We start from the raw sequence: 72,089 nt of genomic DNA on the forward strand, positions 1-72,089 counted from the left end.
TTTCTACAGATGTGGCTTTGACCTACTAGAAGCCTTGATAGTGTTTGTTTAAGATCTCTGCGTATGTGTGTGTGTGTGTGTGTGTGTGTGTGTGTGTGTGTGAAGGGGTTGATCAAATCATTTGAGATGAGAATAAAGGACAGTTTTCAGATGTAACCTAAAGAGATCATGCTACAATAATTATCTTGTACAGTTGTTACCATACAATTTCTCTTTGTCACTGAACCTACAATTTTGTTTACTAATATAAAGTCAAATTAATACTACACATTGAGCTTTTTAATTGAAGCAGAGGACCAATAGAACATTATGCCTCAGTCACCCCTGAAGACATTGCTTAGTAGTAGCATAATATGCACATAACCAGCTCCAAGGGATAGCCTTGAGTCAGCTATCTGGAACAACTTTTTTTTTTTTTTTTTAAAGAAGGGAGGTTTTGTGGATGCATAACTCAAATAAGTCAGGCTTTGCCCACCAACTTTAAGTGCTGATAGGAAATCAAGGAGTTAGTCATAAAAGTTTATAAATAGGCACTCGAACAAGTACATATAGGATGGATCTTTTTAACCACATGAATCCTTTCATTGTAGAAAAATTATTGAAACAACTAGCAATAAATGATCTGTGTTCTCTCTGGGGTTGTTAAAAGAATATGTGTCAGATTCGTTATCAAAACGTTTCCCCAATACACACACACTCTTTGGAGCTACATATGTGGAAATGTGAAAACCTTCATAAAGCTGACAAAGATGAAAAGCAATTCTAGAAAAATTGCCCATCATTCATTTATTATTGTTTGTAAAATTTTTTTATCTTGGCAATCACAAGAAACATTATATGGGATAATATGCTATAGAGAAATGGGGTAAATGTTACACTAAATCAGATATTCCTCTGGTGAATCTGGTTCTATACTGTATAATAAAGCTTCCATAGGAAAAAAATCATCTTATTACAATTCACATTGGGGCTTAGGTATGACAGTACATCTGGGTGAAAATTAATTAAAAACAATTCTAGTTAGGAATTTGCAAACCGGTAGTGAAATATTTAGTGCCTGGCACACAGTAAGCATTCAGGAAATATATGTTAGGCCAAGTTTTCTGTTTTAATTTCTTTAACGTTTATATATTTTTGAGACAGAGAGAGAGAGAGAGAGCACGAGCAGGGGAGGGGCAGAGAGAGAGAGAGACACAGAATCCAAAGCAGGCTCCAGGCTCTGACCTGTCAGCACAAAGCCCAATGCAGGGCTCGAACTCACGAACTGCGAGATCATCACCTGAGCTGAAGTCGGATGCTTAACTGACTGAGCCACCCAGGTGCCCCAAGTAAAGTTTTCAAGATGCGTGTTTTTCCCACACATAAATAAAATAGATACTGAGTAATATTTACATTTGAACTGGTTGGATCACCTCTGAATAAGCATCTTTTTCAAAGGCATGACAAAAGGAAAGAAGCTCAGATTGTTTAGTTACAAACAAATCATATCATTAATGTCACCCTTTCTCACTATTTCTTACTATTATACAGAAACATTTAACTGGAATATCCTGGCACCACGCCCCCCCCAAAAAAAACATCCACCTAAAACATCGTGGACCAAAGAAAGAAGCAAGAATGTCCTCTGAGGAGCCAGCTGACATTTTTGTAGTCAGAGCCAGCAGGGTTTAGAGCCCTTATCACAGAAGAAGCACACCGAGTCCCAAATCAAGCTTATTTAATCTCATTTAGCATAGGATTTAAATAATTTTATCTAGTTTCCATGCCAACAGGTTAGAAGGATTTTATTCAATGATAATTTCTTATGGTAGAATTTTAAAGCATTTTCTTTAGTTCATTTATTTATTTTTTTGAGAGAGAGAGGGAGAAAGCAAACGTAGGGGAAGAGTAGAGAGAGAGGAAGAGAGAGAATCCAAAGCAGGCTCTGCACTGGCAGTGCAAAGCCCCATGCAGGGCTCAAACTCATGAAGCACGAGCTCATGACCCGGGCTGAAATCAAGAGTCAGATGTTTAACTGATGGAGTCACCCAGGCACCTCTCTGGTAGAATTTTAAAGCATGTTTTAAGAAACACTAGATCCCTGGGGGCTCCACTGGTTAAGCATCTGCTTCAGCTCAGGTCATGATCCCACAGTTCATGGGTTCAAGCCCCGCGTTAGGCTCTGAGCTGTCAGCATTGGATTCTGCTTTGGATTCTGTGTCCCCCTCTCCCTCTGCCCCTCCCCCTTTTCCGCTCTGTCTCTCTCTCTCTCAAAAATAAACACTTAAAAATAAAAGAAATACTAGATCCCACTGAGGAATCTTGCTTCATTTTGCCCTCAGTCCTAATGTTAGGACTCTTCCCTCTATCTCCAGTTGACTCCATTATATAATTGTTTACAACTCGATTTCCTCGTTTAGAGTAGGTACTTAATATACTCTATTACCATTTGTATTCTTTTCTCCTTCAAAGTCTTTCCAAAAACCTTGTACACTGTAAGCACACAAGGAACAACTTGTTAAACACAATGAATCAAAAATAGAGAATTAGGAGAGTTGATGTCCCGTTGGAAGCAGCAAGAAGCCACATAAGGTAGTTACAGTGTAGGAAGAAACTAAAATCAAAGAAGAAAAGCCCAGCCATCTGGGGCCATTCAATGTAGGGACAAAGTGCTTCACATACTTCATTAGCCCCTGTGAATTGCAAGAAGATTCAGAGAATAAGTACTTGATGCTCAAAATGACCACACTGAGTCATCAGAAGATTTAAGTGAGGAGCTATGTAATCAATTTATATAAGGAGGGGGGAAATGAGATACTATTTTTCATCTATCAAATTGGCAAAGATTTTTTTTTTTTAACGTTTATTTATTCTCGAGAGAAGGAGACAGAGCATGAAGGGGAGAGGAACAGAGAGAGAGGGAGACACGGAATTGGAAGCAGGCTCCAGGCTCTGAGCCATCAGCACAGAGCCCGATGTGGGGCTCGAACTCACGAACCATGAGATCATGACCTGAGCTGAAGTCAGACGCTCAACCAACTGAGCCACCCAGGCGCCCCAAAGATGTTTTTTTAAGATAAAGCTCAGTGCTGATAAGGACACAATGATGTGGCTATACTTATAAACTGCTGGATGGCGCAAAGAGTTCAAGAAAATGATCTTAAGAACAATGTTATATGTTTGCGAAGACATGTGACACGAGGCTGTCCATCACAGTATTAGCACTGTGAGAAATTGTCCATCAATAAAGAAATATCCAATAAATATTTTAAAAATTAAATTACAATATTTCAATATCATATAAATGTATACATGTGCATTAAAAAGAATGGATGCTTGTGTGAAAGGGTGTATGCCAACGTGTTAACAGTGGAGGGGAGGTTCACAGATAGTTTTTATTTTGTTTCTTACAATTCTATGTTTTCCAATTTTTCACCAATATATACGGATTAATTTAATAAGCAGAAATAAGAAGAGATTTTTCTTTGTGTTTGTTCAGGGGTAACCTTTAGTTATACGAAAAATTCATTTATGTGGAGAAACCCGTGCCTTGACCATACAGTGTTAGACCTTTAGGAAATGTCCACTATGTGCTTCATGTTTGTTGGTCCTGAATATTCAAAAATAAAAGACAAGGTCTCCGGTCTCATGGAGCTTACATGGAGGAGACAAGATTTTACTCTAATGTTTATTGAACTTTCACTTGGGCTAGGCATTTTGCTTAGATTATCTCATTTAACCCCCACCATTATTCTGTGAAGTAAATTTTTTCTTTTTAATTTTTTTTTAACGTTTATTTATTTTTGAGACAGAGAGAGAGAGAGAGAGAGAGAGAGAATGAACAGGGGAGGGTCAGAGAGAGAGGGAGACACAAAATCCGAAACAGGCTCCAGGCTCTGAGCTGTCAGCACAGAGCCCGACGCGGGGCTCGAACCCACGGACAGTGAGATCGTGACCTGAGCCGAAGTCGGGCGCTTAACCGAGTGAACCACCCAGGCGCCCCTAGTGAAGTAAATATTAATCTCATTCTCCTTTCACATAGTGAGCGGCTGAGGCTTAGGGAGACCAAGTGACTTGGCCAAGATCACAGCCAAGTAGTGGCTCGTGAAGGAGAGCTCCGAACACAAGCACACTAGCTCGGGACGCCCTTCACCAAGACTATCTCAAAAAACTAAACTCAAGGTGATGTGTGCTGAGATGGAATGTCACTGGAACACATAGGATGCCTTCATAACCTACAGCGAGTGGAGGAAAGGATGGGAAGTCTACCTGGAGGAGGTGCTGACTTCAGAAGAGATCACGAATAGGAGCTGGGGTGAGGACAGGTGCAAATGGGTGTTCCGGTCGGAGGAAGCCATGCTTCCTGGAAGCCTGCCTGTGCTCAGGAACAGGAAGCCTGCCTGTGCTCAGAGGCCCAGGGGATGGCTGCCCACCCAGGCAATGTTGGAGCCAGGGGGTGAAGGAGAATGATGGCCCAGGCAGCAAGGCTGAGACACCATGACAAAGGGGCATATCTGCTTCACCCAAGAGTACTGCACGAAATGAAAGTCTCTTTCAGCTTGGCACTAATGGGTAAGAAAAAGGGTTAAGCAGGCTTTGCAAATCCCATCCCTGCTTGACTGATTGGTGCCATGGCAACCCAGCAGCAGCCAACACTTGTCAAGGCCTCTTCTTTGGATACAATAATAAACAGTGATAAAACATTACCTCGAGGCTTTATATTTTTGCCATCAGTTAAAATTCTGTTCTTGGCTGTGCTTAAGACTTCTTCACATCACAGCTGAGAGAGAGAGGGAGGGAGAAAGAAAGGTATATGCTCAATAATGTACTGGGAATGCTGCAGGCATCTGCTTTAAGACTTCAACGCCTTCAACGTTTCAATCCCTTGGAAGGGGCCAAAAACCGTATGGAGGCAGAGTTCGGAAAGGGCTTTTTCCTTAAAAATAAAGACTTGACAGGAGGTGAACAATGACGCCGCATTCTGTTGCTTCCTGAAGCATCAGCCCCATGAGGTCTCTAGTAATGGCTGCCGTGGGGCGATCGCCACCCCCTCACCCCTCCTTTCACTTTTCACTCGCGCTTCAAGAGAGGAGCGCAGACTCACAATCATTGCTGTGTGACAGCTGTGTGGCGGGTGAGAATTGTTTCTCAAACAAATCCACAAATATTTAGATTTGGTGTCCTCCTCAGAGCCACTCGCAACCCGTACAGCCTCGTCAAAGTGACAGTTGCTCACAGGAACCAAGAGCTTCTCAGCGTGGAGAGGTGACTGGGCTGGGTTTGAATCTTGGCTCCCCCTCCTCCTAGCAGCTCCCCCATGCACCTCCCCTGACCTCTAAGAGCTTAGTTTCCTGCTTTGTAAAATGGGATTTATACCCCTTCTTTTGCAGCATGGCCGACAGGGCTGGAGATAATGAATGTCAGTGCGAGGGGCGCCTATTATGTGTTCAAACACTGAAATGGCCTAGGCCCAGAGCCTGCCACCCGTGTTGCCAAATGTCATGAATCCTTAGATACACATTGTTTTTCAAGTTTTAACCCTTCTGAAATTGGGAGGTGTTCTTTTTTTAAAAAACTTTTTTTTTTTTTTTTTTTTTAATTTAAGGGATGTGTCTTATAATATGCAATGTGTCACAGTTAATTAGCAGGGATTTTTCCGTCTCAGTGGATCACAAAGTAATGGAGCATCCTACAGGGGGCGATATCGTACATTAAACGATATAGGGTACTAGTCCCTCCCAGCAAATGGAGCGTTTCAGGTTGGTTACAGGGCAACAGATAAAAAGAAATAGCCAAACCCTACTCCTATTCAGGAAATCTCTGACAGAAAAGATAAGATTGATGGCAAGTACCCATCTCATCTTTCTGAGCTGCTGCAACCTGGCAACACATCTGTTCCTAAGAAAAGACCCATCACAACCATCCACCTACTCAGTCTCCTATGTGATCCATACCATCTGGTGCCACCTTTCCACGTCTCCTCAACTGTCCTTCCCGGCACCACACGTGATGCTCTAAAACGAACAAAAAAACAAAAGAGACTTAGAGATTTTCAGAGCTGTTTCTAAAACGGACCCAGAAATGTAATGAATATAATTTTCTGGGCTTGCAGAAACATGTTGATCACAGCAGCAAGGCTTTCAGCGGGGAGGGGCAGAAGCAGGAAGATGCTCCTGCACACACACACACACACACGCACACGCACACACACACACACACATGCACACGTTTGCTCTTGTAAGTAACAGAACCAGATTATGGAGCAAGTTAGGAGACACTTGCCTGGGGAACCAATCTATAAGGGGGCTAAAATGTCATTGGCATGAATTAGAACCATGACCCCAGCTAAGTCAGGTGTTTTTGTTTGTTTGTTTGTTTGTTTGTTTAATATATGAAACTTATTGTCAAATTGGTTTCCATACAACACCCAGTGCTCATCCCAAAAGGTGCCCTCCTCAATACCCATCACCCACCCTCCCCTCCCTCCCACCCCCCATCAACCCTCAGTTTGTTCTCAGTTTTTAAGAGTCTCTTATGCTTTGGCTCTCTCCCACTCTAACCTCTTTTTTTTTTTCCTTCCCCTCCCCCATGGGTTTCTGTTAAGTTTCTCAGGATCCACATAAAAGTGAACACATATGGTATCTGTCTTTCTCTGGATGGCTTATTTCTAAGTCAGGTTTTTGAAACCAGCTCTACCTGGGGCTGAAAGAAACACAAGTTGGTCCCATTCCCACTAAAGGAGACACGGACTTCTGGGAAAAATAGTTAAAAACACACAAATAAAGAAACAAAACCAAACTCCCTATAGGTGCTAAACCTGTCTCAAGTGAGTATTTTTGTGGTGCTTGTTAGCAGATCATATAACGCAGTTACACGATTGAGCACCAATCCTGAAATCTCATTCCTGACATTAGTACTTGTGAACAACAAGTTAAAACAACTGTCAAAACCTGTCAAGGATGTAAGACTTTGGTCTCCTTGCACGCGAGCAAGTTTGTCTGCCACTGTTTCATTGGGTGCTAGTAGGGGACACAGGTTTCCGGATCAGATAGTTTGGAACAAGGAGCAGTTAGTACCTTGCTTACAAGATGTGTGGCTATACAAGAGACCCTGGAGAATTGTCTCCCAACAATGGCATAGTGATGTGACCTAGTGGAATACAGTATAGTAACGTTCACCCCACTAAACAAACTTCTTGAAAAAGACATTGAAACATACTTATTGAACAGTATGTTGAAACAAACATATTGAAACATACTGAAAGAATACCAATGTGAAGGGCAGATTAGACTGTGTAGGAAGTTCACATGGTCCAGCTCCTGTCTGGAGCAATTCGGGGTTAGTTTTCTCATGGAAATCAACTTGAATAAAAAGATCAACTCGTAGAGAAGGAAACAGGACAAAGCAAGCAAAGAGTAGTTATTTTTCCTCTTTATTCAGAGACATACATATCATGCATTTCATAATTCAGGGAAAAGCATAAAACTGGATGCTTTAAATTGGTTGGAAAAATTTTGGCCTAAAGACAATTCAAGGGTCAAAGCTCAGTTATGGAGTGCTAATCTTGTTCCTTTTCCAGCATAGATGGCTTTTCCTTTCTTTGGGTTGGCTCTAACAGTTCCTTGTCCTTACACTTCAGGGATTTGAACTGGGAGAGAAAGAAAGTTACCAGATTTGAGATGAATGGAACTTGAATCATTTCGAAGTTCTATATCAAACTGATTGGAACATTTTGCATAATTTTAAAGTGTGTAATTCAGCTGTAACTCTAATTTCTAAACTCTAAGCACTTTTTCCCTTTCCTTGAACTAATACATTTGATTACTGTCTTTCATGTATTAGTCATTTTCTTAATAACTTTGACTAACTGGGAGCCTAATTCTATTTTGGAAGATAATATCTGTATACTACTAGTAACTAATCTGCAGACCTTATTCAGTTTTCTTCAATTGTTCTTTCCGGTCCAAAATTCAATCTAAGTTCCATATTGCATGTAGTTCTTAAGTTTTTAAAATCTCCTCCAATCTGAAACAATTCCTTATTTTCTGTGCCTTGCTATTTTAGAGTTCTTCAGTTTGAATTGGTTTGATGTTTTTTCATGATTTTATGGAGATTGTGCATTGTTGGCAAGGAGATTAAAGAAGTGATATTATGCCCTTCTTGATGCAGCATATCAGGAGATAAATGAAATCGGTATGTCTCCTCATTGGTGATGTTGTCTTTGATCATTTGGTTAAGGTGGTCTGCCAGGACTCTCCACTGTGAAGTTATGTTTTTTTCTCATTGTAACCAGTAACCATCTTGTGGAGAGATATGTTGAGACTATGCAAATATCCTATTTCTCATCATAGTTGCCCATTAATTTTGGCAATCTCGCTAGCTTGTGACAATTATTACTGTGATGTTTATAAAAGAATAATTTTTCTATCATTCCTTCACCATTCATTAATTGGCATTCTATTAAGTCCAGGCTTATCCTTTGACTTTCCCTTTCCTGTCTTGGAATCGGCCATTTCTCCAAGTAGCCCTAGTTCCTTTGATTGGAGAATAATGCTTAGAAATCAGGATGCAGGGGTACAAGGTGTGCTCATCATTACTGGGGTGTCATCACTTCCAGTCCCTTTCAGTGAAAGATCTAGGAAATATTTGTATGCGTGTGCACGCGTGCACACACACACACACCCCTCTATTTAACACCATGATTTGCATTTATATATCTGATTCCAGTTCAACACCACAAGGCTCCTTGTAGTCTCCCCTTTTTCCTCATTTGTATCTCCTTTCTCTTTTATTAAGATACGTGGTTCTTGTTATCTACAATCTATTTATTTATTTGCACAATCCTATAATGGGACATAAAGTAGTTTCAGAGTTGCTAACTCATACCTCTGTGAAAAACAAATTTATCAATTCAAATAAAATATTTCTGTAAGTTCATTTTGTTTTTAACCTTACAGTATGTAATGAGTAGTTTTATGTTTCAACTTGAATGGGCCATGGGATGCCCAGATATTTAGATAACCATTATTTCTAGATGTGTCTGTGAGGGTGTTTCTGAATGAGATTAACATTTGAATCAGTAAACTGAGTAAAGCAGATGGTCCTCCCCAATGCGAAGGCCAAATATAGTCTTTTGAATGGCTGAATAGAATAAAAAGCTGAGTAAGAAATAATTTTTTTCTCTCTGTTTATCTTCCAGCAGGGGCATTGGTTTTCTTCTGCCTTTGGTGTCAGACTCACACTAGAGCTTATACCATCAGCTCTCCTAATTCATAGGCCATCAGACTCAGACTGGAACCATTAACTCTCTTGGGTGAGGAATTTGTTGACTGCAGATCCCGGGGCTTCTCATCCTCCATAACTGTGTGATTTTATTTCTTATAATATATCACAGATAGGTATGATATAGAACACATGGTATCTATCTGTATCTATCTATCTATCTATCTATCTAATGTATCTAATCTGTATGTATATCCTACTGGTTCTGTTTCTCTTGAGAACTTAGACTACTAATACACAATATATAGTCAAAATACCATTTTCCAAAATTACTTAGATTAATGCTTTTCTTCTGTATTCTCTTCATCACGGTCATAGTGTTCTTTGCAATGGTCCATTTGTTACCATTTATATTCCTTTAAAAAATTAAGTCAGGTCATCTCTGCCCAAAACCCTCTAGGACTTTCCATCTCTAAGTCAAATTAGAAGTCCTTCCAAGGTCTAAGCCCTGCATGATCTAGCCTCCTCGTGCTTCTCTGGCCTCATCTCCTCACCACACAACCTCTTGCTTACCCCAGGCCAGTCGTACTGGCCTCCTTGCTGTCCCTGCAGCATCCCACATGTGCTTCTGAGTTAGCGCTTTTTAACTTGCTCTCCCTCAGGTATCAGCGTAGGCGAGGCTCTCACTTCCTTCAGGGCTTCTGTGCAAGAGGCCCTTATATATTTATTAGTTTGTCTGTGTTAGTCACAAAAATGTAAGTTCCGTGAGGGCTTTGTGAAGGCTTTGTTCTGCTCATTGCCACACTCCTTGACCTAGAACAGTACCGGGAACTTAACAGGAACTTAAATATATTTGTTGTTGACTGTTTGTTGAATTGACCCGCACCATATTTCTTTAAGAAAATATCTTAAATGTTTTAGATGTGAGTGATCAGTATTCATTTGATAACAAATTGCCAGCATAAGGTCTGACAATCTGGACTTATGCCTAGAATGCATATTACAGTAACTGTGCAAGTACAGTATGTGATTCAGTCTTATTCATTAGGATGTTTGCCTTAAATATACTCCTCCACATCTCTTCTGATAGCTGTCTGTCCATATAAAGGAAAACGGGGTTTTTTTGCCTAAATTCTCTACAATGAACCTGTATTGTTTTTATAATCAGGAAAAAAAGAAAAAAAGCAAAACCTTTGCAAACAAGCTCATATGTTAAAGTGTGAGTTCCCGTCAAAGGAATACTGCGATAACCTCCCTCACTCCTCATGCTCCTTGGGAATCTTTCATGTTTACAGCCTCCAGAGTCGACTTTTAAGGCATCTGTCTGAAAAAAGGATCGTGAAGCATATTTTCACCTACAGATAGCCCATCCACTATCGTGTAAGCCAACCTGTAAAAAGACAGTTCTCCCAAATCATTTAATTGGAAGAGGCTGAATAAGGAAATAATGACAGATCACCAAAAGTGTGAGGTAACTATTGAGCTGGTTCTCAGGGAACTTGACAACAGGAGACAGAAGTGCAAAGAAAAAGGAATTGAGCTCTAATAGAGGGTCAGGATGTCAATGTCTCCTCCTGCATTTAAACACAATAAGGAGGGTGGGTGGATGGCTCTGGAGGGGAAGCACTTAAGATAAGTGAAATGTATTATCAGTTCTAGGATAGAGTGTTTGGAAGCCAGATACAAAATACCAAATTATAAAAGCCATTGAATGGTTTTTCAGCTGAGAAATAATAGCTGGAAAGCTGTTTCCACCAGTCGAGAGCACAAATTTATTTCTGTAAATTGAAAAGACTGGGAATGGCCAAAGGGATTGTTAGATTAATGGAATCTTACACTGAGTTTCACTGGGGAAGGTTCTCAGCCATCCCATTTCCTGATGTAAGGTTACCAAACCTGAGGGTCTGTGGACAATGGAAGATGCTTAACCGACTGAGCCACCCAGGCGCCCCATGGACAATGGTAGGTGAAATGGGCAAGGGGAAGAGAAAAAGAGGACAGAAAGTCTTAATTTTGTAAAATCTCATGGGATAAGGGAAAGACTCTTAAAGTTGACAAATGTGGAAAACCTCTGTGGTCCCTCTGGTGACAGAGATCTGTCCAAGATTTAAGGGACTTTAGTCAGAAGCACCAGCATTGGGACCAGTGGGGCGGGCACATCTGAATTACCGATCCAGACATTGGTGAAACAAAGGGTGTGCTTCCTTACTAAAGTCAAGGGCTCTCCTTTGGACAAAGAGTAGGAAAATAAAGCTTATAGGAGTATCCAACATGGCTCTTTAAGTTTTTGTACTCTTCTCCTAGGAATCATTGCAAGAAACTAAGGCAACACAGATGACCCCTGGGATTCCCCCATGAGGACTGGAGGTTTCAGAAGCTGTGGAGAATTGCCTCTGCTGTGCCGATCTCCCTGCGAGTTTGCTGCAGGACACAACTTTGGTTGCCTATCCAATAGCAATCACTCACTCTTTTCTAGTGGACCCTGAGTTTTTTCTAGTATCCACACTTTCCCAAGGCACCATGGGCTTTAGGGAATGCTGATCCCATTCCCAGTCTCAGACGTTGAAGTTTGGTTACACTAAGCCAATGGAGAGAATTTCATTCCTTGCCAGCAATTGGCTTAAGAAGAGGATTTGGCCAGGGGCACATCAAGGAAGTTGGTGGGGGAGGCTTCTGGAAAAGGTTTCTTAGCTCTTTGAAAAAATACAAACAGAAGTGCCCTTTTTTGTGTTCAGATAATGGACTGTGAAGATGTGATACCTGGACCGCTACAGCCACTTTTTTGTTGTTGTTTTTTTGTTTTTTTTCTTTTGCCATGAAGAAGCTAACCAACATGATCAGAATGGAAGAGCAGAAGAATTTAGGCTCTTGATGATGTTGTCAAGGTGCTGAATCAAACAACACTGAAGTTGTACTACCTCAGACCTTCTTGTTATGTGAAATAATAAATCCCTTAGCTGTTCCAGCCATTCTGAGTTTTCTGTTGCCTGAGTTTTGCCTATGTCATTATCTTACTCTTATAATGCAATGTTGAATGTACCTGCAATAAAACCCTTCCTTTCGAGTCAGTTATTGAGTAACAGTAAGGCTTCTCTCCCTCTCCCTCCTCTGGGAAACGTGTGGTAGTCCCAGAATGCCAATGGGTCCAAAATAGAGACAGGAGTGCCCAATCACAGCTGGGATCAAAGGCAGCTTTTCCAGGTTCTGGTAGCCAACTGCAATAGCTGAAAATGCCCATTGGTGTGGAGGATCGATGCATGGACCAAACTTAGAAATTGGTTCTTAGGCTCACCTTTGGGCTGGGTCTGCCTCTGAGCTACCCCGTGCTGTGCTCTGGTATCCTCCGGATTCCCAGACACAATACCTCTGACGTATCATCCCTTTACAAGATTAGCCCTGCAAACTTGGAGTACTCAAACCTCGCACATTCTAAAGAAAGGACTGGCCTTAACTGTCAGATAACCTCCAGGCCCTTGGAATATCCTTCCTGATGATAGTGTCTTTGTATAATTGATTCTTTGGGCCAAGTCTGATCATTTATGCTAACAACGTAATTTCTGGTGAACATCTGTTGTGTTTGCCTAGGGTCCTGGGCCACACTATATTCGTTTGACCTCTGGAGACCTGGAGATTGAGTAGTTAAGGTCAGTCACTCAGGTGTTCCATGCTTATGTGACAGATCCCGAATAACGAGCCTAGACACGAAGGCTCAGGTGCATTCCCCGGTTGGCAATAAAACTTTGTACGTGTCATCACATATTGTTGCTGGAAGAATTAAGCACGACCTGTACAATCTTCTGGGAGAAGATACCTAGAAGCTCATGCCTGGTTTCTCCTCCTCTATGCATCTTTACCTTTACTGATTTTAACCTGTGTTCTTTACTGTAAAAACAATTAGCACATGTTTACCGGCTTTTCTTAGGTCTGTAAGTCCTCCTAGTGAGTCACTGCGCCTGAGGGTGGTCTGGGGGGATCCCCGACACAACCACTGCACAGAAACCTAGAACTTGTGTTGGAATCTCTTATAATCTTTCTAGTCGTGTATCAGCTGGGTCAGTTGATCCACTGGAAAGAGCACTGGGAACATGGAAGATTTGGATTGACATTCAGGTTCCATGACATGGCAGAGGCAAGGTTTGGGGGAAGTCGCAGATCTCTAATCCGTCCTCTTTTGCCCAGTGGGACAGTATCTGCTCTGCTACAACGGGTTGGTGTGGGGAGCGCATCAGAGAATGCACTTGACAAACTGGAAAATTTGGAAAATTGTAAAGATGTTGCCTATACTTTAAATACTTGACACAGAAGTGGAAGATTGATAGCTAACACTGAATGCTGAATTTTTCCAGAGACCTGGACATGTGCTGGCTCATTTAATCCCCACTCTAGAAGCAACTTCGTATTCTATCTTAAATGGAAACTTTGTGAGGAGGAGATTTAACAAACTTCTCACGGCTCCGTCTCCAATAAAGAGCAAAACCAGAACTCAAACCACAGCCATCTGGTTGAAGAGCTCAGGCAATCAACCATTTTATAATGCAATTCCATCCTTTTAAGTACCTCCACAGAGTTCAGTCTCTTGAGTATAAAACCTGTTAGAGATGTGTAGTCTGTCATCTGAAAATACCAACAGTGACTAGAAACTATCCCTAGACCAAGACCACTGGAGTAAATACACCTGTCTTACCTTAGAAGATTCTCTTTTGTTTTGGGTCAAGGTATTCAGCAAGTAAACATATCTTGGGACACTTAAGGATACTAACACTAGTAACAACACTAACAAGAGGAGGGGGATTCCCTGCCCTTGTTCCCTTTTCCAGTTTACCCAGTGTATTTTGGATAGATCTTCCTTTCGGCATAGAGCTGCCACAATCATGACTAGGGGGAAAATCTGTTATGTCATCTGTCAGATGTGTGAAGTATTTCCCAGTGTCTTCTGACATAACGGAACGCTTGGTCGTGAAGCACCTCTTTAGTACTTCAATCTTGGTTGTGTTTTCCACATGGGTTGAGATGGAGACAGGATATCATTTCGTTTCACTGATTAAATGAAGAGAGAGGTTTGGGGTACAGATATTAAAACATAAAACAGAGTTGAGAGTGACAACATATTTTGCTGTCCCTGACGCTTTGATATACATTTCTTGGCAGCTCGAGCTGCCAGGGGCATAAGAGACTAGAGAATATAGGTCAAGAATCCTTGGGCTTTCAAACTCACATTTGAACGAGAATTAAAACCAAATGAATCTTAAAACTCTGTACTTTCGTGAGATGTATTATGGCTTTGTTTGGGAACATGTGACTTGCTGCGTTATATATTTACAACATTATAAGGAATTAGATTTCAACGATCATGATGATGTAGCAGAAGCAAAACAGTGTTCTTTCTCAGGAAGCATCAACGCATTATTGAAAATCTGGGTTATTCGATACGCAAGTTTCCTTATTAGTATGCAGTAACATATGCAATCCAGTGGGCTTGTTCAGAAAGAGATGATCAGAAATGAAATATTTCTTTTTTTTTCTTTTCTTTTCTTTTCTTTTCTTTTCTTTCCTTCCCTTCCCTTTTCTTTTCTTTTCTTTTTTCTTTTCTATTCTTTCCTTTCCTTCCCTTCCCTTCCCTTCCCTTCCCTTCTCTTCTCTTCATTTTTCTTTTTTCTTTCCTTTTTTTCTTTTTTCTTTTCTCTTTTCTTTTCTTTTTTTCTTTTCTTTTCTTTTTTTTCTTTTCTTTTCTTTTCTTTTCTTTTCTTTTCTTTTCTTTTCTTTTCAAGCTGAGGTTTTGAAACACCCTGGCAGCATGAGTTTTGACAAGCTTTTGTTATAACTATAATAGCAACTTCAATACACATATACACAAACACACACGCACCTGCCCTCTCACACCAAGGGTCATACATCCCTTTCCCCACCCACCCCCAACACAATCAGGCCGCTGGCAACTTCCTCACCTAATTTCCAACCTTCTCCCCCTGCTTACTGTACTTCAGCCACACCCGCCTCCCTGCTGTTTCTTGAACACTCCAAACACACTCCTGTTTGTGCTTGCAGTTTCCTCCGCTGAATATCTTCTCTCTTGGATATGCGGGTGACTTTGCTTTCCTCAGAAGGCCCTGCCCTGACTGCTGTACCCACGGAGGCACACAGATCACTCTCTGTCTGTGTGTCTGCCCCTTCCTCGCACTCTCTGAATCGGCGTTAGTTTATTTGTACTCTCAGTCCCAACCACAATATGTGAATGGTCCTTAGAAATCAACTAGTCTCATCTAATAGTCCCATTTTGCAGACGACAAAATGGAAACCTGCAAAAGAAGTGACTTGTGCACAAATCATTCATTCGTCCATTCGGCAAATATTTAGTCAGCTTCTAGGTGTCAGACTGTAGCTCCGTACCAGGTATTGGGGGGTAAAAAAAGACCAAGGAAACTTACATTCTATTCAGGAAGACAGGTAATAAACAAGTAAATGTACAGTGAAAGTTAGGGAGTGATTACTGCTTCAAAATAAAGCTAAGCAAAACAAAAAGCAGAGAGGTAAAAAAAAAAAAAGGCCAGAAGTAGGAAATAGCCAGGAATAGTTGAAAAACATAATCTCAAAGGCACATGGCGCTAAGTCTGTTGAAAGTTCTCCAGATGTTAAAACAGCTGTTCATTCAAGATGGTAGCCAAGTGGCAGGCTAACTTCTGAGTGCAGAAGGCTTAGCAAGGGGTTCCTTTGGATTTAAAAAAGAAGTATAGTTTCTGACACTAGGCTCAAGGCACGTGGGGCGTAAAACACCCTTAAATGATATGATGACTTTCACTGTAGCAATAATTGCAGTTAAAGTAATGGTGAAATCTGGACTGGATCCATTCGAAACACTGCGCATAATGAACCATCACAGAGTTGAGATACTGTAGTTAATGTCAGTTACCAATAGTGACTAGAGCTGACCTGAAATCCAGGAACACACAGAATCTTCTGAGGAAATAATCAACTCTCTAAAAGTGGGAGCCAGGCTACTGAACGCTAGGAATTCAAACGTGACCATGCACAAAGCAAGAGCAAAATCACACTACTCGTCTAGGAATGTCCCAACCTATACTTATTTCAGAATGACAGCAGTCCACTGATGCCATCATGAGATCAGACCAAGTAATATAAAAGCTAAGAAAGGTAGCCCAGATCTGAAAAAAAAGAGAGGGATCCAGAAGCAATGTCTCCCGAGAAAAGAGCCAACCAGGCACGGAGAGACTCCATTTATCTCCTCATGCTTGAGTTTCTATCTAGGAGCCAGGCACCAAAGGAAAACATCTGTGTGTGTGTGTGTGTGTGTGTGTGTGTGTGTAAGAGTAGGCATATTTGGGAGAGGTCTCTACATGCTAATGAAATGTCCCATCTGCCTCCTCTGGTACAATGAATTCAAGGCATCATCTTTTTAAAGAAAGAATTCTCGGGGCGCCTGGGTGGCGCAGTCGGTTAAGCGTCCGACTTCAGCCAGGTCACGATCTCGCGGTCCGTGAGTTCGAGCCCCGCGTCAGGCTCTGGGCTGATGGCTCGGAGCCTGGAGCCTGTTTCCGATTCTGTGTCTCCCTCTCTCTCTGCCCCTCCCCCGTTCATGCTCTGTCTCTCTCTGTCCCAAAAATAAATAAAAAATGTTAAAAAAAAAAAAAAAAAAAAAGAAAGAATTCTCTTACAAATGGTAGCTTGGGCTTTTATGCTAGTCAAATCTCCAGAATGAGGGCTGCTTCTTAGAGCCTCACAGCTGTTCACTGGCAATTTCCACACAATAGGCCATTTGCACTTAAATAATAAGGCCCTCCTCAAAGACAAGGCTGAGCGTTCCTGAAGAAAGTTCCAAATCTCTAAAGTGGCTCAAACGTCTCAGCTTCAGTATTAACATCTCTGGCTACACTGTAGATTTTAGGACTACATAATGCTCATAATTTCAAGCATTAAAAAGTTTCCTTTTTTGAAAGACAAAAAAAGCTTTCTTTAAATGTTTAGAAATTAGAAACATTTTAGAAATACTTCTTACATAGACATCTCTCTAATAGCATTCTTGTAAGTCTGACTTTATATTCCTTAAATATTTTATTTCCTCCAATGGATAAATCATCTTGGTAAAGGACTGCTTTGGATTTGTCAGTGATTCTGATTCTAATCATTCCTACATTTGAATACATATATATTAAACATGATAAGATAAGAAGTTATAATGTGCACATTTAATCAAAATACACCATTGTTTAAATATGAATAAATAAAATAAAATTAAGGCCCTGTTTATACGTACATCATGGGAACATTTTATATTAGGTTTTGTGATCAGTCCCCACAATCTTTCACAAGTTGGAGCAAATCAGGAAGCCAAGGAGACATTGCTGAATGTGCTTTATCGATATGTTACTTTCCAACAATTAAAGTAACTGAGAGTGCTATATGGCTTTCAAAAATGCTTTACCACGAGATCTTTTAATTTGCAAAACAACCTCTTCGATAGGTGGAAAAGTTATTATTTTAGTTTTATAGATAAGAAAATTGAGACACAGAGGCCTGAAGGGAGTTACCTAATGTTAGGTGACAAGAAAGTGACAGAGGCAAGGCTACAATCCAAGTCCCCTGACGCTAATCATAACGGCCACTCTATAACATAGTCCTCTTGCAAGACTATGCCTTGCCTCCTATTATACGTTGATATCATTTTCTTTTCTTTTCTTTTCTTTTAATTTTGTTTAATGTTTATTTATTTTTGAGAGAGACAGAGACAGAATGCGAGTGGGGGGTGCATAGAAAGAGAGGGAGATGCAGAATCCGAAGCAGGCTCCAGGCCCCCAGCTCTCGGCACAGAGCCCCACGCGGGGCTAGAACTCAGGAGCTGTGAGACCATGACCCGAGCCGAAGTCGGACGTTCAACCGACTGAGCCACCCAGGCGCCCCAATATCATTTTAATTTAAGGATTTGCTTAATACTATTTTGCGAAGATGCTGAGCTGCTCAAAACAGAAGTTAACATTTGTCAGCAGCATCACTTAACATTTGAAAGATCCAGGATTCTGAAAGGTATTGAAGAACTACATGAAAGAGTCAGCTCTTTGAAGTTCCAGTGTGCAAGTTTTATGCAGATTATAAAGGCATGAATATGTGGTTGCTTTCCCACGTCTTATTGATCAAATTTCCCTTGAGTACATCATGCTGACTTCTTACTGTTCACTTATCCTTTAAAGTACCTGATGGTTTGGCTTTTCTCATCTCCAATATCTCATTTTAAAATGGGATCAGGCTGAAATTCTTTTTACAAGAGGGCTTAATAATTCCATCTGCTAAAATGAAGGAAGATAATTTATTTTTACCATTAGAAACTTTTTGACAGATGGACAGGCTAATTTTCTTGATTTACAAAGAGCTCATTGCAATAAATTAAAAGGTGAGCAAGCCAATAGAAAAATGGGTAGAAGATATGATCATGAACCCTATAGTGCAAACATACAAATGGCCAATAAATACACGCAAGATGCTTATAATAAAAGTAATGAGTAGCAAAGTAACGAAATACCTATTGCGTGGGGGGAAAAAAGTTGAATGGTACTCACTCCTGGTGAAGGTTTGGGAGAATAAAGGCCCCTGTATCCTATTGATGGAAGCGTAAATATGAATACCCTTCTGGAGGACAACTTGTCATTATCTATAGAAATTTTAATTGTATGTATCCTTGAGGGAACAATCCCATCGCATGGATCTTACTACATAGATATATTGATGGAAGTTCACCTACATCTATGGACATCAAATTTCAATAATTACAGCATTATCTGTAATGGCAAAAAACTATAAACAATCAATTTCTATCAGTAGGAAATTGGCAAAATAAAAGGTAAATCTATAGTTACAAATACTGGTACATAAAAGATAATATCAATCTGTATATGGAATATTTTTCAATATTTGGTAATAAGTTTAAAAAACAAGATATATATATGTATGTATATATGTATATGCGTATATGTATATATGTATATATATACATATATATATAGTATGATCCCTATTCAATAGAAGAAATAAAAAAGAAGAAAAATAAATAGGAAATACACATGAACACACGTACATGCATATATGCTTATACATATCCTTTTGTGTCATGAGTGAATCACAAAACACTATTGAGTAGCAGTTACCTCTGATGTGAAATATTGGAGAGAAGGGGTCAATTTAGGAGGGGAGACACGGCTTATAATTTCATTTTGTTGTGTTTTTGCCTTGTTGAATTTTCCATTTGCTAACCAGATATGTGTATTATTTTCTGTTTACGTTTTAGGAAGGCATGCTTTTTCTCCATTTCACTAAATTGGAAAAAAATAAAAAGGAAGAAAAGGACAAAGAAATGGGTTTCATGTTGATTAGGAAAATGAACACATGAAGAGTCCTATGTACAAAGTAACTTCCCAGTATCTCCTGTCCTAATCTAATAAAGGCCTTGCATTTCCAAATCCCCTCCTTATTCTTCCCTGTGTTATCAAATGTCCATCATGCTACGGAATACATCTTTGAGCATCTGCAGACGCCCACATCTGGATTGACCATTCACATCAAGAAGCAGTCAGGGATCTTGGTCACTGGAAATTGTATCTTTCTTTTGTCCTGGCAAATAACACACCTGCGGTGAGGCATCTTATGCTTGTACCATGATATTGGTCTTCAAGGAATGGGGAAGTATTTCATATGCAACACGATGATATTACTGCAAACTGAGCCATGACAAAGGCTATCTCCTTGACCAAGCTATGGTCAGGCTCCTCTGAGCCCCCTTCTCAGCTAGACCTCAACTTTGGCCTATAGAAACTGCAGAATCTCAACACAAACGCTTTCATCCATTCCCATCCTGCTTGAACCAATTCTAGCACAGTTTCTGACAGCTCAAGGTTGTTCTCCTAGGTTTACTTCAGCCCCTCTTAAAGGAACTTCTTGAAAAAGTTCAGTGCTTCCAAGGGAAATTACTCTTTGTTCCAGGGCAAAACCTGGTGATAGATCAGACCCACAACCCCATTTTTAAGACGATTCTTTAGAAAGCTTGCAATTATAATTTTTTTCTCTGCCCTTTGAGATATAATTCTACCACCCAAACTGTTTTCTCAGGGACCTGAGAGTCTTTGCAATGTGAACAGTCAGGGAGATGACTCTGGTATAGACTCTGCAGGAGGGTCAAGGCCTAAGTTGGGGAGCTGTGCACCTCTGCCCCCTGTCGGCCATGAAGATAGGACACACTCACTTCTTTTCCAGATAAGCACTAATTAAGAAATCCAGATGATCTAGTCGCATGGACCAACACCCCTTAACACCCTTCAGTGCCTTTTCCCTAGCACACCCCAGCCTTTACAAAGTCTTATGCCTTTTGGAAGAGTTGGGTTCAGTTCACACTGGATTCTTTTCCCTATTGCAATAGTCTGAGACTGAATAAAATCAGCCCTCATAGTTTTAACTACTGCCCGGCTTTGTTTATCTTTAACAACAGACCTCAGGGAATATCAGGTGATCAGATCTGGACCCCAGAAATTCCACAGGCATCTTCCAAATCTCCCTGTGGCCCCAACCAGTCCACTCCCATAATTAAACCTAAGCCATTATTATCAAATTTAAAAATTATATAACTGGGGGCACCTGGGTGGCTCAGTCGGTTAAGCATCCAACTTTGGCTCCGGTCATGATCTCATGGTTTGCGGGTTCGAGCCCCGTATCGGGCTCTGTGCTGACAGCTGGGAGCCTGGAGCCTGCTTCGGATTCTGTGTCTGCCTCTTGCTCTCTCCTGCTCATGCTCATGCTCTGTCTCTCTCTCTCTCTCTCTCTCTCAAAAATAAAAACCTTAAAAAAATTTTTCTTTTAATTATATAACTGCTTTTGGTCCAGTTATCTTCCCATTTTGTTTCTGTTCTTTCAGAGCCCCATGTGAGGGGTACCACATCAAGGCATCCATCAAGGCAAATCCTTTTAGGACAGGGACAGGGCCTTCTTTCTTTTCTCAGTACAATCCCTGGTACAGAAATCACAGACTTTGAGGCACTTGGAAAGTGTGTTTGCTGACCTCATCTCACCTTATTTGGTTTGGGTTTTCAAGGATTAAATTCCAAAACTTGTGCAGATTTAGAAACATGCGAAACAGTCAGCAAATAATATTTGTGTCTCACTGATTTAAATTAACTTTGTATTGTTTTATGGGACTACATGTAAAAAAATATTCCCTAGAGTCTCTTTTATAAGAAAGTGGTGGGGGGGTTACTTTTTAAGCTGTGTTTTAAATCTCCAAATATGAAATGTTTTAAACATATGTAAAGGTAGAATGGCGTATTGCATTATTCTCTACTCATCAGTATTACAGATTACCATAGTGTCCTATTTCTTTCATTTTTTCCCCCTAGAATGTACTATATTTCTAATGATAATCTTTATGAACAAAGCTATTTTTTTTCTTTTTCGTCATTTTTATTGAAATTCCAGTTAACATACAGTGTAATATTAGTTTCAGGTGTACAATATAGTGATTCAACACTTCCCTACATCACCCAGTCCTCATCAGAAGTACCCTCTTGGGGTACCTGGGTGGCTTAGTCGGTTAAGGCTCAAGTCATGATCTCATGGTTCATGGGTTCAGACCTTACGTAGGGCTTTGTGCTGATGGTGTGGAGTCTGCTTGGGATTCTTTTACTCTCCCTCTCTCTCTGACCCTCCTCTGAGCTCTCTCTCACTCTCTCTCTCTCTCTCTCAAAATAAACTTAAAATAAAAAAAAAAACAAGTGCCCTCTTTAATACCCATCATCCTTTGTTTATTTATTATTTTTCATTAAAAATGTTTTAATGTTTATTTATTTTTGAGAGAGAGAGAAGGAAAGAGACAACACAAGTGGATGAGGGGCAGAGAGAGAGGGAGACACAGAATGCAAAGCAGCCTCCAGGCTCTGAGCTGTCAGCTCAGAGCCTGATGCGGGGCTCGAACTCAGGAACCGCGAGATCATGACCTGAGCCGAAGTCGGTTGCTTAACTGACTGAGCCACCCAGGTACCCCATCTATTTATTTATTATATTATTTTAAGTTTTTATTTAAATTATAGCTAGTTAACATAGAGTGCAATGTTGGTTTCAGGAGTAGAACCCAGTGATTCATCTCTTACATATGACACTCAGTGCTCATCCCAACAAGTGCCATTCTTAATGCCCGTCACCCATTTAGCCCATCCCCTACCCAGTAATCCTCAGTTTGCTGTCTACAGTTAAGAGTCTCCTATGGTTTGTCTCCCTCTCTCAACAAGAGCTAACTTTTTTTTTTTTTTTTTTTTTAATATTTTTTTTCAACGTTTTTTATTTATTTTTGGGACAGAGAGAGACAGAGCATGAACGGGGGAGGGGCAGAGAGAGGGAGACACAGAATCGGAAACAGGCTCCAGGCTCCGAGCCATCAGCCCAGAGCCTGACGCGGGGCTCGAACTCATGGACCGCGAGATCATGACCTGGCTGAAGTCGGACGCTTAACCGACTGCGCCACCCAGGCGCCCCAACAAGAGCTAACTTTTAAATTCCACAGATGCTGACTGTGCACGGTGGGTGTCAGTTCTCCTGCGATAGTGAGGCTGTTGTTCAACGTTAAGAAGATATTACTGGCCAGCCCCAGAAGGGCCAAACCATGATTTGGGTTTCATTCCAGGAACAGCGACGCATTTGGGCTGAGTCATATGCTGTGTCCCCTTCAGTCTCCCTTCCAACTGACAGCACAGTTTCTTAGGTCTTGGGTAGGGTTAAGAATGTAGTTAGGGCCATCTGAAAATTGACTTACAACACAGCACAGTGGCTAACCTGGCCTCATTGTCAGAAGAAGCCTGCCCCTTGGCCTTGCAGTTTCACATAGGCCATGCTGGGTGTGATGTGATTTCCTTGATAATATAAAGATAGCATTCAAGTTGGAACCATAGATCCATCTGTAAGCCATTTAATTCCTCCATAGCACTGGGACATTTATACAGGGACATTTGTTTCAGAGGAAAATCTTACTAAAATTATATTAGGGCCTTATTTTTGTTTTGAATAAACTGTATCAATGCTCCAGACTACAGGCTTAAGTATACACAGGAATAAAAATTAATTAGTGCAATGTGTTTATGGCATCCTTATTTTTTCCCCCATAACTATATTGATGCATAGCCACTTATATAAATCAAGGGTCTGTCTTAACTGACTTATTTGGAAGAAGTTTATTTGCAAATGAGAGAGTTCACGAAAAGGGAAAGGGAGATTTACTATTTATTAATATGAGTACTGGCAACCAGCTATTTTATTAAAAAATCAAAGGCATTGGGGTGCCTGGGTGGCTCAGTCGGTTAGGCGTCTGACTTCAGCTCAGATCATGATCTCACGGTTCATGGGTTTGAGCCCCGCATCGGGTTCTGTGCTGACACATTCTGTCTCCCTCTCTCTCTGCCCCTCCCCCACTCGCCATCTGTCTCTCTCTCTCTCTCTCTCTCTCTCTCTGTCAAAAATAAATAAACGTTAAAAAAACCAAAGGCATTGGAAAAGTTGCAGTTTCCACTGGTGTTAGTTGTCCTTGATGCAAATGACTTTCTATGTAAAGCCCAGGACACCTGCTTTCACCCCAGCCTTCTCATGTTTTATGTAAACATGAAGCATAACACGACAACCCAGTCAGACTGTCAGGTTGTTGGATAAAACTGGAGATGATCCATGCCCATGTTGTTCCCTCCAACCTTCCTTCTCTTTCCCCTCTGCTCTCAGCAGCATCAGCAGTCCTGGAATCTGCTGGTATAATCCCAGCCGGGACTGGGGAAGCATAGAACAAACAGTGTGCACATCTGGGTGTTCTGTCGGACAAGGAGCTGAAACTTTTTCCATGTTCACTCTAACAAGTGTCGAGGAAATATAACCAGTTGAATAATTTTCTGCTTAAGCTAGATACTAAGAGTCTGAAAGGAGGCAAAGGAAGGCTGCTGTCTTGTGTTTGTTAAAGAGGCATTTGGGGAGCACTCTGAAGAGAAGGATCTGGGGGTATTTTTGTTCAACCTAAGGAATGTTGAGAAGAGAGCTTCAGACAGTTTTATTTGCCGTTTCAATAAGTCACAGTGGCTTGACATTTTTACTGGATGAGTCATCTTTTAAGTATGTGACAGGTATTGGGATGTCCCGAGTCATAGGATAAGAATATGTTTCCTCAAGTAATCCATACTTATAAATACCATCAGTATGCCTTCAGTTTTTAAAAAATTCTATGCGAAAGACTGAGCATAACCAATATGCTTATTATCATAAAATATAGTATATGCATTGATCTAACATATAAGTGATATGAGTGATTGCTGTATCCCAGTTCATCATAAACAGTTAACTGTTAATGTAATTAGCAATTTATATAAAGCTTTACCCTGATGTGACAGTTGTATCTGTAAACAAAATCAAATAAAACTATTAGAACAATGTGTTATTTTAACTCATGGGGCACCTGGGTGGCTGAATCCGTTAAGCACCTGACACTTGGTTTCAGCTGAGGTCATGATCTCACGGTTTGTGGGTTCACACTCCGCACTGGGCTCTGTGCTGATGGTGTGGTGCCTGCTTGGAATTCTCTCTTTCCCTCTGTCTCTGCCCCTCCCTTGTGCATGCTCTCTCTCTCTCTCAAAATAAATTTTAAAAAGTTAACTCTTTGAATGGGTAATCTTCTCATGGTCATCAACATTTTTATCCTCAAATACATATTGATGGTCATGATTAAGCAATTCCCATGATAACACCCAAGACATAAAAACAACTGGGATAAAAAAATATGATGTTAAGTAACCCTATTCCATTTTCCTGTTTACCCTTCCCAGAAGTATTTTACAGAAAACTGAGCAAAATACGTTAAGTGATCTCTTGACTTTCAGCGTATTATCTTAGTAACTCTATTCTTTAAGGTGAAAACTTCACTCCCTAAAAAACATTATCCAAACAAAGGTATTTCTACTCCCATCACCTGGTGGCTCTCAATTCAGTATTTGTCAATAGCAGAATCTTATCTTCAAGTGAAAGGTTGTTTGCAAATCCAATATGTACAAGTGGACAATATGAAACTGCTCTGGCTGAAAAAGGGCATAGGGAGCTCAGAGTCCTACCTACTAAGTTTCTCCTTTGGGCAGAACTCAAGACTTCCTGCCCAGCACAGTCTGAAAACCACTGCGTTAGCCTATCATAAGGAAATGTGTTCTTCATCTGGTACCAAGCAAGTCAGTCAATGTCCACTACATTGTTGGTGATGGTGGTCATGGATCGGCCCTGATCCATGCCTGCCAAGTATGCTGTCCTCTTCTGGGATTCTTTAGAGTTCCTGCCAGAAGCATGGTCCCTCCTCCATCCTTTTATTCTGCCACCTTAGCCACAGGTGATTGGACCAGTAGGGGCACCCGATGTAAGGACAGTTATCTACAGGCTGCCCAGGGACATTTAAGTAACTTGGCATGAGACTTCTGCCCAAAGGGGCACTGCATGCTGGAGGGTCACTCATTGACCTTTCACCATCTATGGGGAATTTGAACTCGAGATGTACATCCAGGAATGTAGTAGGGAGATGTATAGAAAGAAGGGAGAAAGGAGAAGACTTGAGACAATGTGAACTGGAGTTAGTTACGGCAGGACAAGTGAAAGAAAAGAAGAGAGCCGGTAGGTCATAATGACACAGTGCACTGGGGAAGGAAGCAGCTGTCCTCACTTCACCTTCCTTTTCAGACCGTTGGGACCACTGGCATGCCCTGAAGGACATTCTGGGATGGCTTCCTGCAGTTCCTCACTTTTCTGTATATCCTAGAGAAATCTCTATCCTGCAAGACTACCTAAGCATGCTCCGTGGATTTCAAATTGCAAAAGGTGTAACTAACCCCATTGGGTAGTTTTCTTACTTTAATAAACATATAATTCAACTCAGGAGATAATGTGTGGTGCAACCCAGTTTAGACACCAGATGTGTCTATATCTCAGGACCAAGAATATCAAATGTAAGGCTCTGTGCCCTTCCAGTTCCACACCTGTACCCTTAGCAGATATCAATAATTGAACACAATCCTTTATTTCACTATTCGGACAGGAATCAATTTCGGAAACTTTTGCAAGCAGTTCACTAAGCGGTTTATCTATCCATATTATTGATGCAGGAGTTGAAATCTATTTCTCTTGCTTTGGTAAGTGTTTTGAGTGGAATTATTTCTCTTTTCTTGTTTAGCAGGGTATTTAGGTAGATCTATGGTTTTCATTACTTTCTGTGGTATCTGAAAGCTTCAGCTGGGGTGTTTCAGGGGGTTGCCTCTGGGGGAAGGAGAGTAAGGCTCAGATTAAGGCTGAGTAATCGAAGTCCAGAAAAAACCTGAATATCTCCATTTATATCTGATGTATGTATTGAAATTCCTGGTAAAATTTTATTTAAGGAAAAGACTCTGCAACCAACAGTTGTTTTTTGAAATCGCTAAATTATTGTATCATCGGTAATTGGGTCATGGCGTTTATACAATTGTATCATTTCATAGATTGGTTTTACTGAAACCATCAACCGGCATGATCAGCCAACTATTTCAACCTGTCATTTCAAGACCTAAATTGGCAGAACAACATTTCTAAGTACTGTTTTCAGGTTTTTTATTAATAAAATATGCTTTCATACATCAATGACCTGGACATCACTATCAGCCCATTTGATCTAATGGCAACTTACAGAACACTTCACCCAGCAGAATACATATTTCTTTTCAGGTACACATGAAACATCCACCAAGACAGACAATATTCTGAACCATAAAACATGATTAAATAAATTTAAAAGGATTTAAATCATGCAGAGTATGTTCTTTGACCACAGTAGAATTAAATTATAAATCAATAACAAAGAGATAACTAGAAAGTCTCCAAATATCTGGAAACTAATACACTTCTAAATTACCCCTGCATAATAAAGTAAATTAAAGGGAAATTAGAAAATATTTTGTACTGAATGCAAATGCAATGAAAACATATCAAAATTTGTGGAATGCTGTGGGATAGCTGACACAGTTATTAAAATCATTGATTTCAGCTTCCACTTTAGGTATTAGGAAATAGAGAGCAAATGAAATCCAAAGTAAACAGAAGAAGTGAAGTAATACAGACCAGATTGAGAATCAGCGAAAGAGAGAACAGAAAAACAACATAAAATGAATGACAAAAAATTAGTTCTTTGAGAAAATCATTAAAAAACAAAAACAAAAACAAAAACACAACAACTCCAGCCAGACCAATCAGAGAAAAAAGAGAAAGAAAGAAGGGGTGGGGCGATGGGGTGGACAGTAAACAAGTTAAACAATAAACAATATCAGGAATGAGAGAGGTAATAACACTGCAGACTCAACAGATAGTAAAAAGGATAATAAGGGAATTTTTTCTTAATTATGCCAATAAATTTGACAACTGAGATGAAATGGATGAATTCTTTGAAAGACATAAACTATGAAAGCCCATACTACGAAAAATAAATAACCCAAATAATCCTGTATCTATTAAAGAAATTGAATCTGAAGTTAAAACTTTCCCACAAAGAAAACTTCAGGCTCAGATGACTTCTCTAATGATTCTTACTAGATATTTAAGGAAGAAATAATACAAACTTTAAACAAAAATTCTTCAAGAGAATTGCAGAGGAATGAATACTTCCCAACTCAGTCTAGCAGGCCAACATTATCCCAATACCAAAAGAAGACATTATAAGACAAGAAATTTATACACCAATATTCTTCATAAAACTTATGCAAAAATTTGTAATGAAAGTTTAGCAAATTGAATCCAATATTACCTAAATAGGATAATACATCATGGTGAATAAAATTTGTCCCAGGAATGCAAAGTTGTTTTTTTTTTAAGTTCATTTATTTATTTTGAGAGAGAGAGAACAGGGGAGGGGTGGGGGGGGGGAGGGAAGAGAGAGAATCCTAAGCAGGCTCTGCACTGTCAGCACAGAGCCTGATGCAGAGCTGAAACCCAGAAACCGTGAGATCATGACCTGAGCCGAAACCAAGAGTCGGACGCTTAACTGAGCCACCCAGGTGCCCCAAAGTTATTTTAACATTAGAAAACCAATCAGTATAATCCATCATATTAGCAGATTAATATAAAAAATTTATTATCTCCGTAGATACATTTGGCAAAATCCAACACATATTCCTTATAAAAAACTCACAGTATACTAGGAATAGAAAGGAAAATTCTCAACCTAAAAAAAATAGCTTTCAGTTAAATATAAAACATATTAAGGAAAGGGGAATATAAAACTTTCCTATATCCTGGTAAACTTAATAGAATTTTGGTACATCATTTTGTTATTTTAATGGAAGTATATATCTTAGCTGTAGATCAAATAGAATCTTTAAACTGCAATGTTTTTGCTATCTCTGTTCATCAAAGGTAACTGATGTCATAAGAAATTAAGCACCTTTATCTGACCTCTGCATGGAAGACTTGGATATATACGAGGCTGTGTTGATACACTGTTTAGAAGGGGTCATTCTAGAAGTCAAGTAATACTGTTATATCTTGTACAATAATTTTTAGCATTCAGAAACACGAAAGCATCTTTTTGCCGAATAAAAGTTGTAGCAAAGTTTTTTTGACCACTAATGGTAACTGCATATGGATCTCTTTAATGTGACTGCTATCAAAGGAAACACCTGATTTTGTGAAAAAACAACAAGTTCCAGGGCGCCTGGGTGGCTCAGTCGGTTAAGCATCCAACTTTGGCTCAGGTCATGATCTCACAGTTCGTGAGTTTGAGCCCCGCGTCGGGCTCTGTGCTGACAGCTCAGAGCCTGGAGCCTGCTTCAGATCCTGTGTCCTCCTCTCTCTCTGTCTCTCCCCTGCCTCGCACTCTGTCTCTGTCTCAAAAATAAATAAACATTAAAAAAAAAAGCTTAAAAAAACCCAATAAGCTCCATATTTGATCAAATAATTTAGGCTATGACATAACTGTATAGTGACCCTAGAAAGTAAGATTTCTCACTCAGCAAATGTTAAACTCTTCATTCTAATCTAATAAACTTATTTTCTGAAATCTGCTTCCTATATTATGGTATGCTTACCATGAAGCTCAGATGTTCCCCACTCTAATGAGAAAATAGAAAAAGAAAATGGGCCTGTGATATTTGGTTTTGATTTAGGGAGTTATAATCTGCAAGAGCTCACTGACTAATTCCTTTGTGACTTTTCAAAAATGCACGGGTCATTGCAATGCTCTTAATAAATCTTTAATCATTGAACAGGTTTTTGACAGGATTTGCACTGTACAACCAAGCTCTACAAATGAAAGCAAGATAAACTTGTAAATCACTTGTCATCCAGGTCCCAAGGACAGTGCCCCCATCTCCGATTTCTCATTTTCCAGATTTGAGGGACTTAACTAGAGCCTACAGAGAAGGTGCTCAATGGCTTGGGGAAAATGTTCATTTTCTAAAGAAGAATGGTAGATGTTGAGAGCAGAGGTTGGGAGGAGAGAGGCACATCAATCTAGTTTTCCATACCATATATCCTGACAAAAAGATTAAGCAGCAGCAAGATGTATAATGACTTTCTATTACTGAGGACATAAGGAAAGCGTTTGTTTTTCGCACTTAACAAAATACGGTTTGAGCAATTACGATGTAAGTCACACCCTGACAAAGTGAAATACCAAGTTCTGCATCCAAGTGTGTGTGGCTGGCTTCCTGCCCATCTTCAGGGAAACATCATGCTGGCTCCAATTACAAGTGCAGCACATTTTCTGTGGTATAAACACTGAAGTCAGTGGCAAATCCACCATGATGCTGGAAAGAAAAAAAAGGAGGGCCAGAGCCAGTCGCTGGATTCTGTATATTCCTCCGAGAGAATACTCCGTAGGCCAAGTGATGAATGCCTAATTGAAAGTAATAATGATGAAAAGCATTTCGTGTGATTACTGTATATAAAATGTCCCCATTTTATTAATCCAATTAATGTGTTTATATCTTCATGAAGACTGAACTATGATTATACCCATTTTAAAGTTCAGGAAAGGGAAGGTGACATCATCTTTTTACAGCTTGCTTTGACAGAGGCAGGACAGAAGCCAAAGTCCATGCTGTTTTTACCACTCCTCTACTGTTCCCCATCCCTTCACGAGGCAGGTTAGCCAACTTACCCACAATATTCTCTTTGGCCATTTAATTAGAGTAGGGTATTGTTTAGTTAGAAAGTGTATTAGCACATCTCAACCAGGCATGCTTATTCTTGCATATTGAAGAAAACTGACAAAAGAAATTTTCCTTAAAAAACTCTGTTTTTTAGGGGCGCCTGGGTGGCTCAGTCGGTTGAGCGTCCGACTTCAGCTCAGGTCATGATCTCGCGGTCCATGAGTTTGAGCCCTGCGTGGGGCTCTGGGCTGATGGCTCGGAGCCTGGAGCCTGCTTCCGATTCTGTGTCTCCCTCTCTCTCTGCCCCTCCCCCGTTCATACTCTGTCTCTCTCTGTCTCAAAAATAAAAAAAATAAAATGTTAAAAAAAATTTAAAAAAAACCAACTCTGTTTTTTAGTAATTCAGAAACTCACTTAACTATGGGCTTCGATTTACTTTAAATTTTGTAAAATCTGGAAGTGGTTTCCTTTATAAAGAGTCAGTGGTTTTAAAGCATGTTTTATCTTACAGGGCAATGAGCACCCATTAGTGACATAAATTTGTAGCCATGAAAGGAAATTGGGAGAAACCAGGCGGAGGCCTCTGCCTTCTGTCAAAGCCTCATCTATAAACCATCCCCCACAAAGTACCACCGCAATGGTGTCTTTCCCAGTGTATAAAGAATGAAATTTCTAATTCACTTTTTCCATTGCTTTATTCAGATATAATTCACAAAATCTAAAGCTTATCCACTTAAAATGTACAATTCAATGGCTTTTTAGTATATTCACAGATACATGAATGGTGAAACCAGATATATGATGGTGAAACCATCACCACTATTCCTAGAACATAGTCATTACCTCAAAAAGAAACCTTGTATTCTTTAGCTTCAAAAAGAAATCATGCCCCTGGGGCTCCTGGGTGGCTCAGCCAGTTAAGGGTCTGACTTCAGTTCAGGTCATGACCTCACTGCTTGTGAGTTGGAGCCCTGCATTGGGGGCTGCGGCTCGAAGCCTGGAGCCTGCTTCTGATTCTGTCTCCTTCTCTCTGCCCCTCCTTGCTCTTGCTCTCTCTTTCAAATATAAAATAAAAAAAATATTTAAAAAATTAAAAACAGAGAGAAACCGTGCCCCATTTTCTCCAGCCCTAAGCAACTATTAATTTACTTCCTGTCTTTATAGGTTCGCCTAACATGAACATTTCATATAAATGGAATCATAATATGTTGGGTTTTGCGACTGGCTCCCTTCACGTAGCGTATTGTTTTCAAGATTCAGCCATGTTGTAACATGTGCTGGTACTTCCTTCCCTTTTCATGGCTGCATAATAATCCACTGTATGTATATATACCACTTTTTGTTTATCCATTCATCAGTTGATAAGCATTTGGGCTGTTTCCACCTTTTGACTATTATGAATAATGCTGCTATAGACATTCATCTGCAAGCTTTTGTGTGGACATATGTTTTTACTCTTCTTGGGTATATACCCAGGAGAAAAATTGCTGGGCCATATGGTAAGTCTACATTTAAATGTTTGAGGAGTTGCTAGACTGTTTTCGAAGGTGGCTGTACCATTACAAATTCCCATTGGAAGTGTGTGAGGGTTCTGATTTCTCCCTATCCTTGCTAACACTTATTATCTGACCTATTTACTCCAGCCATTCTAGTGCATGCAAAGTAGTATCTTATTGTGGTTTTGATTTGCATTTCCCTCATGACTGACTAATAATGTCGAACATCTCTCCATGTGCTTACTGGCCACTTGTCTACCTTCACTGGAGAGCTGTTTATCCGGATCCTTTGCCCATTTTGTAATTGAGTTGTCTTTTTTTATTAGTGAGTCGTTAGAGTTCTTTATAAATTCTGGGCACAAGTCCCTTATTAGAGAAGTGATTTGCAATTTCCTCCCATTCTGTGGGGTGTCTTTTCACTTTCTCGAATGGTGTCCATTGATGCACAGACGTTTTTAGTTTCGATGAAATACAACTCATCTCTTTTTTCTTTTGTTGCTTGTGCTTCTGTTGCCATGAGAATCCATTGCCAAATGGGAGGTCATGAAAATTTAACCCTAAGTTTTCTTCTGTGAGTTTTGAGAACTTTGATCCATTTTGAATTAATTTTTACATATGATTTAAGGTCAAGGTCCAACTTCATTCTTTTTCATGTGGCTATCAAACTGTCCCAGTACCATTTGTTGAAATGGGTGCCTGGGTGGCTCAGTTGGTTAAGTGGCCAAGTCTTGATTTCAGCTGTGGTCATGATCTCGTGGTTCATGAGATGGAGCCCCGTGTCAGGCTCTAAGATGACAGCAGGGAGTCTGCTTGGGATTCTCTCTCTCCCTCTTTCTCTCTCGAAATACATAAACTTTTTTTTTTTTAAAGAAAAGATTTTTCTTTCTCCTTAAATGGTCTTGGCATTCCCCCCCTTTTTTTTAAAGTTGACCATAGACATATTGTTTTTTTCTAGACTTTTAATTCTGTTCTATGTATCTATATTCTATATATAGCTATCCTTATTCCCATGCCAGTACTGTTGTTTTACACAGAATAAGATTTTACAAATATTCATGGTTGATGCAATCCAGGACCTCATAACTCCCATATTCTCAATAAATGAATAACTGGCATTTAGTCTGCCAAATAATCTGGCTCAAATGATCCAACCACTTTTTGAACACTTATACTGTACCAGTGGTGAACTGCTATAAAGTTGCATGCTATCTTTCATGCTTAGGATGAAATTTGCATGACAAAAATAAGTCACATTTCCTTATTTGATCATGCTTTCTGAAAATCAAAATCTCAAAATAAAATAAATTGTACAATTGTGGAAGAAGGAGAAAACTTAGACATTATCTAGGCCAATCTATTTTGTTGTTGTTGTTTTGTTTTTACAGATTAGAAATCAGACCTTGAACTCTTTTCATAAAAACGGTGCCACCTTCTCCCAAAGTGTGACCTAAAAAAACATTTGCTCCATTAAAGTTATTTGCAGACTAGACATAATTCAGGTATTTTGACAGACTATGAACCTCTCTAAAGGGAACAAACAATCATTGGTGTGGATAGAGTTTATCGACATCTTTTTTGTAGCCAAGACCCGTCACACAGAGGGTGTGTCAGCAAATATTTAGATGATAGAATTTTGTATTTGTCTTCTGGATACTTGGCCCCATGTAGACCCCAGAAAGAAAAAATCTTCTTAGTAAAGATCATTGTAAAAGAGAGACAAACTGAGAAAATAACTGTCGTATTTTGAAACAAAACAGTAAAGACATAAACTAATAGAAATCATGGAATGATTGGTTTGCGAATATTTTTTGTTCTGTATACCTTGTATATATTAATTTTTCATTAGTCTGATTAACAGAGATTTCTAGTGTGTTAATTTCAAGGAACATGGTTTTATCGATATTGGACAAAAGCTCTGGTATTCTGTTATGAACTGAATTGTGTCTCCCTCAAATACACATTTTGCAGCCCTAACCCCCAATGTGACTATATTTGGATACAGGGCCTGTGAAGAGATGATAAAGGTTGAATGAAATCATTAGGGTGGAGCCCTAATCCCATAGGGCTGGTGATCTTGTAGGAAGAGGAATAGATAGGAGAACTCTCTCTCTCCACCATGTAAGACCACAGCAAGGAAGCAGCTATCAACACGCCTGCAAGGGAGTTCTCACCAGAAGCTAAATTGATCAGCAATGAGATATAGACTTCCTAGCCTCCAGAATTATGGAAGTAAATTTCTGTTGTTTAAGCCACCCAGTCTATGGCATTTTATTATGGCAATCCAAGTTGACTGATACATGCTTTAAATGCCAAAAACCAACAAGGGCAATTTCTCAGAATCAGATTCTAGCTAGCAGTTCACATTGTTGTATGTCATTGTTTTTCATTGTAGTTACACATTAAAAGGATTATATGGAAATGTAAGAGGTATAAATCTGAGAAAATGCCTCCAATTTCTTACACTCATCACATCACTTAGAGAAAAGATGGTTGCACATTTGATGAGTCCGAAACCTGATCTCTAAGACAAATAAAGAGATGCAACCCATACTACATTTCTTAACAGCAAGGAAACAGATCATTTTTTAATTGAAAACCTTTCTAGAAGAAGAAGAAGGAGAGGAAGAAAGGGAGGAGGAGGGAGTGGAGGGGGAGGGAGAGGAGGCAGAGATTTTTTTAAAAAAGGAGAAAACAAATAGAGCAAAGAACTTTTTTTTACTTGTTTGCTTGTTTGTAGGCATCAGATGGCCATGCCTTTGAAAAAAGTTTAAAAGTACATTACACGATTTAAATACCAACATAGGAAAGCTGACTCAATTATAGAAATGCTATGTATATTTAGGCTGAGAACTTAAATGTTCCACATGAGCTCATGCGTGGTTGAAACAAAAGAACCCCAAAGTTGAATATTTTTAAAGAAATCTAATCAAGACTAAGAAAAGAATTTTCATCTTAAAAAACATAAGCTATTTCTGGAACTACGATGTTGTACTTGAACTAATGTAAACCAAGGAAGAATTTTAATAATCAAATTCTGAGAGCTAAAACATGATTGAAAAATTCTGTAAAATATTAAAGATTTAACATTCCCAGGCAAGATTGGTCAAAGGAGGTCCAAAACTAGGGGCCAGTTGAATAAAGCCATCCTATACGCTTTACTTAACTGCTTAATTCATTCACCTGTTAATCCGTCCCTTTATCAATTGTTCTGAGAGACTCAGTCAAATTCCCCTTTATGTGTCCGATTCCCCTAACACAGATGACCCAATGAATGATTATCTTTTTTTTTTTTTTTTTTTTTTAATTTATTTTTGGGACAGAGAGAGACAGAGCATGAACGGGGGAGGGGCAGAGAGAGAGGGAGACACAGAATCGGAAACAGGCTCCAGGCTCCGAGCCATCAGCCCAGAGCCTGACGCGGGGCTCGAACTCACAGACCGCGAGATCGTGACCTGGCTGAAGTCGGAAGCTTAACCGACTGCGCCACCCAGGCGCCCCCCAATGAGTGATTATCTTAACAAACGGGACCACTGTAATGGCACTGAAATGCCACTAACACATTTCCAGAGGACATTAACACTTACTGCGACAGATAGAACTTGTGACTCTTTAAAATTCTTGTGAAAACTCTCCTAGTGTCCAAGAAAAGGACCTGCTCATTGAATCATCTCCAATGAGGTAAGAGAATTATTCCCAAGGAAAGGTAATTCAACATTCACAACATCTTCCTTTTTTGAAACAGTTTGCAATTGTATCTCATGACTGTGACTATAGCTTTAAGACAAAACCTTCTGTGTTTGCTTCCTGAAAAGTGCAAAATGGGAGGCCCATATTATCATAGACATTGGAAGAGGAGCTTATATTTAGACCACAGTGAATTGGACTAGAATTGATTTAATTTGCCATATTTGTTCTTTATTACTTTTGAAAAAGATATCAACCTTGGAGTATTTTAGACAAAGGTTATAGTCTTAATTTGTACATAGTCTAACATCCCCAAACTTTTCCCACCTGAATCTCTAGACCATGTTGTTAAACCTTGCTTAATGGACAGCAGGAAACATGTCAGTAAAACCTCTTAAAAAAATCACTGTGCCTTGGGGTAGAATGATCACGAAAGAAAGCAAGCCAGATCCTGGCATCCTTTAGTTCTTTTTTCTTTTAAAATTGTTCAATGTTTATTTATTTTTGAGAGAGAGAGAGACAGAGAGAGAACAGGGGAGGTACAGGAAGTGAGAGAGACACAGAATCCAAAGCAGGCTCCAGGCTCCGAGTTGTCAGTGCAGAGTCCAACACGGGGCTCAAACTCACAAACTGTGAGCTCATGACCTGAGCCAAAGTCAGACGCTTAACCTACTGAGCCACCCGGGAACCCCTGACATCCTTTAGTTCTTAAAGGCTTACCCTGAGGCCTGTCCCTTGGTGACAGTCCCTGGTTAATAGTGGCCTCTACTCCTGCTTTAGCTGGAGGGCTTAATGGCAGCAACCTTAAGGCTTCTGAGATCAGAATATTTGCTTTTTTTTTTTTTTTTTTTTTTTTTGAGCGGAGGAAAGCTTTATAGGTCAAGCTGTAGGAGGAGCATCAAGGAGGCAGCCTCTGCTAACCCAGGACAACCTAATTTTTTTTTTAAGTTTATTTATTTTTGAGAGAGAGAATGAGCATGTGAGCAGGGGAGGAGCAGAGAGAGAGAGAGAGAGAGAGAGAGAGAGAGAGAAAATCCCAAGCAGGCACCCCATTGTCAACGCAGAACCCCAGGCGGGGCTCAGTCCCACGAACCAGAAGATCATGACCTAAGCGGAAAGCAAGAATCAGACGCTTAACCAACTGAGCCACTCAGGCGCCCCTAATTTTGAACTAGAATTGAAGTGTGTGCAGATATGCTATGAGTCAGAGATCTGTTTCCAGGGGGCAATGTCCTCTGTCTGTTGCCCAGTGTGCTAAGGGGACAAATCAGAACGTGGGGAGAGCTGCGTTTCCAGCTTTGATGGGCCAGATAATAATTAGCTAAAAGCTTCTGCCCAGATCTCAAACATGGCTGTTTGTAAGTCATAAACTGCCCTTGGAGGCAGAGGACCCGAGTTTGAACATAAGCTCCATCCTTCCTGTTTATCTGGGCCTCAGTTTCCTCATGTGTCACCCAGGAGAGATTAGCATCCAGGTTTGCTGTGAAGAGAACAACATAGGGGTTATACTCGGCACTCAAGAAGGTGTGCCGAGCCTGACTTTTGAGAGTTGCTCTCGCTGCACGTGTGCCTCTCTGTTTACTTTGGCTTTGGATCTTTTCCTGTTCTCGGCGAATCTTTAGTGAATGACCCAAGTCCCAAACTTAGTTCTTCCCCTTCTAAATGGAACAAGAGAGAATGATGCAGTATGTTCCTCTAAATAAAATACATGACTCTCAAAACCGTGTTCTGTTTTTAAAAAAAAAAAAAAAAATCACATTTTTGGCCACTCTTTGGGCACGTATATTTCTCTGCATACATGTCCCACATATTTCTGATGCAAACTAGAAGGCAGTTCAAATCTGGGAAAAGCTGATTTTCTGAAGCCGCCCAATCTCTCCCTCCTTTTTTGAGGGGTAGGAATCAGGATCAACGATGGACAGAAAGCAGGAAGCTACCAGCATGAAATGATGCAGTCAAAAGCATCAAAGCGAGCAAACGATCATACTCGGACAGGCCTCCGTGTCCTCATTTCTAAACTGGGGGTAAAATGCCTGATTATATCATGGTCGTGAGGTTTGGACTAGATAATATATGTAAGTCGCCCGACACATTGCCTGATACATGGTATGTGTTCATGAAAAGCTGATTGTTTTTACTCCTTGTCCGTGACTCCCGAATTCAGAGAATCGCCCATTTTCTTAGTTCCCACAGCCTTCTCTTACATCATGCATTACGTCTCACATGTATTAGAGTAAACAAGTGCAATTCCTCTCCCTACCCTTCAGGACAAGGACTCCGTCTGCTTTATCTTAGTACCTCTCGGAGACTCAGCCCCGTGCCCAGCATTCATTTGTGGAACGGATAAGACATCCTATGGAATTGGGAAGGGACTGTGTGCGATTATAAAGAAAGCAAGATCTAGGTGGCAGTTTTTGCTGATAGACTCTACGGACAAACGTATCAAGAGTGGGGGGATATTAATTAAGAGGAAAGAGAAGGAACCTCCATTCGGTTTTGCACCCAGCGAGGCATGAGGATGTGTCGGGGGTGAGGGGGGGCAGATCAATGACAATCTATTGCGTGCCCAAGATGCTTGCTGCAGGTCGAGGTTCTTTACTGTAGAAATGGAACCTCAGTCTCCTAGTTGAAGGAAGGAAGCACTTAAATATCCCAACATTCCCCGGAGCCCAGGGCAGAATGGGGAGTCTTTTAAAAGTCCTAAGAGAAAGGCAAGTATTATGTCTGCTAAGAACATTTACAAACAGTGTGATTCTGCAAAGTTTTTGTTAAACAGTTACAACACCAGAAGCCATTATGGCAAAATGACATGTCTTGGGAGTGGCTTTCCTGTGGAAGAAAACACAAATTTCTATTTGCTGAGGTCAAATACCTCGATGGTGATTAAAATCACAAATCTTCAGCTAAAATTACTGCTTTGTGAAATAGAAACAGCGAGGGAGAGTGGGTGGAAACGCTTGCTTCATTTTCTGCACTAACTTCACAGAATATGGAGGGATTTATTTTTCTCCAAGACAGAAACCTAATGAAGTAGAGTGAAATTTGCCTAGAGACTCTTGTTGGAGTGGCACTTACTGAAAAAAAATATATTTCTGCAGCACAGCTTTTAGAGTTTAAACAATCGGGACTCTGCATTTGAAAGGCATTAGGAAATGAGGCTACTTTTCAGGGGCCTGGAGGAATCCGTTCCCCTGAAGCACATTTGGCCAAACTGCACCTTGTATAATAGAGACCGTACTGAAGAATCCAGGGCGTATGCTGTGCTGGGTGCAGTGTTGGCCATATAACAAGCGTTAAATAAAATAATAGCAACATGTGACACGGAGAGCCTGATCCTCTCATTCTTACTGCTAAACCCACATACCAGATGGTTATACACACCCATAATCAAGTGCAGAGCTGTGTGGGCCGGGGGGCTGGCGTGGTGGTTCTGAGTCAGGCCACAGCCTTCTCTCTCCCTCTTGTGGAAGAGCTACCCTACCTCCACAGACAGTTATGAAAAGCCGCGCTGGTGGTTTGGAGAGCCCCCAGAGCCCCGGATCGGTCCAGACGATTCATGAATGACACCGATTTCCCTCAAGTCCGGGCAAAATGACATCGGCTCCCTTTACCACCTAGAGAAGGGACTTTCTACTAAGATCTGTTACATAAACCGGGACACCTCAGCTCGAACAGATACAGGTGGTTGTTCATGAGACGCTTGATGGGCCGGTACTTAGCTCCTTAAAAAAAAAAATACTCTTCCTTGAGAGTGCAGGGCTGAGGGAAATAAGTTCATGGTGAAAGAGCCCATACTGCGTGACTTCGCTTAAAGGAGGTCTCTAGAACAGCCACGTGCATAGCGACAGAAAGTAGAAGGGTGGGTGGCCGCTGGCTAGGGAAAGGCAATGGGGAGGTACTGTTTAAAGGGTGCAGAGTTTCAGTTTTGCAAGGCGAAGAGCTCTGTGGGCGGATGGCGGCGATGGTTTGTACAAAAGTGTGAATGTACATAATGCCGCTAAACTACACTGAAAAAAATGGCGCTGACGGTAAATTTTGTACTACGTGTATTTTACCATAATTAAAACATAGGCAGGGCACCGGGGTGGCTCAGTCGGTTCAGTGTCTGACTTCCGATTTCAGGGCCGGTCATTATCTCGCGGTTTGTGGGTTCGAGCCCCATGTCGGTCTCTGCGCTCATGGCGCAGAGACTGCTGGAGATTCTCTCTCTCCTCGCTCTACGCCCCTCTCTATGCCCCTTGGTGTATTTAACCCAGTGTTAAATAAACACTTAACTATACATACGTAATAAAATATAATTAAAACATTTTTTAATGTGTATTTATTTTTTGAGACATGGGGAGAGAGACAGACCATGATCTGGGGAGGGGCAGAGAGAGAGAGAGAGAGGGAGACACAGAATCTGAAGCAGGCTCCAGGCTCTGAGCTGTCAGCACAGAGCCCGATGCGGGGCTCGAACTCGTGAACCGGGTCAGTGAAAACTACCCAGGTGTTCTTGTTATGGTAAAATGAGAGCAGATGCATTCTGGAGATTTTAAAGGCACTTTTCCACCAGACTCTTTTCACGTTAGTGTTGGTGCCCCCTAGAGCGTGAGCTACTCTGGGCGATGTCTTTGGCGATGTCTCCTTATGGCTCAAAATATGAGGTCCACAATGTCCTTGGGCTCATTAACACAACGCAAATGTCAAATGGGCTCTTCCATTTTACCGAAAATTAATTTTTAAAAAATCAGACTGCTTCTAAAGTGACTGAATTCAGTGGGAGGAGTAAGGTCCTTCTCTTTGAAATTGGAAGTTATATAAGTCAAACTTCAAAGAACCCCAGCACGTTGTCCCACAGCCTACGGTTTTTGAATGGAGTCGCTCAAACCTCTGGTGCTCTGACCTCATGTGTCCTCGTATCCGTAGCCTAGGAAATAGAACTTCGCACTGCACCGAACTCTGTCATGTGTCAGTTATTGACTCAGCACAGAAGGGCCTGATCAATAATGACCCGGAAGAGGGGGGCGCCTGGGTGGCGCAGTCGGTTAAGGGTCCGACTTCAGCCAGGTCACGATCTCACGGTCCGTGAGTTTGAGCCCCGCGTCAGGCTCTGGGCTGATGGCTCGGAGCCTGGAGCCTGTTTCCGATTCTGTGTCTCCCTCTCTCTCTGCCCCTCCCCCGTTCATGCTCTGTCTCTCTCTGTCCCAAAAATAAATAAAAAACGTTGAAAAAAAAATTAAAAAAAAAAATAATGACCCGGAAGAAAATACTAGTTTGATCTAAAAATGACGCTCATGTTTTTATGATCAAAGCACCTTCTCAGGGAGGCTCTTAACCTTTTCACTGATTATGCCCCCGGCTGAGGTACAGAGGGCTCTCAAAACATTTCTCACAGGAAGTTCAAGGTGAGGCTGCTTCTCTTGTACTTGTGGTCTGTGCCATGCAATAAAAAAAGGGTGTTATGGAGTATCTTTGTGTCTTAAGGGTTTTGTCTCCCAGTGATATCCCAAGTTCCTTGTGCAGCAGAATTATCATATTTTATTGGTAAAGTTGGCCCAGACCCTACACTGGACACATTGCCCTTGTCAACCGCAAATTTACTAAACACTTCCTGGGTGAAATATGCTTGCAATTTACAATTAACTGATTGGTCGAATGGCTGTTGGTTGAATAAAAAATTGTCGATTGAAGTGGGTCCTATTGCAACCATTGTACTTTTCATTGACAACCACGTTTGCAAAACTTCCTTCACATATTTTAAATCCATTGTTTCTGTTTTTCATCTCAAAGTGAGGACAGAAGAGGTCATTTGGCTAGTCTGTAGATGAGTGATTTACATGACTTCATTCGTTTATCCCTCCCATCTCTGTTCCTCTGCTTTGAAAAAAATTGCTCTTATTATGGTAACACACACATAAACATAAAATGTACTATCTTAACCATTTTTCAGTGTATTGTCGAGAGGCATTAGACACATCCATAATGTGCTACCACCCATCTCCATACCTGTTTTCATCTTATGAAACTGAAGTTCTATATCCATTGAACAATTATTCCCCAACACCCCCTTCCCCATCCCCAGTGCCTGGCGACCACAATTCTACTTCCTGTCTCTACGATTTTGACTGTTCTAAATACCTCATGCAGTATTTGACGTTTTGTGACTGGCTTATTTCACTTGGCATAATGTCCTCAAAGTTCATTCATGCTGTAGCATGTATGGGAATTGCCTTCTTTTTTACGTATGTACCCTGTTTTGTTTACCCATGGGTCAATGGGTTGCTTCCATGTTTTAGCTACTGTGAATAACACTGCTATGGACAGAAGTGTTATGTTCATCTATTTTGCTGAACAAAAGACCATAATGTTTCCTTTAGAGTCAGGAACACTATGGGAGGCGTGGAAAAAGCAAGAGGATTCATGAATGATTTCAGCCATGAGCAAGCCTCCTCCAAGCCACCTGTGTGAGCCAGTTCTACACTCCATTACAGTATGCAGAACAATAGAGTAGACTCTCCATTTTATGAGCTTAAAAATCACTGAAGGGATTGATACACTGCCCAAATCTCAGTGTATTTCAAAGCCATAGAGATGTTGCTAGAAGTGATATTAGAGATCATCAAGTTTAGTGATTCCCCATTCTTGAGTGCACATCAAAACCACGAGGACTTTTGGGGAAAAAAAATGCTTATGCATAGATCCCACTCCCAAATAAATATTCTGATTTAGCTGGGCTGAGAGGTGGGCATCAGTATTTTTTAAAAAGTTTTTTTCAGGGGCGCCTGGGTGGTTCAGTTGGTTAAGGGCTTGACTCTTGATCTCGGCTCAGGTCGTGATCTCATGGTTCGTGAGTTCCAGCCCCGCATCAAGCTCTGTGCTGATAGTGCGAAGCCTGCTTGGGATTCTCTCTTCTCTCTCTCTGCCCTCCCCCACTCACTATCTCTCTCGCTCTCTCTCTTTCTTTCTCTCAAAACAAACTTAAAACAATTCTAATGTGTAGCTGAGGTTAAGAATTGCTGACACAGCTTAACCCTCACTCCTCACTGGATTTAGAGAAAGAAAAAGGGAATGACAAGCCAAAAGTGACACAGACATTGGTAGAAAGATGTAATCAGGGACTTTAAAATTCCAAATCTAGTACTCTAAACCTCTTGAGAAATTCTTATACTGTATTGTGTTCTTTAGAAAGTACAAAAAAAAAAAAAAAAGTAAACTATTATTAAGTAGGTAGTTTTTATTCAACATAGAAAGATTTAAATTGAGATTAAATGCATGCTGGAAGGTTTATTTTAGTTTTCATTTTAATATCTGAATTGCAATGAATCCAAAAGATGAAAAAATTCTACCTATTATCAGAAATCTGACAAAGGAAGACAAACATCATCTTGATATATTATACACTTGATATTATACACTAATATATCATCTTGAGATATTATACACTTCTCAAATTAAATAGATTAACCCGGGGCATGAAGTTTAAAGAAGAGAAGAAAACAGAAATGAAGTAACAGGACTGATTCTAAAGATGAGCCCGTTCTGCTGTAAAAGCCAAGTAACGGAAAACCAAGAGGAAATGCAAATGACCAATAAACATGTGAAAAGATGCTCAGTCTCACTGTGGTCAGGAAAATGGAAATGAAACCATAGTTTATTTATCAGATGAGGGAAAAGCAAGAAAATGATAACATCCAGACCTGGCAAAGATGTGGGGAAAAGGGCAATCCAATTCACATTTGGGAAATGCGTTGCTTCCAGACAGTGCCTGAATAACAGGCATGTGCAGAGTACGTCAGATCCTAGGAGCGGGAGTCATTGGGAAGGATCTATTGTTCTCCACCAACCCCATTATTTTACCTTCCACTGAAATTGTTGACCTGCCTAATCAGGTCCTTGTTTAGTGTGTCTGAGCTGTTCCAGAATCAACTCCCGAGAAGCTCAGCAGTGTTTGGGTGACTCTCTTTCCCACTTGCCTCTTGTTCTCACCCCGAGCCCACTCCAGAGGCGAATCTCAGTGTTCTCGACCGGAAAAAGCAATGCTCACTCAGCCCACTGCATCTTGAAAACCTCGTCCTTGTGCAAGTCTGAAAGTCCTATACCCCTGGGTAGTAACCTTCTCACCAGCTCAGTTGCTGGATGTGTATCTCCCCACCCCTTACTGAGCTCTTGCTGGTGTCAGGCAAAGCACTGCATTTTGTCATCTTGTCATTTTGTCCTCCAACAGTCCTATAAGGTAATTACTATTTTTATTCATACTTACACATGAGAAAACTGAGATTTAGAAAGTATAAAATGTCTTTCATGAGGAACACCCAGCTTGTGATTGGCGGTAAAGTCTCTGTTTTTCTGGTTCAGGAGTGTCACGTGCACGTAAAATTTGGGGGTAATGAAAACATACTTTTCTACCAATTTCTTCTTTCGGAGGCCACGGTATCTGAATAAGTCCTTGCAGAACTGGCTAATGTCTGGGATGCTAACCCCAAGCTGTTGACTGCAATGCCTAAGGCTTAAGCCCTAGGATCTGCTTCCTTTCATCCTTGAGCCACTGTATCCATTGCAGAGACTGGCTCCCACCCTGCCAGAGCCAATGCCAGCCCTGTGTGCGCATGTCAGTCCCTCTGCCCCCCCCCCCCCCCCCCCCCCACTGCACATTCGTTGGATGAAGAGGCCACTGTTGTCACTGCTGCCACCTGCTGGCACCTGGCCTCTCTGCCCAAGCTGACGTCCAGGGCCATGCCATGGCCCTCGCCAGGGCTCTAACTTCGATCCATCGCACGCTTTGTGTCTGGGAAAATGGCCAAAGCCTCAACAAGTTTGCCTCAATTCACCCTCTCGAATCTGAGCGCTGAGGGCTACCACCTTGGTGTTCCCTCCCTGTGTGCCACTGGGAAGAAGAGAGACAGCCTCCTTCTTTCTAGAGCAGAGAATATGCTGCTTTGTCCCTTAGACCTGCCTGGCAAAGCAAGACAATGATCCATGGATGTGGGCAAGACTCTCCCTACCAAGATCTCCAGCCTCTTCATGTGGGTGCAGCACGGTGAGTCTTGATTTGCAACACCTGGTGCAGGCGTTCACCAACCAGAACTTTAGAAATCTTTCACGGGCGTGCATCATCAATGAAGACTATCAAGGCTGACATCATCCCACTCACCCAGCAGACTTTGAACAAAGAATTAGGGGGCTTGGTATAAAGAAGTTTGCCTCAAGGAGATTAAGCAAGAGAATTAGACCTTCAGGGGACTCGGGGCGCCTGGGTGGCACAGTCGGTTAAGCGTCCAACTTCAGCCAGGTCACTATCTCGCGGTCGGTGCGTCAGGCTCTGGGCTGATGGCTTGGAGCCTGGAGCCTGTTTCCGATTCTGTGTCTCCCTCTCTCTCTGCCCCTCCCCCGTTCATGCTCTGTCTCTCTCTGTCCCAAAAATAAATAAAAAATGTTGAAAAAAAAATTTTTAATAAAAAAAAAAAAAAAAAGAACTTCAGGGGACTCATTTGAAGATATGCCCAGACAGCCCAGCCACATGTAATTATCCATCCTAAGACAGATTTACAAAATAAAGGGCTTGCTTTCTGTATTAATATGGACCCATCATTAGTGAGAGACAGAAATGGACTCAAACTCACTTGAGCTGGAAATAGGAGCTTAAAGTCTCCTATATGTGAACCATGGAAAAAGTCATAGAAGACTGGACTTCAGTATGTCTGAAGCTAGGAACTCCCACTGTGGGGTTTCCTTTGTCTCCGATCTCTGCCTCTCTGTGTGCTAGCTTCACTCTGTGTTCAGAGGTACCGTGGAGGGGTTTGGAGGGAGGATGGGCACGGACAACAGCAGCCCAGGCTCACACCTCCTCCACCACCACCCCCCCCCCCCCCCCCGGCCAACAAGGGAAAAACCTTTCCAGCTCCACTGAAAAAAAAAAAAATCCCAAAGCAAGATTCAAATAGTCCTCTTTTGGGTCATGCAACCATCCTGGATAACTGGAATGGGCTTTGTTATCATGAGAAAGGGAAAGGAATGCTGGGCAAAAAATGAAAACTGACCATTATAGTTCTATACAACGAAACAGTGTTTGCAAAACATACATTTATTTTATTTCACCTCATCACCATTTTTTTTCTTTAATAGTTTAAATAGGTTCCTGCAGAGAGAATTCCAGCTGATAAGATTGCAACCGTTGGAAATTAGGTCTACTTATTATCCACATTTTTCCTTTATCCTGTTAATAACAATTTTAATTGTTTACTTATTGTATGATCATTTGCTCATTGTTTGTCTGCTCAGCTGGAGTGTGAACTCCACAAGGGCAGGGGTCACAAGTATTTTTGTTTACCAATATTTCCTCTGCACCTAGAACGTTCCTGGCATGATCTGATCAACAATCCTTGAATGATCGATGCTAGATTCAATCTAAGTCAGCACTGGATGATTCCAAAGTTACTTAAAGAATCCTAAGTAAAGGGGCACCTGGCTCAGGAGGTTAAGCGTTGACTTCAGCTCAAGTCATTATGTCGCTGTTTGTGAGTTCGGGCCCCACGTCCAGCTCTGTGCTGACAGCTCTGAGCCTGGAATCTGCTTTGGATTCTGCGTCTCCCTCTCTCTCTGTCCCTCCCCCTCCCCTCTCAAATAAATAAACATTAAAAAAAAAAAAAAAAAGAATCCTAAATTAAGAAACACTAACCGAAAGAAAAAGGAAATGAAATCAACACTTAGAATTAGAAGGTCCAACCAGTTTCACCATCCACGGCCTGACAGGGAATCCACAGAACAGAGACACGGACATAACAAAAAATAGTGTCTGATGAGCTAAACGTCAAAAACTTAAGATGCTTATAAAGGAAAGAGGTTCAAAGCAGAAAAAAAAAAGTTCAAAGTCGCGGCCAATTCTGAACGTTTTAAAGTTTACCAAAAAAGTTGACATTTATATTATGTGAGCACAGAACCGAGCTTCCGAAACTTCCCTCCTGTCACTATATTTCTATGTGACCCAATTGTAAAATGGAAATATCATCAAACCAGACATCCGGAAGGATCTCTCCATCAGTCTGTGTTTAATGGAATAACACCTTAATGAAAACACACTACTTGGGTACTTCACTGGGCTGTGCTAAAAATTATGGCCTTTCAAAGACTCTCCGTTGCCCAGGTTCTTGCCCTCTGTACACTTTAATAAAATACAACTGTTTGAGTTTCTGTTAATTAAGACTGCAGCTTGCTGTGACCAGGACTTCCTGGTGAGCTCCAGCAGATCACCGAGAAAGACGTTGGTAGAGAGTCACCAACAGTTACCTGCGGAGGTTATTGGGGCATCCCCTCCCAGCACGGGTTCTTGATCTGCCCAGAGAAACAGGTCTGGGGGAGAAGGTGCCCCAGAGAGGAGGCCACAGGCCCTGGAGGCAGAGGAAGCGAGGCCCTGCTGTGTGTACTGCCCTGTGGTGGAGAAATGCAATTTCAGCCGAGAAGCAGGGCCCGAGAAACATAAAAGGTTGGAGGCCGAAGAGAAGGGGCAAGCTCTGACAGAATGAATTTAGTTTCCTTTAAACTTTTTCTGGGAAAAGTGGATAACAGGGAATTGAGGCTGACCGGTGCCCTGGGAGAAGCCCAAGACTTCCGTGACGCCGGAGGAGGGGCCCTGTGATGTGAGATAAAAAGAAAGATATGTTTGATCTTGATCCCCAGTCCCCGATACAGGGCGCCTAAAACCCACGTTAATTCCCAAGTGATAAGAGCACCAGGGGCATGTTTGGTTCTACTGAAGCTGGATGAGCGCTGGCCACCAAAAAGACCAAGCTGTGATTTAAAGCTTGGCGTTTTCAGCGCCACCCTCCCCCCCTTCTGGAGAAGAAAGAGGGGCTGCAAATGGGGTAAATAACTGATCATGCCTACGTGAGGAAATCTCCAGAAACCTCCAATAGCAGGGGGTTCAGAGAGCTTCTGGGCGGGCAAACACACAGAGATGCAGGGAGGGGGGGTGCTCTGGGAGGGGGCACGGAAGTTCTGGGCCCTTGCCCCACACCTTGCCCTGTGCCTCTCTTCTGTCTGGCGCTTGCCGAGTTCTATCATTTTGCAATAAACTGATAATCTAGTCAGTAAAACGTTTCTCTGAGTTTTGTGAGCTGCTCTAGCAAATCGATCAACTCAAGGAGAGGGTAGTTGGAACCTCCAATCTACAGCGGTGGGTCGAAGCCCAGGGGACAGCCTGGACTTGTGATTGGCGTCTGGAGTGGAGGCAGGAAGGCTAAGGAGGGGTGAACCCTTAACCTGGGGGATCTGACGCTGTCCGCAGGTGGATAGTGTCAGAAGTGAGTTGAAATGCAGGACACCCAGCTGGAGAGGGAGAATTGCTTTGCGGTGTCCCCGGTGTCGGAACTGGTACTAGAATCTCTTAGGCCTTCTCTGAGAACAAAGAGACTCGCACAGAGGGGAAGAGGCAGCCAGTGACTCCTTTGACTCCCTGGCAGGAGGCTCCATGGCTCAGAGGCCTGGGATGGCAGTGTGGGCCCATGTGAGCTCAGAGCCCGCGATGTGCTGATGCTTTGTGAATTTGCCTGGCCCTCAATACCATCTGAGTGGGCTGGCCAGAGTACTTTTCCGTATGCACTCCCTTACCTTCCCTCTACACCACTTGTCCCCTGGGTTATGCTATCGTCTACACAAAGAGCACCTCGCAGCTAATCATTTAATTCCATAAATAGAAAAAAAAAAAATCATGCCGTATGGAGAAACTGAGAAATGTATCCAACAAAACAGTTGCTGATTTAAAAAAAAAAAAAAAGAAAGAAAATGGAGGGTGCCAGGATGGCTCAGTGGGTTGAGCGTCCAGCTCCTGATTTCGGCTCAGGTCATGATCTCGCGGTTTGTGAGTCTGAGCCCTGAGTCAGTCTCCACGCTGACAGCACAGAGCCTGCTTGGGATTCTCTGTCCCTCTCTCTCTCTCTGCCCCTCCCCTGTGCGCACATACTCACTCTGTCTGTCTTTCTCTCTCTCTCAATTAAATAAATAAATAAATAACTTAAAAAAAGAAAGAAAATGGCAAGCACCGACTCTTGTATGTCAGCAATAAAATGGTCCTTGGGGATTCTCATGGCAAAGCAGAAAGAGCGTCAGACCAGGAGTCAAAGCAATGACCTCCCAGCAATGTGTCTGGCACACAGCGGCTGGATGGGTGACTCTCCGTGAGTTGTTTCCTCTCCTGTCCCATTTCCCCTCCTGTAAAAGGATGAAAGGCATCTAAGTTCTCTTCCAGATTTAATTCTCTGACTCTTATATAAGTTTTTTAATTAGAAATGATAACACTGGCCTGCTGCACCATTATTAGGATATTTTTCTACTCTCAATAGGAAGATATAGAAAGTATTTTCCAATTCATTTATTTTTTATTTTTTTTTAACGTTTATTTATTTTTGAGACAGAGGGAGACAGAGCATGAACAGGGGAGGGGCAGAGAGAGAGGGAGACACAGAATCGGAAGCGGGCTCCAGGCTCTGAGCCATCAGCCCAGAGCCCGACGCGGGGCTCGAACCACGGACCGTGAGATCGTGACCTGAGCTGAAGTCGGATGCTTAACCGACTGAGCCACCCAGGCGCCCCTCCAGTTCATTTTTAAGGTTTACTTATTTATTCTGAGAGAGTGTGAGTGGGGGAGGGGCAGAGAGAGAGGAAAGAGAGAATCCCAAGCAGGCTCCACACCTGCTTGGCCGGGGCTCACACTCACCCACCGTGAGCTCATGACCTGAGCTGAAACCAAAACTCAGACACTTAACTGACTGAGCCACCCAGGCACCCCAGAAAGTATTTCCCAATATTAACGAGGGAATGAAATCGTACTTGTCACAGTAAGCATCAACTCACAGGGTGTTCTTTCAGAAAACACTGCCACTTTGTCACCCTCACTCATTTGAGCTCCCCCCGACTCCCTTGTGACTTTTATTCTTCCAGAAGCAGTTTTAAACTGCTTCACACGGTAACTTTATTGAAGGGGCAAAATATTTTCTCTATGAAAATCCAGTCGGGATTTATGGGCATACCTCGTTTTATTGCACGTCACTTTATTGAGCTTCACAGATAATTGCGTTTTTTACACATTAAAGGTTTGCAGCAACCCTGTGTCGAGCAAGTCTATCGGTGCCCATTTTTCCAACATCATTTGCTCTTTTCATGTCTCTGTGTCATGTTTTTCCATTCCTGCAATATTTCCAACTTTATCATTATTATAATATTTGCTATGCTGTTACTTTAGCAATAAAGTACTTTTAATTAAGATGCGGATCTTGTTTTCTTAGACATAATGTTATTGTACACTTAATAGACTACTGTGTAGTGTAAACAATACTTTTATGTGCCTGGGAAGCCAGAAAATTCACCCGACTCACTTAACTGCAGTGGTCTGGACCCGAACCCACAAGATCTTTGAAGTATGGCTGTCCTGAATGACAGTTTGGGGTAAAGCACGGACAAAATAAATCTTAAGATTCAGTTTTGAGCAATGGCCTCAACCCCCTTTGCGTATAATCAATGCATTTAATCACATAAGCAGCCCAGTCCACTGCATTTCCCTTTTTCATTCCCAGGTCTCCATTACCGCAGGCCCTAGGCCCCTCCTATGCCATCTATTCCCACCGAATTCACATGCACGGCACTAGACACTTGTCCCCCCTGAAACACTGCTTCTGTCCTCCGATGTCTGTTTGGGCTGCAGGATAGCCCGAGTACTTGGCCCAAGCCTTAGACTGTTCCTCACTGGTTAATGTCTATCTGAGCAGCCCAGTGACCATTACTTCCTTACACAGTCTATGGTACAGTCTCTGGGAAGATTCCCTATTCTAGGGACATCCACTCTGCTTGCCCTCCTCACTGATTTGGAACATCACTCCTTCTTTCCGGCAACCTGGATTCTACTGATCTGTCAAAACCCGGACGAGATCCCCCTCCCTCTACAGAGCTTTCCCAGAACCGTACATCTCGAAGGGCACCATCCCCACTTTGTACAGTCCGCTGCCTGGCACAGCCGAAGAAATGAGCGCATGAGCCCAAGAGGCATTCTCTCACGGAGCTGGGATGTCCTTCACAGGGCTGAGTCTCCTTCTAGGCAGCACAAGCCTAAGGCCCCCCCTGCAACACAGTCAGGTGAGACGAGAGTCAATATACAAAGCTGGCCCTCTGATGAGTCTCAACAGAAGAGAACTGGGAGCCGGCTTCACAGAGACCCCAAGGTAAGGGCCACAGACACCTTCCTTCCCCAGGTGTACCGTCTTTTGGGTCCCCTCTGTTGTGTCCTTCTACCTTCTACCACCTCCACCCTCCAAAAAATATTTTCAGAATAATTAGAAGAAGACGGGTAAAAGCTGGGCTCCCTAAGGCCACAGAGGCATAGCTACCTGGGTTTTTCTCCAGGGCCCAGCAAAATTTAACTTTAATCTCTGCCCCACTGGGTCAAAGCGACCCCGACCCAGTCGTAAGCAAGGACTCTGTAAGTGGATGTTTGGCTGACACCTGATACCCACGGCATTTGACTTGCCCAGGGTGATAATGAAAGTGATCTTACGATTAATTAGCATTGATTGCGCCCTTAGTCTGTGGCAGGCACTCTTTTAAGAACTTTTCACTCATGCGTGTATTCAATGCTCACAGCAATCCTCCAAGCTGGTTATTATCGTGTCCACTTTACAGTTGAGGATGTCTTTTATGTCAAAAGGTAAGCTGCCTTTCCCCAAGCCACACAGCCAAAGCTGAGCCGGTAACTGTTTTCATTTTCGTTGTGTTTTGTTTGGATTTAGGGAAAGAGCCTTGGCGGAACCTCCTTTACCAGGAGACCAGAGGAGAGAAAGGCACATGTTCGCAGGAAGTCCTGACTTCTCATTTGGTACCTCTGGGATCTTAGAGCCTCTCATTACCTGAAATATGAAAATGGCACACGTTTAATTATTCATTTTCCATCACCCTTAATGAGAGGATGAACTGCCATGTGGAACAAAAGGAAATGGTTTGACCTTCAGGCTGTCAGAAAGTGATAATTAACTAAAACCCGGAGTCCGTTTAAACGGACAAATGAAGGTGTTTTACAGATCTTGACGCAAATGAGCTATCAGGGTCACTAATTGATGAAGTCGCCTACTGGAGCAATGACAATGAGAAAAGAAACACGTGCTAAAAATAAACATGTTTCCTTAATTACGGTCACAGGTGCTCTTCAGGAGTCTCTAAAGCTCCCTTGGCTTGCCTGAGTCTTAGGGTTTTGAGTGTGAACGGAGAGAGGGCTGCAGGGCTGCGGCGCAGCAAGGGGAGGCACAGGGGGGAGGGTGTGTACCCGGTGGGCGTGGGGGGGGGGGGGTGCAGGAGCCATTCCGTCTCAGCTGCGGAAGAGCATCCGGAAGGTGGAGGCTAACGCAGGGACCTGTTCCTCGCAGCTTCAGGACCAACTGTTTGGTTTTTCATCACTTGCTTGATTGGTTTGACCACAAGTCACAGTGGGAGTGATTTCTGGAACCATGCTGCTGCTTGGCATGTAAACACAGACTCCTAATCTAGAGCTTCGCTATGAAAATGGTCATAAATAGCTGCGAATTACTACAGTTGTGCAACTCATGACTTCATCGTGGCTTCTGGCAGAGCAGATGGGAGCCGCGTTCCCGGGGCTGCTCACCACCCCCCACCCCTGCCCCGCAATCTTTTCCTTCTCAGCTAATGAGCGCGGGGCGCGAGGTGCTGCGCAGATGCCAGCGTGGTGTCCTCCTGGCCCCGCTCTAGTCCCGAGTAACACATTTTTCAAAAGGCCATCGAGCCCTGAAAGCCTCGCACACGCTGCATGATATATAAATATATAACTGCCAAAAATATGGCAAAATGAGTCACTATTAATAACTCAAAGAGTCATGGGGATCCAGGCAGTCCGATTCCTCTGCCAAAAGTTCAGAATGTTTGCTTAGCGCTTTGATTTCTTTCTTTCTTTTTTTTTTTTTTTAAACTCTGTTCTTGATTTGCTTCAGTACATTTCCTATTTAGATACTCCACCGAGTGTGTGTCAAACTGTATCTGTAACCTTACTAGGACATACGGGAGCCTACAGGACAGGAATAGAAGGCCTTTAAAGCTAAAGGGGCTTTAAAAATTATGCTTGCCTCGCAAACATTTTCCGTTTCTCTTTAGCAACTGTCACCTTTGTCATACTTGCAGAAATTGCTAGAGGGAAAGTGAAGAAATTCCCTCAGTCACTTACGTTGGTAACAATATTGTATTATCAACTATTTTTTGAACATTTACTATCGCCAAGCATGGTACTTCTATACGTCATTGCTAAGCCTCACGTCAATCATACAACGTAGGTGTGATTTCCGTCTCACAAACCGAGGCTCCGAAGTCAAGAACCGCCATGAGCTGACATGGTGACTCTCAAGGCTGGAATTCAAACTTAAGGCTCTTTAGCTTGGGTCCTATGAAACTGCCAGTAGTCCATCGTTTCTAACCAATAATGTCAATTTTATGCTTCAAGCTACTTCTACAATGCAGTGACCCTAAAAGGAAACCTAGAATCTCTTCCTGACATCACAAAGACGCCTCACAGACTGGCAGTGTGTGGACTGGAAAATTGTATGAGGCAGTACTGTGGGGTGAGGCAGAATGGCAATGTAATTTACTATCTTTGCATAATAATAATAATAATAATAATAATTAGTAGTAGTAGTAGTTGTAAAGGCACGATGTGCAACTATACCATAAATGGCAAAGCATATCAAGACTCCTTAATCTCCTGATACTCTCTGATCCATTCTATCTGAAAATCTTCACATGTAATCATGCTCACCAGACTTTTCCAAGCATTGAAATGATTTCTAGTATTTAAAAGTTAATGATGTTAACGTATGGTTTGGGCAGACCATGTATTTTAATGAGCAGGTAGGCAGTGAGTCTGCAACACAGATATATTAAAAAGACAATTTGGTAAGAGCAATTTAGTTTCTTGAGACCTGCCTGGGAGTCAATAGCGTAGTGGTTTAGATAGAAGCTATGACAGTATTATTTCTATGACAAATTATTTCCCTGAGGTCTTCCTCTAGAAATAATGCATAGTAAACCCAACTCTTCTTTTTAATTCAGTTTTCTCCACTGTTATAGGTTAGAATGGGAAATATCAAGGTGGCTAATAATAATTGTTGCATTTAATATGTGATGGCTACTGAACAGTGGGCTGTTAAATGCACAATAATTAGGAAGATAGAGCATCACAAGTTTCAAAAGATAAACTGTAAGAAAAGGATCAGTGAGTTTTAGAATATTTCAGTCAGGGGAAGAATCTCACTTTACTAAAGGGGAAACTGAGTTACAAGAAAGACAAATAAACAAGAGAGCCCTTCAACTCATTGGTAATACCACAGTGACTACCATTCAGTGATTGGAAAAGACAGCACACTAAGCATTTGATCGCATGGAAGTTTTTCAGATCACCTTCTTTCCTTCGAGGAAAGAGAAGCGCTGCACCAAAGCACTGGGTGCCAGGGGGAGAAAGGAAACCCATTCGTCAAGAGATTGCTGGTTGCTAGGAATCAAATCTCGTCCCGATGAACTCAAATTACAAAGAAGGGTTAACTGTAAAGATAAAGCCAGCAATCTTACAGACACACAGAAGCAGGAAACAAAGTCCAGCTTTGTTGACTTCACAACAACCTACGCTGCAACTCCAGTTGGTCCATCTCTGTTCTCTGCCTCTGATTCCTTCTTTCTCCCCTCTGTGTATTGACGCTTTCTCTTTTGAGTCTTCTTGGTTTTCAAAGCACATCTGATATCTTCTCCCAGTAAACTTAGCTTCCTCTGATTACTTATAAGTTTGCTCTCGAGTAACTTTGGTCGTGCTCAACTTTCGTGTGCACGAATACCAACTTTAGCCCTGCCTGGATGTGAGCTCTCAGACTAAGTCTACAACCATTGAGTAGTTTCTGTGACTGGACTCAAATTCTTGAGAGAGTCTGATTGTTGTTTTCTATGAGTCTGTTCCTGGTCTATTCAGAATGGGGTGAGGGGGACATGGGTTGGGGTCAGGCCACTTAGGCCTGTCTTTCACAGCTGAGACTAAACAGCAGGAATTCTGAGATAGGAAGGGGGAGGGGGCAGCACAAGTGTCCCAACACGTGACAACTACTACCCCAAACCCAATGTTTTCTTCTCACAGTGTGGCAGTGGGCAAGTCTTACTTGGGGAGGGCACGACCCTGATGGTTATGGCACAGGACCAAGTCAGATAGTGTTTGAAGCATGGATAAAAATTTGATTTCTGATTCTCCATCTTTTTTCTCCCTCTACTACAAACTCCTCCAATGGTGACACAGCCATCACTGTTAACAGGGTTAAGAGAATCTTTGGGTAAACTGAGAGCTAGACTCTTATGTACTTTTAGTTCATTTATTCGCTCATTCAATTAATTAACCTTAGTAAGCACCTATTCTGCCTGTGGTAGATGAGCAGCAGAGTCTCATATACTCTGAAAGTTTATCTTATTAATGGCTCTTTGGGATACGTGTTTGTTGGGCTTTCCAAAGAATGCAATCTAGATTTTACCAGTGAGAAGTTCCAAAATAGTCTTGGAATCTATTGTACCTAAAAATTTCCAAAAGCAGAGTATTAATAAATTTAGATACTCAAACAATAATCATTTCTGGCTCTGAAAACCAAGTTCAGTCCAGTGCCTGGAAAGAAAAACTAAGCAGAAAGGCTAAAGCAAACATAATATTATCAGCCTCACTTTCCCTTCCCCATGAATGCATGGCTTTAATGTGAGCTTCCAGTTGCAAGGAAACCTACTATATTTATTATAGGCAGATATGAATGGTGTTTTGATGTTTTAAAATCTACTGAGAAGGAACTATGAAAAGAAGGAAGAGGGTGATCATTTAAGAAGTTATAATTAAACTGTGTATTTTGAAGGATGTATTTTCTTTTTCTTTTTTCTTTTTTTTTATTTATTTTTGGGACAGAGAGAGACAGAGCATGAACGGGGGAGGGGCAGAGAGAGAGGGAGACACAGAATCGGAAACAGGCTCCAGGCTCTGAGCCATCAGCCCAGAGCCCGACGCGGGGCTCGAACTCACGGACCGCGAGATTGTGACCTGGCTGAAGTCGGACGCTTAACCGACTGCGCCACCCAGGCGCCCCTGAAGGATGTATTTTCTAGAGACACACTTATCTTTATAGACATGTGAGTTATTTTAGGTATTTTTAGTTGATACAGATAGAGGGCTGAACTAGGTAAAAGGGGACTTGAGTTCAATGTAAGATGTGTAAACGTGGGCAAGTCTCTTTCTCCCTATGATCTTTACTTCTTTCTCTTTATGACATATCCATCAACTTATTAGTGGGGTCAACTGAGAACTGAGAAAGTTAATGCTCTTTGAAAACTGAAAAATCTCATTCAGTAAGTATTTGAATTTGACTAAATTCATTAGTTTATTGCCTGACCTCAATAGTGAAGTTCTCTTGTGCAAACTTACAATCTATTTTTGGTGACTATTTACCCAAAATTCCATCTCAAATATATTTAAACTAACAAACTTAACTTGCGTTGTGTGCAAAGTTTATTTTCTAAAAATATGTAGGAAGAAATAAAAAACATTGGAAGGAGTAAGTTACAGATATTTATAAATTGCGATTGACTGTACAAAGCAATAATTATAATTTCCTTTGTAGTATAAAATCTATGTAGAACTAAGATGCAAAGCAAGAACACAAAAGTCAGGAGGGGTAAATAGTTTAAAAGATTTAAGGGTCTAATAATATCATAGGACTGGTAAAAATAATGATTTGTATAATTCTTTAATAAATCAAGGATATATGTTGCAAGCTCTAGGATAACTACTATCAGAATAAGAAAGTAATAGATAATTTGCCAAGTTATTAGAATGAGGACATTAAATACTAAGAATTTTTTAATAATTTAAAAGAGAAAAAAAAGCAAGAAAGAAGGAACATAAAACAAAAGGAAGAAAGGAGCATAAAACAGAAGAGCCTAACTAAAAATTTAAAATAAGATGGTGCCCAGAAACCCAATTGGGTCAGTGGTTACACTGCATATAAGTGAAATAAATTTGAAGTAAAAGACTGTGATTGTTAGACTAGGTAAAAAACAAAAACAAAAACAAACCCCACCCAACTGTATGCTTTAAACATAATGATCAAGAAATGTTTAATGTATAAGGAAAGACAAACCATGCAAACAAAAACCACAATGAAAAAGCTCGGATAGTTCTACCAATATCAGGCAATATGAATTTTAAGGCAATAAATATTATCAGAGATAAGGAGAGATGGTTTGTAATTATAAACGGGTCAATCCAATAGGAGGATACTACAATCCTGTATCTCTATGCACCCAATAGCATTACTTTGAAATAATTCAAGCAAAAAATGGGCAGAAAAAGGAACTATGTCCAAATCAACACTCACAGTGGGAGGGATTAATATATCTTTTGCAATAGCTGATAGAACAAGCTAAAAATTTTAAAAATCAGTAAGAATTGAATAACGGCACAATTTGCAAACCAAATGGTAAAACTGAACCTACTAATGACCAGTTACATATATTTCAAGTGTACATAAAACATTTATTAAAATCATAAAGAAAATTTCGGGGCACCTAGGTGGCTCAGTTGGTTGAGCGTCCCACTCTTGATTTCCACTCAGGTCATGATCTCACATTTCACCGGTTCAAGCCCCACATCAGGATTTGCATTGACAGTGTGGAGCCTGCTTTAGATTCTCTCTCTCTCTCTCTCTCTCTCTCTCTCTCTCTCTCTTTCTTCCTCCCACCTCTCTCTCTCTGCCCCTCCCCTGCTCGTGCTCTTTCTCTCTCAAAAATTAACATTAAAAAAAATTAAAGTCTCAAGAATTCCAAATTATTTAAATCTTTCAGAATATCTTCTCTGGGTAGGAGGAGCTAAGATGGCAGTGTCATAGGAGGACCCTAGGCTTGTCTCCTCCCTTCAGCACAGCTAGATGAATATCAAATCATTGTGAATACCCAAGAAATTGATCTGAGGACTGACAGAATAAACCGCACAATTAAAAGGAGAGACGAGGCAACGTCATAGAAGTTAGGAGGTATGGAGATGTGATTTGGGGGAGAAATGGATCATGGGTGCTGTAGAGGGGAGGGAACCCTAGTCCCGAAGAAAGGCAAGAGAGAGTAGAGTGCACAGGGGATCACACGAAGAAACCACTTCCTCGAGGCCATTGGCTAGGAAAACGAGAGGGGCTGATTTTCGTGAGTTTTTACAACCAGCAGGGATCAAAGACTGGAGGTGTAGAGGTCTGGGGTGTGGCTGGTGTGGAGCTCTGAGGGCACTGCAGTGCTGCTGTGAAGGCAGCAGATAGCCTGGGAGCAGGTGGTGCATTTGGGGACCCCCTGGCATGCAATGGGAGAGACAGTTCCCCCTTCTTTGAGTGCATTTGGGAGAAGTGGCATTGCCTCTTCAGGGACAAAGGAGCCAGCAGTCACCATTACACTTCCCCGCCCCTTAGCATAGGCACAGAGACACCTACTGAGGGCAGCTAACCTGAACACAGGCTTTTTGCTATGCTTTACTCCAAATGCCATGCCCCTGTGCTTTGGTGCCACTGTCCTTCCAGGGCAAAACCGCATCAGTCCCAGCATGGTGAAACTCACCTCCAGAGGACCAGTGCAGATCCACCATGCCATGCCAGGATCCTAACAATTGGGTTTTTTGAGACTCAGCTGGCCTGCCTTGGATAGGACACAGGTGCACCGTGCTGCCAGGCAGGCAGATGGCACAGACAGAGTGAAGACAGGGAACTGAGGGATGCCTGGGACACATGAGGGGAGATTGTTCGCTCTTCTGGAAGGGCTTCTTGGACAGTGGCAAGCACAAACTCCCCTCTCTGGGGATGTGGGAGACGGCTGGTACCTTTTTCTCCCCCACCCCTCAGCATAAACTGACTTCAGAGAGCAGCACGGTACCAATAGTAAATTGCTTACACGAAGCCCCATCCCCTGTGCTCTGCAGGTGGTACTTTTCTTGGAAAAGAAAAAAAAAGTGCCTGAGAACCAGAGCAGTGGGCCCATGCCCCAGATGACCAGAACAAACCCCCTGCATGCACCACAACTACCGACCATACAGTCGTGCAAAGCTTCAGCTGTAGTGGAAATAGCATCAGGTCTCTTTTAACAAGCAGACTAGAGCACACCTAGTTAAAACTTACCACACTCTGGCCTACGTCCAAGCACTCTCCACTGCAGGCAAGGAGAAACTCTGCAGAGGACTGACCCGAGGGAGAGAGCAGCCAAAATACAGCTACGGAGTGCACACAGCACACACCAGCAATACTTGCTTGAAGTACCAGGCCCGGGATAGTATGTAACCTCTTCTTTATAAAGCCATTACTCTCAGGAGCAGGAAACATAACAGGCTTTCCTAACACACAGAAGAGGGCAGAGACCTAGATAAAATGCTAAGATGGAGGAATTCATCCCAAAAGAAAGAACAAGAAAAGGTCACGCCCAGGGATGTAATCGAAACAGATATAAGTAATATGCCTGATGGAGAATTTAAAGCAACAACCATAAAGACACTACCTGGGCTTTAGAAAAGCATAGAAGACACCAGGGAGTTCCTTGCTGCAGAGATAAAAGACCTAAAAACTAGTCAGGCCAAAATGAACAATGCAACAACTGAGATTCAAAGTCAACTGGATGTAATGAGCATAAGGATGGAAGAAGAGCAAGAATGAATAATTGATATAGAAGATAAAATTATGGAAAATAATGAAACTGAAAAGAAGAGGGAAAGAAAAATATTATATCACAAATGTAGACTTAGGGAACTCAGTTATTCCATAAATCATAATAACATTCATATCATAAGAGTCCCAGAAAAAGAAGAGAGGGTAAAGGGGGCAGAAGGTTTATTTGAGAAAATAATAGCTGAAAACTTTCCTAATCTGAGGAAGGTAACAGACATCCAAATCCAGGAGGTACAGAGAACTCCCATCAAAATCAACAAAAGCAGGCCAACACTAAGACATAACATAGTTAAATTTACAAAAGATAGAGATAAAGAAAAAAATCCTAAATGCAGCAAGACAAAAGAAGTCCTTAACTTACAAGGGAAGACAAATAAGGTTAGCAGCAGTTTTTCTCCACAAAAACTTGGCAAGCCAGAAGAAAATGGCATCATACATTCAATGTGAGGAATGGGAAAAATATGCAGCCAAGAATGCTCTATCCAGCAAGACTGCTATTGAGAATAGAAGGAGAGATAAAGAGTTTCCCAGACAAACAAAAACTGAAGGAGTGTGTGATCACTAACCCAGCCCTGCAAGAAATATTAAAGGGGACTCTTTGAGTGGGAAAGAAAGACCAAAAGCAACAAAGACTAGAAAGGAACAGAGACAAACTACAGGAACAGCAACTATACAGGTAATACAATGGCACTAAATTCATATCTATCAATACTTACTGTGAATGTAAATGGACTAAATGCTCCAATCAAAAGACATGGTGTGTCAGAATGGATAAAAAAAATAAGATCCAACTATATGCTGCCACAAGAGACATATTTTAATCCTAAAAACACCTGCAAATTGAAAGTGAGGGGATGGAGAACGATTTATCATGCAAATGGACATCAAAAGAAAGTCAGAGTATCAATACTTATAGCAGACAAACTAGATTTTTTTAGATGTTTATTTACTTTTATTTATTTTTAACAGAGGGAGAGAGAGGCAGAGAGAGACAGAGACACAGAGTCAGAAGCAGGCTCCAGGCTCTGAGCTGTCAGCACAGAGCCTGATGTGGGGCTCAAACTTATGAACTGTGAGATCATGACCTTCACTGAAGTTGGACACTTAACTAAGACACTTAGGTGTCCCCAGACAAACTAGATTTTAAGCCAAAGACTGTAATAAGAGAGGAAGAAGGGCACTATATCATAATAAAAGGGTCTATTCAACACGAAGACCTACAAATGTAAATATGTATGCCTCAATATGTTATGTCCACCCAGACATATAAAACAATTATTAACAAACATAAAGGAACTCATTGATAATAACACAATAAGAGTAGGGGACTTTAACACCCAATTTATATCAATGAACAGATCATCTAAGCAGAAAATAATCAAGGAAACAATGGCTTTGAACGACACACTGGACTGGATGCACTCAACAGATCTATTTAGAACATTTCATCCTAAAGCAGCAGACTACACATTCTTTTCGAAGGCACATGGGGCATTCTCCAGAGTAGATCACATACTAGGTTATAAATCAGGCCTCAACAAGTACAAAAAGATTGAGATCATACCATGCATATTTTCTGACCACAATGCTATAACACTTGAAGACAACCACAAGAAAAAATTGGAAATACCACAGATACATGGCGATTAAAGAACATCTTCCTAAAGTTTGAATGGGTCAACCAGGAAATTAAATATAGGCCAATATCCCTGATGAACGTGGATGCAAAAATTGTCAATAAAATACTCGCAAATTGAAACCAACAGTATGTTAAAAGAATCATTCACCACAATCAAGTAGGATTTATTCTTGGGTGGCAAGGGTGGCTCAATATTTGCAAACCAATTAACATGATAGACCACATAATAAAAGAAAGGATATTAAAAGAACCACATGATCTTCTCAATAGATGCAGAAAAGTATTTGACAAAGTACAGCATCTATTCTCGATAAAAACCCTCAACAAAGTAGAGATAGAAAGAATATACCTCAACATCATGTAGGTCATATATGAAAGACCCACAGCTAATATCATACTCAGTGGGAAAAAACTGCAAGCTTAAATAACCATTGTTATTTAATATTTAATATAATACTGGAAGACCTCGCTCCAGCAATTAGGCAGCAAAAAGAAATAAAAGGCATCCAAATCAGCAAGGAAGTCAAACTTTCACTATTTGCACATAACATGATACTCTATGTAGAAAAGCTGAAAGACTACACCAAGAAATTGTCAGAGCTGATACACAAATTCAGTCAAATCTCAAGATATAAAATCAATGTTCAGAAATCTGTTAGATTTCTATACACCACTAATGAAGCAGCAGAAAGAGAAATCAAGGAATCAATCCAATTTACAAGTGTACCAAAAACCATAAGATACCTAGGAATAAATATAGCCAAAGAGGTAAAAGATCTGTACTCTGAAAACGATAAAACACTTATGAAAAAAATTGAAGACGACACAAAGAAACAGAAAAACATTACATGCTCAGGAATTGGGAGAACAAATATTGTTAAAATGTCTATACTACCCAAAGCAATCTATATATTTATTGCAGTCTCTATCAAAATACCACCAGCATTTTCACAGAGCTAGAACAAACAATCCTAAAATTTGTATGGAACCACAAAAGAGCCCAAATAGTGAAAGCAATCCTGAAAAAGAAAAGCAAAGCTGGAGGCATCAGAATTCTGGACTTCAAGCTATATTATAAAGCTATAGTCACCAAGACAGTACTGGCACAAAAACAGACACATAGATCATTGGAACAGAATAGAAAACCCAGAAACGGACCCACAACTCTATGGTCAACTAATCCTTGAATAAGCAGGAAAGAATATCCAATGGATAAAGATAGTCTCCTCAACAAATCGTGTTGGGAAAACTGGACAGCGAAATGCAAAAGAATGCAACTGGACCACTACACACGAAAATTTATTCAAAATGGATGAAAGACATAAATGTGAGATAGGAAATCATCAAAATCCCGGAAGAGAACACAGGCAGCAACTTCTTTGACTTCTGCTGTAGCAACTTCTTACTAGACATGTCTTTGGAAGCAAGGGAAACAAAAGTAAAATAAACTATTGGGACTTCATCAAGATAAAAAGCTTCTGCACAATGAAGGAAACAATCAACAAAACTAAAAAGGCAGACAACAAAATGGGAGAAGATATTTGCAAATGACATATCTGATATAGGATTAGTTTTCAAAATCTATAACTAACTTATAAAGCTCAACACCTAAAAAGCAAATAATCCAGTGAAGAAATGGTCAGAAGACATGAATAGACATTTTTCCAAGGAAGACATCTAAATGGCTAGCAGACACATGGAAAGATGCTCAACATCACTCATCATCGGAGAAATATAAATCAAAACTACAATGAGATATCACCTCGCACCTGTCAGAATGGCTACAGTTAACAACACAGGAAACAACAGATGTGGAGAAAGGGGAACCCTCTTACACTGCTGGTGGGAATGCAAACTAGTGCAGCCAGTCTAGAAAATAGTGTGTAGGTTCCTCAAAAAGTTAAAAATAGAACTACCCTATGATTCAGCAATTGCACTACTAGGTATTTACCCAAAGGATACAAAAACACTAATTTGAAAGAATACACACACCCCTATGTCTATAGCAACATTATCAACAATAACCAAATTGTGGAGGGAGCCCAAATGTCCATGGACTGGTGAATGGATAAGAAGATGTGGTATATATACATAAGGGAATATTACTCAGCTATGAAAAAATAAAATTGTGCCATTTGTGCATATGGAACTAGAGTGTATTATGCTAAGTGAAATAAGTCAGAAAAAGATGAAAACCATATGATTTAACTCATATGTGGAATTTAAGAAACAAAACAGATGAACATAGGGGGGAAAAGAAAGAGGGAAACCATAAAACAGACCCTTAACTACAGAGAGTAAACTGAGGGATGCTGGAGGGGAGATGGGTGGTGAGATGGACTAAATGGGTGATGGGTATTAAGGAGGGCACTTATTGTGATGAACACTGCATTTTGGTGTCATACATAAGCAATGAATCACTAAATTCTACTCCTGAAACTAATATCACACCATATGTTAACCATCTGGAATTTAAATAAAAACTTAAAAGGAAAAACAAAAAACAGAGAGAGAGAATATCCTCTCCAACCAACATGGAATTGATCTAGAGGTCTATAATAAAAATAGAAAAACCCAACTGTCAAAAAATTAAATGATACACTCAAAATAATCCATGAAGTAAAGAAAAAACAAATTAGGAAATATTTTAAACTGAATAATTAAAAAACACATTTCAAAACTTGTAGGAAAAAGCTAAAATTATGCTTAGCAGTAAATATATAGTCTTAAATGCACATATAAAGGTCTAAAAAATCTAAAACTCAACAATTTAAGTATTAATCTCAAGAAGCTAGAAAAAAGAGCAGCAACCAAACCTAAGGAAATAAATCATAAAGACAGAAGCTGAAACCAAGGAAATAAAAGTTGATCATATTATAGAGAAAATTAACAAACCCAAAAGTTGGTTCTTTCAAAAGATTAGCAAAATTGATAAAGCCCTAACAAGACCCGTACTTAAAAAGTAAGCAAAACAGAAATTAGCAACAACAGCAGTGAAAAGAGGATATCTCTGTAGATTGCACAATAAAACTATTCTAAAAACAAGTCTTCAGATAAATTTGATTATCTGGATGGAATGGACGAATGATTTGAAAAACACATCTTACCAAAGCTGATAGAAGAAGAAATGGAAAATATGAATAGTCCTGTATATATGAAAATTATGAAACTATTTTTAAAAACCTTTCACCAAAGAAAACCCCAACCCAGAGAGCTTATCAATGACTTCTATCAAACACTTTAGGAAAAATAACACTTTTCCTGTATAATTCTTCAAGAAGGCAGAAACAGAATCATAGCTTCCAAGACTTTTCAAACAATGAAAAGAGCAGAGACTTGACTTTGAAACTCTGATATTCTGAGAAAAAAAAAATTGCAAACCCACTTTTCTCATAAACATTATTAAGAATATTCTTAACAAAGTATTAGGAAATCAGATCCAAAATCCAGTGATGCAGTAAACTGAGTGCAGTCTAGTCTAGGTGTGCACGGATGGTTTGATTTAAAAATCATAACGTTTACCGCCCTCACAGAAAAAGGAGCAAATTCCATGGTTATTTAAAATGCAGAAAAAACATTTGATGAATTCAATATTCACTTGTGATGACAGCTTTTAGCTAACTAAGAATAGAACTCCCTTAATGTGATAAAGAAGAACTACAGAATACCCATAGCAAACATCAATCTCAATGGTAGAATATTGAAAACTTTCCTCTACTGTTGGCACTAAGTCATGAATAGCCACCGTGACCACTTCTAGTCAACATTGTAACTGGAGGTCTAGCCACTGCAAAAAACAAGAGAAAGAAAAATCATGGAGATTGAAAAGGAAGCAATGACCTGTCATTTCCAGACAATAAGATCATGCACGTAGAAAATTTCTAAAGAATCTATAGACAAACTCTTAGAATTAAAAAAAGAATATAGAAAGGACACCAGACGTAGTCAAAATACTAAAATTGTTATAAATTGACTAAGTGTATCCCCTCCAAAATTTATATTTTTAAATGCCAACCCCCAAGGTGATGATATTAAGAGATGGGTTATTTGGGAGGCGATTAGGTCATGAGAACAGAGTCTTCATGAACAGGATTAGTGCTCTTATAAAAGGGACTTCAGAGAAAGCCCTCACCCCAAGGCGAAAAGCCACTATCTATGAATGAAGAAGGTTCTCACCATACACCAAATCTTCCAGCACCTTGATCTTGGACTTTCCAGCCTGGGGAACTGTGAGATACAAATGTATGTTGCTTGTAACCCATCCAGTTTATGGTATTTTGTTATAGCCGCCCAAGCTATGACATGAATCATATTTGTACATACTGATAATAAGCAAATAGAACATAAAACATATTTATAACAGCATCCAAAAATTCAAACACTTGGAAATAAATCTAATTAAAAATATGCAAGATTTTTAACGGAAAATTACAAAATACTATTCAGAAAAAAATAAAAGAGAGTCAAATAAATGGAAGTCTATACATTGTTATGAATTGGATGATTCAATATTGTAAAAATGTAAGTTTTTCCCAAACTAATACACACTTCTATGCACTCGCAACCAAAATCTAAGCTGTGGGGGTTTTTTCCCCAGGAATTTATAAGTCAACTTCAAAATTCATGTGGAAATGCAAAAGGCCGAGAATAGCCAGAGCATGCCTGAAGAACAAATATGGAAGACCAACACTATGAGATATCAGGAAATACTATTATAAAGTTATGGTAATTGGGGCTGGCTCAGTTGAAAGAGCATGTGACTTCGAACCTCATGTCAGGTGTTGAGATTACTTCAATAAATTAATAAACTTAAAAAAACTAACAAGTAATAAATAAAGCTATGGTAATCAGAACTCTGTGGTACTGGTACAAGAACAGTAACTGTCCAATGGAAGAGACCCACACGTGACCACGTGGTCTGTGACAAAAGTGACCATGCAGTATAGTAGGGGAAAGGATGTTCTTTTTAGTAAATCATGCTGGAACAACTGGATATCCATGAAGGAAAAAATATGCATTGCCTTCTACCTCACATTACACACAAGGATCAATTCCAGGTGTGTCTTAATCTGTCTGGGCTCCTATAAAAAAAATACCATAAACTTCGGTGTCTGGTGAGGGTCTGCTTTCTCATTCACAGATGGCATCTTTTTTACTGTGTTCCCATGGCAGGTGATGAAGGATCTCTCTGTAGCCTAATCCCATTCATAAGGGCTCAACCCTTATGAACTAATCATATCCCAAATGCACTATCTCCTAATTCCACCATCTTAGTTAGGGGTTAGAATTTCAACTTAAGAATTTCAGCGGACCACAAATTCAGATCGTAGCGAGATGGATTGGAGAAATAAATTGAAAGGTAGAACAATAAAGCTTTGGCTTTTTAAAAAATGTATTTGTTCATATTTTGAGAGAGATAGAGTGTGAGCAGGGAAGGGGCAGAGAGAGTGAGGGAGAGAGAGAATCCAAAGCAGGCTCCACACTGCCAGCCAGCGTGGAGCCTGATGTGGGGCTCAAACTCATGAACCCTGAGATCATGACCTGAGTGGAAACCAAGAGCTGGTCACTTAACCACCTGAGCCACCCAGGCACCCCAATAAAACAATAAAGCTTTGGAGGAAAACATCTTTGTGACTTTGGAGTAGGCAATGCTTTCTTAAGCGGAAATAAAAAGGAACAAACATAAAAGAAAAAAATGTGATAAACTTGACTATATTGAAACTAAGAACTTCTGCTCATCAAAGTGAACAAAATGGCTACCCACAAGGTGGCATGAATTATTAAATATGTATATTTATGTACACTTACATAATATATATGATGCAAAGAACCACAAATCCAGAATATATAAAGCATCAATAAGGAAAAGACAGCTTAACAGCACAATTGGCCAAAGATTTATAAAGAAGGATATGTAAATGGAGAATAACCATATGGAAAATTGCCCAAGTTCATTAGTCCTCAGGCAAATGCAAATTAAAAGCTCAGTGGAATACCACTATCTACCCGACCCCCCCCCCCTCCGCAATGGTCAAGATGAAAAAGATGGAAAATAATAAGTGCTGATGAGAATACGGAGGTACAGGAATTCTCATATAGTTGTGGGAGAATACATTTGTACATCCACTTTGGAAAACTGGTGTCAATACCTAGTTGAGTATGTGCATAACCTGTGGCCAAGCAAATACATTCTGAGGTATATAACCAATAGAAATGTGTACATTATGCTCATTAAGGACATGTATTAGAATGTTCATGGCAACAGTACTTGTAACAGAAAAAACTGGAAATCGCCCATATGTTCATCAGTAATAAAATAGTGAAATCAATTGTGATTGAGTGACACAATAGAACGCTACATAGCTATGAAAATGGTCTACAACTACATGCAATAATATGGACGAATCTCAAACTTAAGTTAAGCAACCAGTGCCAGACACAAAAAGCATATATTTCATTTATATAAGTATAAAAACAACCAGAACTCATCCATGTTGATAGAAGTCAGGAGAGTGGATACCACCAGGAGGTTAGTGCCTAGAGGGGAGCATGGGACCTTTAGAGTGCTGGTAAATGTTCTGTTCCTTGATTTGGGTTTCATTGCCCTTATTTGGCTAACCTCTTCTGTGCATGCTCCCTGATTCTTGTCTCATGACTGCCTTTGCTGGAACTTGTCATTTTTTTTCTTCAGAATGGTTGGACAGAACTCAATTTCTGTTTATGTCATTATTCATTTTACTTTCAATGTACATATTTACCATTACGTTTTCTTGAGGTTCTGCAAAATGCCTGAGTCTCAGGACTTAGTTCTGGGCACTGGCTTTTTCTCTCCAGGTAGCTCGACTGCTTTCTTTTATCTTTTTCTTTTCTTTTCTTTTCTTTTTAAATTTTTTAAATGTTTATTTATTTTTGAGAGAGGGAGAGACAGAGCACAAGTTGGGGAGGGGCAGAGAGAGAAGGAGACACAGAACCGAAGCAGGCTCCAGGCTCTGAGCTGTCAGCACAGAGCCCTGACGCGGGGCTCAAACCCACAAACGGTGAGATCATGACTTGAGCCGAAGTTGGACGCTTAACCAACTGAGTCCCCGAGGAGCCCGATCTGTTATCTCTATCTGATAAGAGTTCTGTGTTCTTTATTCATCTGCCTCTTTTCTGTGTGACCACCAATGGATGGTGTTCTGCCTTATTTATTGATGATGTTATTTATGATGTTCTGCCTCTGCACAATCTGTTATTGTAGTGATGAAAAAAGAGGGAGAGGTTGCCTTTAATAAAAAGGGTAATTTTCTTATTGGGGAAGAAACACGAGGACATTGTTTTTCCTGTGTAACTTAGAAGTTCACCGCTTAACTGCATGGTACCTTGTGCCCAAGGATGACAGTGCCATATTCGGCCAGTCTGAATACGTGGTCTTATTGGCAGACACACCTCTTTTGTGGCAATGGATTTATCATGCTATAATAGTCGATACAACTAAACATTAAATTCATCAAACGACCTACTCGTCTTCATTATTTTACACTCACATATATACACTCATGAATATAAACTTGGCTTCCCAAACCTTTTTTACAGGCAGAGACTATGATTAGGCCATATCAAGGCAAACACATTTTGACACTTAATGGGTAAATGCGTATTCTGCTTGTGCAAATAGAGCTAAGGTCCTCAGGGCCTTCCCAGGCAAGGGGATTTGGAAGAGAGGAATTTACATGTCCAATTGTTTTAATAACTATAATTGAGTAAATGAAAAATCCTACTTTTAGATAAATGTGGACAAGTGCCACAAAAGCATGTTTTCCAACATCCTGCTATTTCTGTAAAGTAGGAAACGTCAGTGAGCAGACTCCTCCTTCAGCAACTTGTTCGGATTTGCCCCTGACCTCTTCTACACTACAGTAGCTCCCAAGGAAATCTTCCCTGGTTTCCTACCATGCATTTCTATCACAGTGCAAGTAACAGCATGTCAGAACTGTTCTCTGGAGAGAGGGATGATTGTTATGATTTTGTTTTCCCCTATCGTTCAAAACTCCTTTGAGTACTCTCCAGTGTATACCGAGATCGCCAATCATCACTCCTAGCTAAAGGTCTCCACCTAGGAGGTTCCCCACCGCGTGCCAGCTTCAAGTCCCACGGGGCTGTGAGATGCCCAGGCCTGCAGACTGGCAGCTCATTCCAGTCTGCAGCAGCTGAGATAATACCAAGAAGAACAAGGGAGGGCTGATCCATTTAGATTCTCTAATGAGGACCTGCCGTACTCTGGGTCAGCTCAGGGGAGCCACATAATTAGTACAAACATCACTGTGGCGAGGTACCTTTCCAGCTCTGTTTATTTTGTACACAAACCTAGCTTCAGTTCCATTGGGTCCAACAGACATTTGTTAAACATCTGTGCTGTGTCAGATCATGGCCGAGGCACCAGGGCAACAAGGATGAATAGCGTATGATGGGGACTCGCTGTAATACTCTTTTTCAGCCTTATCGTTCCCAAAGCAACTTTCTATGTCTCATCTCGGTCCTTGTGGAATCAGACAGTGCATATCCCAGGGCTAGATTTCCATCTTACAAGTGAAGAAGTTGAGTCTGAAAGACGAAGTCGCTTACCTAAGATGATATAGTTAATAAATGGAAGTTAGGTTCTGGCACCATAGCCCAGAAAGTTGATTCATTATTCAATGCTCTATTTTACGGCATAACTTTTTTTTTTTTTTTTTAACACATTGCCATTTGATTAGAAGGCATATGATTAGAAGGTGTTTAAGACCTTTTATCCGTGCCAGGAGACAGACTCTACTTTCCTTCCTTGTAATTCTTCCTTGTGAATGCCATGGATAAAAGGAACCATATTATTGTTTCTTAATTCTAAGAGATAATTGTCATCCCTGACCATTCAAATGGTTTCTCCCAAATAATTTTTTTTTTTAATTTTTTTTTTAACGTTTTTATTTTTGAGACAGAGAGAGACAAAGCATGAACGGGGGAGGGTCAGAGAGAGGGAGACACAGAATCCGAAACAGGATCCAGGCTCTGAGCTGTCAGCACAGAGCCCGACGCGGGGCTCGAACTCATGGACCGTGAGATATGACCTGAGCCGAAGCCGGCCGCTTAACCGACTGAGCCACCCAGGCACCCCCCTCCCAAATAATATTTTTATTTACATCCAAATTCTCTTTGTTGAATCAGCTATTTGGTCAACAAGAAATGAGGAAGATCTAAAAATCTGCTTGTATTGGAATTTTCAATGCCCAAAATACCTATTCTCTTGCAAATATTTTGGCTCTTTGCTGTATCCAATTTGAAATTGAATTATATACTGTCTCATATCCTATAATTATGTCAAATAACGCTACCAATTCCTAGAGAAGAACAACCATATGATGGCTCTGGGAGTGTGGCCAGGACTAACGATGTTTGCTGAATGGAATTTAAATTAGGGCTGACCCCTCTACTCCCTAATGGGAAGCATTAGAGCTAATGGTAGAGCATGAGGTCAGAGTGACACAGAGTGGGGTGAGAGATCTGGTTCTACCACTAATCTTGGGCAACTTACATAAACCAACTCATTCCCACTGCCCTCATTAGAAAACGGGGATGTTAATGACCATCTCTTAGGGCCCTTGTAAGAATTAAATGAGAAGTCTGGTGTATAGTGGTAAAAATGCTGTAAGTGTTGGGTCTCATTATCCAGCCCACTTTCTTGGGTCTTTCCAGAGGTCTTTCTGCCTTCCCCTGTAGGAATGCAATATTGCTGTTCACTCTCACAAACCGAAAGGTCAGAGTTCCAGAGTAAAGTACCCATGGAGCTTCCACCACAGAGAGCCTTGTATTTGCTGAAAATAACTGAATGAGTATTTGCGACGGTGCTGGCCATATGCTAGAGTTTATTATCTTTTCTCTCAACTTTATTTTACTTTATTTTGTGTTAATTTGGTCATCGCTTCTCAGCCTTTTGGCTAAGATCAAGTGTGTTAATTTTGTCTAGCAAATACTTATTGCTCCAAATCAGATATTTCTTTGAAGAATCAGATACTACCTTTGGGAAAAGCGATCAAGTAATTAGTGCTACCGGAAATCATATTTTTTAAAGAACATAAAGTAGGAGCCTGAGCATTTCATATGGTTCTCCAAAGTGGGTTTGTTAAACATTATCCATACTTATCAGACACATAATATCAGCCCCCGTTTTGAGGGATAGAATAGCATTTGGGAATTCAGTTAGATGATTCCCTTCAGGCTAATAATGAGCAAAATGGAAATTAGAGCAGCTACCATTTATGACCAAAATTGCAAGAGGTAACCATAATGCTAGGAGCATGGCTTTGACACACTGAATTTTGTGAAGCAAATTTTCCTCTGTTTATTTCATTCCCAAAGCTGAGAATTTCAGGGCATTCAAACACACACACACACACACACACACACACACACACGTCTGCTTGTTTCTTTTCTCATTACATAACTACGACAAGCCATGCTCTTGCACCGTCTCGGTTCCTCACTACAATGGACTTATTCTTTGAGTAGAAACATAATTTGCCAGTAAGATCATGGATGGCATTCTCCGATTCTTTACATTTTTTCCTGTATTTCCAATTTTTCTACAATAAGCACATAGAACTTTAGGGCTTAAGAAAAAAAGGGTTTTAGGTAAAAAAAAAAAAAAAAAAGAAGGAAAGAAAAAGTAAAGAAAAAAGGGTTTCAGTTGTCCTTTTTGTTTTGTCTTCTCATTGGAAAGCACACGGCAGCGTGGGGCCGGGGGTCATGCCACCTTCACAAAGGTTGGTCTGACAATGTGCTGAGAGAGAAGGATTCGCAGCTGTTGGGAGTTGATCCCAACTAGTTGGGATCGGATGTTGATCTGACGATGAGCCCTAAATCTGGGAATGTGGACAATTGGTCAAGAAATGCATGAGTGACCAGTATGTCTCCTAGTCAGGCTTGCATGGCTCTGGCAGCATTTATGCGTCGCTATAATCCTTAGACTAAAGAGTAGTGCCTGGCACATAGTAGATGCTCAGTAAATATTAGCTAAATACAGGATTGGCGTGCTAACACAGAACAGCCATGATTGTTTCTCACATCAGGGGAGTCACTTCGTACCTCAGAAATCAGAGGAGGGTTCTGCTCTCCGAAACTACAGTCCCTGAATATTAAGTAGGAATCATGAGAAAACAGAAGCATTGAGGCACATACT

Source organism: Neofelis nebulosa, chromosome 8 (assembly GCF_028018385.1).
Source record: "Neofelis nebulosa isolate mNeoNeb1 chromosome 8, mNeoNeb1.pri, whole genome shotgun sequence".
NCBI classification, from domain to species: Eukaryota; Metazoa; Chordata; class Mammalia; order Carnivora; family Felidae; genus Neofelis; species Neofelis nebulosa.